Genomic DNA, 72,089 nt, shown 5'->3' on the forward strand with positions numbered 1-72,089 from the left:
CAAGATTTGTTTTACATATTTAGGTGCTGCTATGTTGGGTGTGTAAATGTTTACTAGGGTTATATCCTCTTGTTGGATTGTTCCTTTTATCATTTTATAGTATCTTCCTTTGTCTCTTAATATAACTTTGGTTTTAAAGTCTCTTCTGTCAGATATAAGTACTGCCATGCTAGTTTAGTTTTCTTTTCCATTTGCATGAAATACATTTTTCCATCCTTTTACTTTTAGTCTGTGTGTATCTTTCAATCTGAGATGGGTCTCTTGAAGGCAGCATATATATAGGTCTTGTTTTCTTATCCATTCAGCTACCCTATGTCTTTTGGTTGGAGCATTTAAGCCATTTTCATTTAAGATGATTATTGGTGGGTACATATGTAGGGCCATTTTATTGTTAGACTATTTTCCTCTGTTCTCTCTCTCTCTCTCTCTCTCTCTCTCTCTCTTTCTTCTTCTTAAAGCAAGCCCTTTAACATTTGTTGCAGTATTGGTTTGGTGTTAACAAACTCTTTCAGTTTTTTTCTTGTCTAGGGAGCTCCTTAGCTCTGCTTCAATTTCAAATGATAGTCTTGCTGGGTAAAGTAGCCTTGGTTGTAGGTCCTTGCTTTTCATCTCCTTGAATATTTCATGCCACTCCCTTCTGGCCTCAAATGTTTCTGATGAATAACCAGATGACAGTCTAATTGGTGTTCCCCTGTAGGTAACTACCTGCTATTCTCTTGTGGCTTTTAGGATTCTCTCCTTGTCTTTAAGCCTTGTCATTAAGCCTTGTCATTTTAAATATGATGTGTCTCAGTGTAGGCCTCTTTGGGTCCAACTTGTTTGGGACTCTCTCAGCTTCCTGGACTTGTGTTTCTTTTCTTTTACCAGATTAGGGAAGGTTTCAGTCATAATTTCTTCAAATAGGTTCTCAATCCCTTGCTCACTCTTCTTCTGGTATTTCTATGACATGGATGTTGTTCCACTTCCACTTTGGATGTTGCCCAAAATATTTCTTAAGCTCTCCTCATTTTTAAATTTCTTTTTCTTTTTGCTTCTCTGACTGGGTGTTTTTTCCTACCTTGTCTTCCAAATCACTAATGCAATCCTCTGCTTCATCTAACCTACTTTTTATTCCTTCCAATGTATTATTTATTTCAAATATTGCATACTTTATTCCTGTCTGGTCCTTTTCTATGGCTCCTATGTCTTTTTTTTTTTCATGCTTTTGAGTCTTATAATCATTAATCTAAACTCTCTATCTGATAAATTGCTTGCCTCCATTTCATGTAGTTCTTCTGCTAGAGAATTCTCTGGTTCTTTCATCGGGGATCTGTTTCTTTGTCTTCCCACTTTGGCTGCTGCTTTGTGCTTTCTGCCTTAGTTGTTAAAGTAATCAGCCATTAAACTGATCAGTCGTTAAACTAATCAAGCTGTAATCAGCAGCCCAGGCTTAAGCACCACAGGGTGGCACAGAGTAATTCCAATGGGCAGGGCTCTTGCTTCCCCTCAAGCTGATGCCATTCAGAGAGGAGTGCTCTGCCTGAAAGGGACGGCTCCTGCAGTATGGGGGATGACTCAGCACAGGGATCCTGGCGGCTGTTTCTTCAGTTCTCTCCCCAGAGCCAGCCACCTTAGACTTTTCTCAGTCAGTGCTACTCCACTCTGCTCTCCTTCTGCTGGACCCCAAGGCTACAAACAGAATTTAATGTGTTGGCCCTTCAAGAGACTCTGAGTGTCCAGCTGTCCCTCCCTGGAAGACAGAAATATTGCTGTTTTTCACAGTTTTATGTTATCTAGGTTCCCTTCTGGCTCTGATGCTGTAGGCTGGAGAGCTCAGCTTGTGGTTTAGACCCCACAGTTATCACGGGGAACCCATAGCCCCTGAAATATTCCTCTGGATTTTCAGCTGCTGCCTGTGGGATCCCAACCAGGCCTCTCACATCTTCCCACTCCCTACCAGTCATGTTGTGGTGAAGTGGTTTCTTCTGTCTGTCCATGGTTATAAGGCTCTCAATTGAGATTTTGCTAGATACTTGGCAGCTGTGAGTTTATGATTTTACTCTCTGTAAAGTGCCAGGGTACAGCTTGTTGCCATGCCAGCCAAGATTGGGGCTGCATCACCATCAGACTGATTCAGTCAGCTATCATCTATCACATGCCTACAGAGTGCAGAAATCACACTGAACAAAATTCTGTGAACACGATTGACAAGGTTTCTGCCCTCATGAAGCTTACATTCTAAAGTGTTGGCTATAGGTCAAAACTAGATGTTGATGGGTAAGAAACTACTCTGGTACTTCAAGCAAAGTATTCCTATGTTACCTATGAATTAAATGGGATAATAACTGTTATGAAGGGGAAAATAAATTTAAGGTATTGATCCTAAGAGAGACCTACTACTTAGGAAGCCAGAGTTTGTTCAGCAGACAGGTTTAGGTGAGGTAATTAAGTAAAAACCTGTTTGTTATTTTGCAGGTCAAGAAAGCAGCTCAGTGGGGGTTCAGCGAGACCAAAAGTAAAGCATTCCTGGACCATGAGCAGGCTGTTGCTTATGTGCTATGATTTGAAATGAATTGGGAAAGCTGCCAGTTTAAAAATGTCTCTCCCACAGATGTCTGGAAAATGTGAATGTTTACTTCTCTTGGGAGAGGTGGTGTTTAAAAGCATGGACTTTGGAATCAGGCAGGCTTGTTTGTGAATAGAAGCTCTGCAACTTACTAACTTTGAAGAAGTGACTTCTCTCTCTTAGCCTCAGTTTCCTCATCCATAAGATGAGGATAATTATGTCCCCTTATGGGGTTTTAATAAAGCTTAAAAGTTATTATAAATCAAGCACTATCACAGGTGTGCAGAAACAGGAAATATTCCATAAATGATAAGTATTCTTAATCTTATTTATATAAATTGATTCACTCATTTGGTCAACTAACATTCATTGAACTCCCACTATGTGCCACTAATCATGGCGCAACAAGGAAGACATTCAGGGAAGCAACTTCACTATAGTAAAATATAAAAGGCGCCCTAAGAAACAGTAATAGAATGAAACTTTTTCCTCCTTCCCAAAGCAGAGAAAGGAATTGAGAATATTCCAGAAGATGGGACAAGAAAGCCTCAGTAAATGACAAACGTTTTAGATCCATTTCATCCTAGAAGCTGAGATATAGATGGTAGAAACTGGACTGTCAATATAAGAGGATACTTCTTCCTAAAAACACTGTGTTCCCTTGACTTCTGCAGCACTGCACTCTCCTGGTTTTTCTCAAATTTCTCCAGTAAGTCTGCCTCAATTTCCTTTGTGGGGTATTTCTCCTTTACCATTCATTATATGTTGGCGTTCCTCAAGATTGTCTGAGATGGTTTTCTAATATGGTACACTCTCCTTAGGTGTCTCACCCATTATCAGTAATTTCCTAGGGATTTCAATTACCATCTAAATAACTCCCACATTTTTATATTCATGTCAAATCTCTTACGGATTCTTATTTCCAATTATATAGTGAAAAAATTTTCTTGGTTGCTTTAAGAACACTTCAAAATTAGAATGTCCCAAACTGACTTACCTACTTTCCAAAGCTCCTTTCATTGTTCCCTGTCTCAATAAGCGCCCCACCATCCCGTCAAGTGCTGTGCAAGTTAAAAAGCCTGGCACTCATTTCTGACTCCACCCTCCCCTCAGTCACCACATTTAATCAGTCATCAAGTCTATTCCTTCTACCTCTTAAATATGGATGTCTCGAGACTATTTGTTTCACTATCTGCATTGCCACCAACATAGTCCATCTAGGTTTCATATTGCCTCCACACATTGAGTCTACTTTACTCCCACCCATTCCAGTCTCCACACAGAAGCCAGACAGTGCAAATCTACCCATTAGCAATACTTTAGGTTGAACCCTTCAAGGCTTACCATTGTCCTTAGGCTAAATCCCAAACTCTTTACCAACCTGCCTTCTTATTGCTCTCCCATCTCCAGTCTTTCAGAAACTTTTGTTTCTTGGGACACACTACCCAGGCTATTGCCTGCCTCATAAGTTTACCCATAAGTTGTTCCCTTGATGAGAATGCTTTGCTCTCTTTCTTTTTACTTAACTAGTCTTCGTCATCTTTCAGGTCTTACCTAAAGGTTGCTTCCTCATTGAAACCTTCACAATGCCTCATTCTATGTGTAACTTCCCCTCTTACTCAGGTGTTTCATTATTACAGATGTTTATCAAGAATCCACTATGGACTAGGTACCGTGTCTTGAACTAGGAATATATATTAGTGAGGAAAAAAGAGATAGTACCCTCCTTAGGAAGCTCAGAGTCTTGTGAGAGAGATAAAAATTATCAAATAATTACATATAAATGTAAAATTGTAACTGTGAAAAGTGCTATGAAACAGAAGTACATGATGCTTTGAAAAGATTTGGTATGACAGAAAAGTGTCCCCGAGGAAATGATGATTGATCTAGACCTGAAGGCTAAGTAGGAGTTAATTGTGAGTTGAAAGGAAATAGAAGTTTCCTGCAGGGGGACAGCATATCATACAGAGACCCTGTGGCAGGAGGGATTTAGACAGCATTCAAGAACAGAAAGAAGGCCAGTGTAACTGGAGAACAAAGAGCAAGGTGACACCTATAAGATCTGCAGCAGCAGATGGGGCCAGACTTCTGAAAGGTCCTAGGGATCTGCAAGGGATTTGGGTCTTTATGGTAAGAGCCATTGATAAGGGGAAAAGCAGATCTGTATTGGGAAAGCAGATCTGTATTGTGAATGATGTGGAGAACAGATATCAAATAAGCGAGAATGGATGTTTCCAATAGTGAGAAGGCTATTGCAGAGGTCTAGGTGAGAGATGGTGCTAGCCTTGATCAGGGATGTGGTAATAGAGAGAGAGAAGGTAATTTGTCAGGGATATTTTGGACATGAAATCAATAAATTTGGTATTGCATTGTATTCAGAAAAGGATGCATTCCTAGTCCTCTGGTTTCCATGAAGAGAATTTTCCTTAAAGATTCCTGGCTTCTTGCTTCATCTCATACTCCTTCCCTGTAATTGAGGTGTTTGAGAGAGTGGGCTTGCAAAGCTCAACCTTTCTTGCTTTCTGTTTAGGACTGACTGCCTGCAGGAAGCATGTACTCTTGGTCTGCACAGGGGTTAAATTTTTTGAGAGGGCTGCAGTGGTCTGGTGTTATCAGGGACAGGGTAGGTAAATCTTCCCAAAGTTGGAGTGTTGAGTTAGAAACCTCATTTTTGCTTCATATATAAGTCACATTCTTCAGCCTGGCCTTCATCAGTAGTAAAGCTGACACATTGATCTCTATCTTCCTGACTCTTAATCTACTTACTTATTCAGGTCTCAGATGGGATTTGGGGGAGGAAAGAGACAATGAACCATGCTGACTTCTGGATTTTTGCTTATACAAATTCATACATGATCATGCCATTCTTTGATTCATTGATTTTTAGAGAAACACAGGACGGTGGAGAGAGAGAGAGGGAGAAACATTGATTTGTTGTTTCACTTATGTGTGCATTCATTGGTTGATACTTGTATGTGCCCTGATCAGGGATCAAATCTGCAACCTTGGCAGATCAGAACAATACTCTGTCCAACTGAGCTATTCATGGTGCTCACATGCTGAGCCACAGCATGGTGCTTTTTTTTTTTTTATTCTTTTCCTTCCCTCCTTCTCTTCCTTTCTTTTACCTTCCTTCCTTTCTTCCTTCCTCCCTTCCTTCCTGTCTCCTCCTTTTTTCAGATGGGGCAGTTAGAACTCAAAAACTCAAAATGTGGGACCTGTTGAGTTTGAGATAACTTTAAGATGTGGTATGGAAATGTCAAGTAGGAAATATTGGTCTGGGGTTCAAGGGTACAGCCTGGACTGGGCGTAGAAATTTAGGACTTGTCATCACATACATCACAATCATGGGCATGGATGAGCTCACCTGGGGAAGATAGGCCTGAGCGTTAATGAACTACAGTATTAAATAGCCAGTTTGAGGAGGATGAATTTGAGAATGTAGGCCAGTTTGCTGATATTGGAGCAGTTTCAGATGTCAGTGAGGAAGGATTTAGAAAGTGGGTAATGAGGAAAGGACTGATGGGGTTGGGGGTGGGGGGCAAAGAAATATAGAACCTTATGGGGATGATCCTGCATAGAAGATAGGGGCCAAGGGTGGGCTTACATATATACATTGGGCATTGACTAATGAATGTAGGGTTCAGATTTAGTTTAGAATCTTGTAATAATTCTATTATTTATAAGTATTTTGTAGTGCCTGGCTTCTCTTCTGGACAGACTTTGAAAGGTTATCATTTCTTGGTCACTACTGAATCCTCAGATGCATTTATCAGCACAATTCCAAATAACTCCAATAAATCTTCAGGTTCCCCAAAATATATCTGGCACACAAAAGTATAATTTCAGTATGTTAAAATATGCATTAAAATAAGACTGGAAAGAAATGTGATAAAATACTCATAGCAGTATGAGAGTAATTTTTCCTTTTAGATCTATATAATTTCTAAGTATTCTAGTTATTCTATTTGATATTGTTTTTAAAAACTTTTTATATTTTGTGGATATAAATCCTTTGTTGATTATATATTATAAATATTTTCTCACAGTCAGTTACTTCTTTTAACTGTGTCCTTTATTTTTTAATAGCTTTATAGAGTTAAAACTTGTCTACCATGAAATTTATGACTTTGTTTATACAATTGAACAGATTTTAGTAAATTTATATAATTTTGCAAACATCCATACAATCAAGTTTTAGAACACTTTTCTAGCTCCAAAAAATTAATGTTGTGCCCATTTGCATCAACCTCCTCTCTCACTTTCAGCCCCTGAAAAATGACAATCTGCTTTTTATAGTTTTGCCCTCTTTAAATTTTCTCATAAATGCTAACATGCAATATATATGGATTCTTTCATATAACATGGTATTCGTGAGATTCATCTATGTTGTCAGGTATATATTCATAGCTTGTTTCTTTTATTGCTGAGTTTTTAATTTATCCATTGTGTAGATATATTTGGCAATTATGAAAAAAGTTTTGTGGAGACATATATTTTCATATCTTTTGGACACACATCAGTAGGTTTTCTGGTGTACATAGTAACTTCTGAAGAAAATGCTAAATTGTCCCAAAGTGGCTGTAACAATATGTGAGAGTTTCAGTTTTTTCAAATCCATGAAATTATCAGTCTTAGATTTTAGCCATTCTTATGGGTATATAGCAGTATCCCATTGTGATTTTAATTTGCACTTACATAATGACTAGTAATGCTGGGCATGTTTTCATGTGCTTATTGCCATCTGTAGATCTTGAGTGAAGTGACTAAACAAACCTTTTGCCCATGTCTTTTATTGGATTGTTTGTCTTTACTGTAGGGTTGTAAGAGTTCTTTTTATATTTTGGATACAACTCCTCCATGAAACACATCTTGTAAATATTTCTTCTCAGTTTGTGACTTGTCTTTTAATTTTTAAAATGGTATTCTTAGAAGAACAAACATATTTATTTTTGATGAAGTGAAATTTATCAATTTTAAAGTTTTATTGTTTATCATATCTAAGAAATCTTTGCTTAGCCAAAGTCACAAAGATCTTTCCCATGTTTTCTTGTAAAATTTCCATAGTTTTAGCCCTCATATTGAAGAGTATTACATATTATAGACCCACATAATTTGAGTTAATTTTTGTGCGTGGGTGAAGTATGAGCCAAGGTTTTATTTTGCTTGCATAAACATGTCCAATTATACTTGCACCATTATTGGCGGGGGCGGGGGATCTTTCCTGCTGATTTAGCTTGGCACATTTGTCAAAAAAAATCAGTTAATATATATATTCCTGAACTCCCTCTTTTGTTTCATTGATCTATATGTTTATCCTTATGCCAAAACCATATTGCTTTGGTTAATATAATTTATGGTATGTTCTGAAATAATGTGTAAAAGTTCTCCAAGATGTTTCTTTTAGTCTTTTTCCAAAAATGTCTTGTGTATTCTGGGTTCTTTGCACTTTCACACAAATTTTAATATAAGTTTTAATTACTACCAGAAAAGAAAAATAAAAAGCCTGCTGAGATTTTGTTAAGGACTGCATAGGAGCTATATATTGGTTTGGAGAGAATTAATTATATTTAGTCTTCCGATTATTAAACATGATATAGCTCATATTCTTTAATGAGAATGGATTTCTCCTATAGTTACTGGATACAGGTAAATGTAAGTATCAACAGCAGATTGGAGGGCTGCTGTCAGGAAAGCACCCTAAGCTGTTCAGAATATGGCTGATACCCGTCATTTACTATGAAAAAAAGAAATTCAATGGGGTGTGGCGAGTGGGCTGCAGAAATCAATGAGTCAAAATCATTCTTTGCTGTTCTTCTTTTCTACTTGTTTAAGATACTTATAAGAAAGGATCATTTCAATCTGTCTCTCTTCGTTAATAATATATAATCGTATAGAAGTACTCAAGTACTGAATAGTTTTCAGTTATTGAAAAATCACTAGAAAATTGTGAAAGAATTGTTATAGCATTTTCAATACATGAAGAATAACATGAGAAAAGATTGCTGTTTTTTAAAGATCATTGTTTATCTTGAGACTTTTCTTGCTGCATTTTATTGATAAAGTAAATTATCTTGAAATGAATCTTCTTATCCAAACCAGAAAATTTAAATATATAAAAGAATGTCACTTGAATATCGATCCAAATATAAATAAATTGTAAATACTTAAATTTACTGAAAGATTTTTTTAAATATTATATATTATCTATTAATACATTTTAAAATACTAGATGTAAAATGAATGAAACAGAAACAATAATAAACCTTCCTTATATAAAGTGAAAATTTTTTCTTTACAATTTTTCTATTTGAGGAAGCAAAATACATTTGCACTAAGACACTAAGTCAGTGTAAACTAAAAAAAAAAAGAGCAAGCAATTGCTTACAGGAAATAAAATTTAACACTTTGTAGCTCCAATTACAGAACTGCAGAATAAGAAATAAATGAGACACAAGTTTGTATCTCTTATATTCAATGCTTCATATTATCAGCATCAATTACAGAGAAAATGTAAAAAGAGTTTTCAGTAAAAAAAAAAAGATACAAAGCTAACCCAACTGCATCCATAAATCTATAAAATTTCCACAAATATAAATAAACACATTTTTAAAAATCAACTATAATAATGCTACTAATAGTAGAATATTTTATAGGGTTCAAGTATTGTATCTCTACATGTTTAGTAATTTATTCAACATTAAAGTGTTTCATCAATAGCCCAATAATAACTACCAATTATAGATGAAAAAGAAATGTTATACACATAAAGGAGATAGATAAATGGATACCTATAGATAGATATAAACATATATAACATTTCTACTAGATATATTTTTTCACTGTATTTTGTGTCTGGAGGAAAACTACAAATCATTTCATAAGCCAACAAAAATGTTTTGAATGAATGAATTAATCTGCCTTGATTGCTCCATTTTACAAATGACATACTGATGGTCCAGCGAAGTTAAATGACATTCATTCATGCATTCATTCTTTCATCTATGTGTATATTTACTGAACAAATAATTTTTGAGCACCTATTATGTGCTGAGCCCTGAGTTACAAACTGGGAATTTGAGGGTAAACATTAATCCATGAGGTACCTAATCTATGGAACTTAATGTCTAGTGGAAGAAGACAGATATTAATTACACAAATAAATTACAACTGTGGCTAGAAGAAAATGATATGGTCAGGTAGATCAAGGAAAGTCCCCAAGGTGAAGTCATAAAAATAGTAGTTTAGAAAGTCCCTTTTTTCCCTGGCTTTCCAAAAGTGAGGCCTTAGAGCTCTGTGTAAAGAACATGAAGTTTATTATCAGACAGTCTGGGTCTGAATTCTATCTCTATTGCTCACCAGCTATGGGATTTAGAACAAATTATGTAGCCTTCCTTAGGCTTATTTTCCTCCTCTGGAACATGGGAATAATAAAACCCCTACTTCTCCGATTTATTATAAGAGTTAAGTGAGATGTTTTGTTAAGAGTAACTGTTCAATAAAATATAGCTATTCTTAAAAACAAACAAACCTGTACTAGAACTTATGTGTCCTAATTTTTTCTGTATCACTGTCACTCCTACATCAAGCACTTTTTCTGGCTTTGTCTTCCTTTGCCCTTGAAATACAGTAACCAGCTTTAATTAAGTTCTGATTAATCAGCTGTCGTATAATGCAAACGTGTAATGCCCCTCAAAGAACACAACAAAGATCAAGGCCAGGAAGGACTGTGCCGTTTCCTTATATCCCCTATGGTGCTCTTCAGTAATTTCTGTGGTATTGTCATCATTTGTCTTCTTCAATAGAGGATAGAAATAGAACATTAGACAGCACCATTTACAAATATCTAGGAAAAAAATGATTTTACAAACTTTATGCAAAAACAAACAAAAATCCCACTAAGGCTGTTAGCCCATCCAATGTTTGGTCAAGTTTAGAAAGGAATGAGTAAATACTGTTAATTGTATTTTTAAATAATCTCCTTTAATAGGCTAAGAATCCCTATAAATGGTACATGTTGAAAGTTATCCCTATAAATGGTACATGTTGAATCCCTATAAATGGTACATGTTGAAAGTTATCAACATACTATTTGAATAATTTGCTAATCATAAATCACCCTCAGCTTCCTCTCCAGCCTGCTCTTTTACACTATCCTACCAAATGGCCCTACTTCAGAGCCATATCTGAATCCTTCTGGCCTCAAACCCTACAGCTAGCTAATCAGTCACCAAAGCCTGGGGATAAAAAAATCTGTTAAATATTCCTTAGTTCCAGTTCTTGTTTTTTTCAGTACTTCATCATCATTGACCTGGAATAGTGACTCAATTACTAGTCTCATCCCTTACTCTTCTAATTAGTTTGCCTCACATAGCCTTCTGAGTAATTTAACAAGAAAACATGATTACAAAATGTGGCGGTACAGTGCCCCGCTCACCCTGAAAAGTCCCCTAATCCTTGGAACCTCTGAATGTGTTATGTTACATAGCAAAGTAATTAAGATATTAAACCTTAAGATAAAAAGATTGTCCTGGAATGGCCATGTGGGCCCTATCTAATCACACCAGCCTTTAGAAGTAGAGAACTTTCTCCAGCTGGAGTCAGAGAGAGACAGTGGAAAAGGAAGAAGAGATATATCTAGTAAAAGAAGGATTTGACATGCTGTTAGGGGCTCTGAGTTATAGGGGCCTGTGAGCAGGACCAGAGGGGCCTCTAGGATCGAAGGATACCCCTCACCCCAGGTGACTGCAACAAGGAAATGGAGAGAGTTTAGTCCTACAACTATAAAGGACAGGATTCTCCCTACAATATGAATGAGTGTGGGAGCTGATTCTTCCCCAGAACCTCCAGTAAGAAACAGAGTCTGCTGGAGCTTATATTTCAATCTGATGAGACCTACACTGGACTTCTAACCTACAGGTGTCATTTTAAGTTGTGGTAATTTGTTACTGCAACAATAGAAGCTAATATACAAGGGTTCACTGCTCAAATTAACAAAGGGCTCAAGTTACGCAACGGATATAATCCAAGCTCCTTAGCATGGTATAAAAACGTCATCGTCCTCTGTTCCCAACCTGCCCATCTAGCTTGCTCTCCAGACATTACCTCCCACCCCACTCCTGCCCTCCTTATGCCTCAATTTCCTGAATGCATGTTGTTCTCTCACTTTCCAAATGAGTCAAACTGGCAGACCTTCGGCTTGTTACTGAAGTCCTGAGGAGAAGCTACCGCCTCTGTGAAGACCTCATTCATTCTCCCAGGGAGTTTCTATTTTATTCACTCAATAAATACTTATTTAACACCTACTACATGCCAGGCATTGCTCTAAGTGCTGTGAACAAGACAGTACAAGTCCAGCGTTTCCTGGAGCTTCCATTCTGGTTGAGGGGAGTGGAGAACACATAGTAAATAAGGAATCAAATACATAATCAAGTTCACATTGTTATGAGTGCTATAAAGTAAATCAATAGGTTGTTGATATGATAGTGTTTTGATGCAGGAGAAGTGGCTTTAGGTAGGGTAGCCAGAAAAGGCTTTGAAGGCACGTCTGTGGGATGAGAATAAGTCGGCCCTTAAAGCAAAGGCATGGAAGGGCAGACCAGACAGAGGAATCTCGACTGAAAGGTCCTGGAACTTTACATGTTCCAAGTAAAGAAAAGATGCTAGTGGAGCGGGAGAGCAGCACTAAGAGAGTTGTGGACCAAGGTGAAGCCAGCGAGATACAGGCCAGGGCCATAGGGCCTTGCGGGCTATGGAGAGGAGTTTAAACTTTACACTAAGTGCAATAGGAAGCTATTGGAGCATTTCGAACAGGACAGGAACCTGATTTGATTGGCATGTGAAAGCCTCAGGCTACCTGCTCTGTGATGAATAGACAGTAGAATTGTAAGCATGGGAACAGGAAGAGGATAAGAAAGGCCATTCCATCAGTGGGAGAAGGTAGCTGGAGGCCTGGCTGAGATTGGTAGCCATATGGAAGGAGAAAGGCAGACAGACTGAAAAGACATCCAGGAAGTGAAATTAAGAGCATCGCTGATAGATCAGTCTGGGGATAAACTCTATTAAATATTCCTCAGACCCAGCCCTTCTCCTTAATTTCTTGACTCCTTTCCTTGGAGCTGATGGCAAGGTTTTAGTTTGGATAGTGGATGGTACCATTTACTGAGACATGGAAGTTTGGAGGAGGAACAGGTCTGGGGTAAAAAAATAACAAACTCACAATTATCAACAACTGAACCCAAGGAAAAACAAACTAAACAAACAGCTACAACAGGCACAGAATCACAGAAATGGAGATCACATGGAGGGTTATCAACGGGGAGGGGGAAGGGAGAGAATGGAAGAAAACATACAGAGAATAAGAGGCATAAATGGTAGGTACAAAATAGGCAGGGGGAGGTTAAGAATAGTATAGGAAATGAAGAAGCCAAAGAACTTGTATGTACAACCTATGGCCATGAACTAAGGCGGGGGTTGGGGGCGTGCTGGTAGGAGGGGGGATGCAGAGAGGAGGGGAATAAAGGGGAGAAAAAAATGGGAAAACTGTAATACCATAATCAATAAAGTATAGTTAAAAATACAAAGCAAATATTTTTAAAGCAAAAAAAAAAAAAAAGAATTTTGTTCCTATATATTAAATTTATGCCTCTAAGGCACCAAAGAGGAAATGTCAAATAACTGCTGGTATGTGCTTGGAGCAGGAGATAGGTCAAGGTTAGAAATGTGAAACGTGAAGTCATCGGCATATAGATGGTATTTAGATTTAGGCACTTTTTTTCCATGATTTAATTGTGCTTTGTAGAGACCTCTGATTCGACAATTGTAACACTGTCTTATAATTGCACTGTTGCATGACTGTCTTCCCAAAAGACTGTAAGCTTCTGAGGCAAGGAATTACGTGTATCTGTATTCTCTTTTATATATATTCAGTACCTGTTTATATAATAGTTCACTCTCAATAGGTAGAGCTAGAAAGAGAGAGATAGGTATACACACTCATTTAATCTTCATAGGAAACATCATGGAGTAGATAATAAAAACAAGATTAGCATCCTGTTTTCTTGATTTTATAGGAAGGCAAGTTACTTGCCCAAGATCATATAGATACACAGATAATAAATGAGGAGGAATCTAAACTCAGCACACTGGTTCCTCAGGTTCCAGCTGTTAACCAGCCAAATATAACAACCTCTCCAAGTATGTGGTTTTGTTAAATGATGTTCAAAGCACAACATAATATTTTAGAACAAAACTGTGAACACAATTTTGCAATTTTAGAGTTCTCACATATGGAACTCTGTCCCCAGACCTCTAGTTAAAGAACCACTCCAGTGAACATGGAAGAGACTGGGCAACGGTGTGCTTCCCAGAATTGTGCAAGATGGTAGAACCCCTTGTCGGATAATTTAGTTATCCCTCACAGGCTTGGGTTTAGGTAATCATTCAAAAGGAGTTTATTTAGGATGAAGATTCTTGGGGCCTACCTTATATTTAACCTGAGCATTTTGTTATCATGTCAAAATATAGGCAACTGTATTGGATATTCTTCAAATCCCCAAGTGCACAGAACCAAGTGGGAGGAGTGGAGCATGTAACACTACTACATAGTCTTTACTACCCTGGCTGGTTCAGTGGCTTGAGTGCCAGCCTGCAAACCAAAAGGTTGCTGGTTCAATTCCCAGTCAGAACACATGCTTGGGGTGCAGACCAGGTTCCCTGTCGGGGGAGTGTGAGAGGCAGCTGATCAATGTTTCCCTAACCAAAAATAATTAGAAAAATATCATTTTTAAAAAGTATTAGCGACAGTATGACCTTAAAGAATCAGATGCTATAAAGGATAAGAATGACTGTATAAAAATTAAATATCCAAGCATGGGAGAAAATATTCTCGCTTCTCTCTCTCTCTCTCTCTCTTTCTCTCTCTCTCTCTCTCACAAACACACACACAAAGACATATAGATATGTACACACCCACCACCACTACTACCACACAGTTTCAGGGGTAAGCAAAAGTCAGTTTATAGTTGTTCCTATGGAAAATAATACAATACTTAATAAATAATACAAAAATAAACAATGTTTTGTGTATTCACAACTGTAAACCTATTTTTGTAAACCCACCACCCCGGTATACCCATAGTATATAAAGAGCTCTGAAAAATCAATAAATAAAAGACAAACACCTCAACTGAAAAATGGGCAAAGGATATGTTGCAGAAAGACTTTAAAATGGTCTCCAGTCTTCCCCATCTCCTGATATTTATACCCCTTGAATAACCTCCTTAGTGTGGGCAAGCCTATGACTTGCTTCTAACCAATAAAATACAGCAATGTTGATGAGATGTCACTTTCGTGATTAGGTCACATAGGATTGAGACTTCTGCCATGTTAACTGACTCTATTGCCTCTCAACTTGCACACTTCGATGAGTGGAACTGCCGTACTGGAAAGGCCACAGGGCAAGGAATTGAGAGTGGCTTCTGACCAATAGCCAATAAGGAACTGAGGTCCCTGGTTCAATAGTCCTCAAGGAACTGAATTCTACCAACAACCACACGAGCTTGGAAGTGGATCCTTTCTCACATAAACCTTCATAAGAAAGCACAGCCTTGTGAGAGACCTTGAAGGAGAGGACTCAGCCAGGCCGTGCCCAGACTCTGACCCACAGAAACCATGAGATGATAAGAGTGTGTGTTAAGCCATTAAATTTGTGGTAACTTGTTAGGTAGCAACAGATACTAATACAGGATATAAATAGACAATTTATAGAGAAAAAGTATAAATGATTAACAAATAAACTTTTAAAAAAATGTTTACTCTCATTGGTGATTAGGAAAACAATACAGAAAAATTAAAGTGAGATATTAATTTGTGCCTGTTAGATTAGTTAAAATAGAGTAAAGATTGAGAATTTCTAATGAAAACAAGAATAAAAGGAAAAGAGTTCTTTCATACAGTAATGAAAACAAGAGTAAAAGGAGAAGAGTTCTCTCATACAATATTTTAAGAGTTCTCTCATACAGTGTAAACTGGTACAATTTCCTCTCTGAAGCTCAATTTAGGAGCACCTTGGAAAGGTTTAAATATACAGACCATTGACTCAGTTCAATACATCTCTTGGAATCTATGCTGCAGAAAGAATGGAAACATGTATCTCAATGTTCACTGCAGCATTTTATGTTGTAGCAAAATACTGGAAATTACCTAAATCTCCAGCAATGGGGGGTGGATGAATAAATTATGCCGCAGTCATAAGATGGATGTCAATAAAGGTAGATCTATGTGTGCAAACCTGGAAATGTATTCATGATTTATTAATGGGTTAAAAATCAGGCCGTATAACAATCTGTTTAGTATGACCCCATTTCTAATGATATAGACATACACATATAAACATTCATAGATGTACATGCAAGTGCCTAGGAAAAGGTCTGGAAGGATACACACCTACCATTATCAGTGGTTGCCCTTAGGGGGTAGGGCTAGAGCAGATGAGAGAAAGATTTTTACTTTGTACTTCCTATTGTTTGGATTTTTTCAGGGAGCAATTCATCCTTTTTATACAATATTTGTAATTCTTAAAACCATGAAAATAAATAAAAGAAAATAAAAAACAAAACTAAAGAATTCTTTCCCTATTGAAAGAGGAGAACTGTGATATTTGACTTCATTGTGTAACAAAAGAACACTGAAAACAGAAACAGATGTCCCTCATTCAAGCACAGAGAAGGAAGCTAAAATAGAACTTTTAAGAATGATTTTTAAAATGAAAGTAATCTTTTGCCATATAATCTACACAAGCATATATAGCTTACATTTTTCAAAGAATCGTTTTATAAATGTAAAGGAGAAACAGAAACAACTTGTTCATTTTACCACTATAAACAAAAAATACATTTGATTACCATCAACATTTCATCAAATAGAAAGTATCTGAGAAAAGATATATAGAAAAAAACAAAACTAAACAATGGAAAGTATTTCTCAAACAGACCAAGATTACATGTAATTAAATGAAGAAACTTTTAGGTTGAACAATATAAAATTGCCATTTTTATAAGTCAAAAGTAGTAGACAATAAATAGTTTTATATTATTCAACCAAATATATTTAAAGGTTTCTGTATTATACAAGCCTTTGAGAAAATAGCAAAAACAAAGAAATTTTAAAATCTTGTTTTGTTTTTTATCACTTTTTTATAACCTGTATAACTTTATGGGACAAACCTGAGACCCCACTTTATTTTCCAGAGAGAAAAACTGTTTTTTTAATAATAAGTTATAAGTATAATATTTGAAGGCATCATTCAGATGTCCTTTGTGTCTGATTACTGTTCAAAGAAGAAAACAATTTTTTAAATTTTTTTAAAGATTCTTAAAATTTATTTTTAGAGAGAGGGGAAGGGACGGAGCAAGAGAGGAAGAGAAACATCAACGTGTGAGAGAAACATTGATCAGTTGCCTCTCGAATACACCCAGCTGGGGACCTAGTCTGCAACCCAGGCATATGCCCTTGCTGGGACTCAACTGGTGACCTTTTGGTCCACAGGCCGGCGCTCAGTCCACTGAGCCACACCAGCCAGGGGAAAACAGCTTTAAAAATTATCTTTCATGAAACTCTGGTGCTCAAAATGAAGAGATAAAATTTGGAGAAAGCCTTTCCACTGAGAGCTAAACTTTGAAACAATTGGTAGATAACAGAAAAACATCAACATTCAGTTTGTCCCAAATCTAACTCCATTTTTTAAGAACAAGGGAAAACAAAAAACCCACTTAGCTGTAAACAAATGGGTTGGTTTAACAGTATAACCTGTTTATTATTGGTTCAGATTTAAAAATATGATATCAGAAGAAGAAACAATAATAAAAGTAGAGAAAATAACTTACCTTACTTTACCCCTTCAAAATGCAATTCTACCTAGAAATTCATTGAAAGATTTAAAAAAAAGAAAAACTTCAAATATGAATTAGTTTGTTTCATTAAAGCTAAGATCCCATCCACAAGGTATTTTTACATTTTGAATCATAAATCCACAAGCATTGTCCCAGTTCTAATGTCAGAGTTGTGTGCATCACTAAAGATTCTGCCCTGTCTCAATAAAGAATTTTTTCATTGCAAATAACAGATATACACTCAAATAGCTGAAGCAAAAGGAAGAAAAGGAAAAAAGAAAGAAAAAAAAAAAAGGAGAGAGAGGAGGGAATTGTTGGATGATGATACACCTTTGTTGCATTCTTCTCTTTCTGTAGACCATTTTTCTCAGCTTTTTTTATATGTAAGGTGAAAGATTTCTACCTGAGTTCAGGTATTAGGCAGGACTGATTAGCATAGCACCTCTGAAAGTAAAAATCTGTAGTCCTTGAAAGAAAGAATCTGATTGGCCCAGCCTGATGTGTTTGTTTCTCGCCTAATCAACTGTGGGTAAAGTCTCATAAACTAAATGTGGCGGCTGGATCTGCTCCTGTTGATGGGAGGACAATACTTGTGTGTGTGACAGTGGGAGAGAGGGTAGAGGAGGGGGAAGGGGCTTCATGGCCTGATACATACCCGGTTCTTAAAATTCTGTCTGTATTTTCAGGCTCACAATACCTTCTGAAATATATGTATATCCATTTGATCCAGTCAGTATCTGTATTGTTTGTATTATTATTTGTCCATATTGCAAATACATGTTAAACAATATTAAACATGTAAGGCAATATTAAAAATTCAGAATGTTGTAAACTTTCAGAATGAAGTTACCATGCCTGTATTTTTATTTTTACAGAAAAGTCAGTGTGGTAGGCTGAATAAAGATATCCAAGTCATAAACCCCAGAACCTGTGAATGTTACCTTATACGGACCTTTTAGATGTGCTTAAATTAAGGATATTAAGATGGGGAGAATATCCTAAATTATCAGTGTGGGCCTTAAATATAACAATCACGTGTCTTTATAAGACTTACAAGAGCCCTGGCTGATGTGGCTCAGTGGCTTGAGTGCCGGCCTGCGAACCCAAGGGTTGCTGGTTCAGTACCCAGCCAGGACACATGCTTGGGTTGCAGGCCAGGTCCCCAGTAGGAGATGCACAAGAGGCAACCACACATTAATGTTTCTTTCCCTCTCTTCCTCCCTCCCTTCCCTCTGTCTAAAAATAAAATAAAAAAAATTAAAAAGAATTACAAATAAAGGAAGTAGAAGTTTTACTACAGAGAGGAGAAAGCCATGTGATTCTGAAAGTAGAGCTTGGAGTAATGTTCTTGGGAGATGAGAAAGAAGCCAAAAGTCAAGGAATACAGGGAGACACAGAAACTGAAAAAAGGCAAGGCAACAGATTCTTTGACAGAACCTCCAGGAGGAACCAGCTCTGCCAACAACTTGCTTGGCTAAGTGAAACTGATGTTGGACTTCTGACCTTTAAAACTGTATAAGAATAAATGTAGGTTGGTTTAGGCCACCAAATAGGTAATTTGTTAGAGCCACAGGAAACTAATATAACGAGCTTATAAAAGTCATTACATTAGAACTTAAAGTTTACTTGCCCATCCTAATGCTTGACTCAAAACTGGTCCCACCATGGCTGGAATTATAACATGATCCCGAGGTGCCAAGGTTGCAGGTTCATTTCCTAGTCAGGGCTCATGCAAGGGTTAACCAATGAATGCATAAATAAGTGGAACAACAAATGGATGTTTCTCTCTCTCTCTCTCTCTCTCTAAAGTCAATAAATTAAAAAAAAAAAATAGCTGGTCCTCATATATGGTTTCCTTTCCTTTAACAGAGGAAATTTCAAACATGTCCTTTATTTTACAAACCGTTCTTTTAAAAATATGAACCACTAGTGTTGTATGGGTTTTGCCACTTATTTTCTTATCTAATCTTTTTGAGAGCAACACTTAATCACTGATTCATTAACAAATGTATACCTAGCACTTACTCTATGCTAAACATACAGTTCACAAATATTTGTGGAAGATTAACTCTGTGGCATGCTCTATGTGGGACACCATGGTTAAATAGTAGATATGATCTGTGCCCTCACACAGCTTATGGTTTAGTAGGAAAGAAAAACAATTTACCAAGGATCATAAAAAAGTGTGAACTATGTTAAGATTTGGAGAAGTAGAGAATGTTATAAAAGTGCATAGGGGTCAACTCACCTATTATGGGACAGCAAGGGAAGGTCTCTCTCAGAGGAGGTCATAGTTGAGTTGAGATCTGGTCTGGCCCCTGGGAATACAGGGCGAAATGACACAGTCCCTGACCACAGAAAGCTCATAGTAAAATGGGGATCTAGGCCATATAAGTGGATAACCTCAACCCAAAATGATAAGAGCTACAAATATGGGAGGGATAAGGTCACAGAAGAAAGAGACCATGCCCAGATCTGTGTTGAGGTAGGGGTATCAGAAAGGTCCTGATCTTTGAATTGAGTCTTGAAGGTAATGTAGACTTTATTTTGGTGAACAAGGGAGGTGTCCAGCGTGTCACTGCTGGACATGGGGCAGAGCTGCCACTGACCAAAAGGCAGGCGTTAGCTATATATGGCTATTGATCCCTTTTATCATACAAATTTGGTCATGAAACCTCTTAAACATAAAATAAAGTTGAAAGACTATCACAGTGAATACCTGTACACTGCTTTCCAGATCCCACTATTAATTTCTATGCTATTTTTGTCAAATATCTACCCATAAGAATTTCCAAACTAAGAAAAAAAAAGTAGGTGCTAATGAACATATTTTTAGGCTATAATAAATTACCATTTTTTGTAGTTCTTTCCAAAGTCAGACTTGCACCGGAATCAGAGATTATATGACTATAATTTTTGTAAGACCTCAGATAAAGAAATTGAGGGTGTATCTGTGGTATTAAATAAACATAGTAAAACACTATTATAGAAAAATATAACCTATAGACTATATAATGCTTTAATCTATCAAAAATCTGCCTTTTGTTTTTTGTTATTTTTGTTTTATTTTCTTGCAACCGTAAAAGGGTTTATGCTGATTAGGAATACCGGGTTTGTGATTTAAATTACAGTTGGTGGTCTAAATTCCCCTACTCAACTGATAATTGGATTTTCAGTTTCCAGTTTTTTATGAAGGTTATACTGTCAAGCATTCTTAGAATTTTTAAGGTTTTATACACTTTTTTATGGTAATTTAAGTATTGAATATGTATTATAAATATGAAAAAAATGAAAAGATGTGCTGAGAAATCATCTCTCTCTTACCAATGAATGCTTTGCTCATGCACATTCCATGTGAGAGGGCTTTAGAAATGAGGCATTTCTGGGAATGTATGAAATCTAATTTGGAACCATGCCTTAGTTCAATTGTCCTAAACTTCAGTGCACGTAAGAATTGCCTGAAGAGCTAATGAAAATGCAGACCTGATTTGATCCCCCAAATTCTAATCAGTAGGCCAAGGACTGGCTCCAGAATCTGCATTTCTAGTAAAGGACGCAGACAGTTGCAAGAACGCACTTTCAGAGGAGCCATTGAACAAATCCAATGCTGTGGCACTCAGGTTTGACTGAGCATTTACTCACTTGGACAAGATACTCACGGACTTTTACTGACCACTTACTGTGTGTTGATATTAGTAATACAAGGACAGGTTATTTGAACTAATCCTCCTGCTAAAAATAACTAAAAATGACAGCTGAAATATGTATTTTAAAAAGCATCTTAAAAGCATATTACCATTAGGTAAGAAATTCTCAGACCAAAATCTAAGTGAAGGTAGGATTCCTGAGAGTAGCTAAGGACTAAAGCTACTTATACTCTGATGATGCTTGATGAAAGAGGAAGAATTGAGGGGCAATTTTCATAGTTTTGGCTATGGACATTCAAGTTAGGAGTCTACTGGGAAACCCTCACCGTACTATAAAACTGGGGACTCAAAAGGGCTAGACCCCAGGGTAGGATGACCCAGAAGCAACTCACCCAATGCCTATTGCAGGAGTAAACAAGGAAAATTGTCCTGGTTCTGAGCATTTGGAGAAGAGAAGAGGATGCTTGTATGAGAATTTATAGCCACAAGCTGGCATTTGGGCTGTTTTTCAGCCCAAATTTATATCACCTGAGTAGTGCAAAACTATTATATCATGTAAGCAGAAGGGGGAATAGATTGTCACAGAGTGAGAATTTGCCAAGGGTCTCCAGCCTAAACCAGGGTAAAGGGTACCTGATATTTGTTTCCCCACCCTCCCTTCTGTTAGCAAGATGATAGTTCAATTACTCCAACAAAAAAATATAATCAGCCCTGGCCAAGTGGCTCAGTTAGTTGGACATTGTCCTGTGCACCAAAAAAGATTGCAGGTTCAGTCCTTGGTTGGGGCACATATGGGAGGCAACCGATCAATGTTTCTCTTTCACATCACATTGATCTCTCTCTCTCTCTCTCTCTCTCTCTTTCCCTTCTTTCCCTTCCTCTCTCCTCCCTCCCCCTCCCTCTCCTCTCAAATCAATAAACAGATCCTCAGTTAGAGATTTTTAAAATACATGTGATCAATGTAACTTACCTGGCTATGACTTCTTGCTCAATTTATTGCTTGGTAACCTGCAGATTAAAAATTTACTTCTCATAGTGATATTTTTCACAGGCTCAGAATATATTAGTGAATACCAGAATTTTGATAGTTACACAAACTGGCATTCTGATTTATATAGCAGTCTTTTAGGTTCAGTGGTATGAGTTTGTCCCCCTAGACAGTACTTATTTCTGGGTGCTCTAGAAAGAATAGCTTCTCAGACTGCTGGGCTAAAAGCCACACCCTGCCTATGAAGTCTTTTGTGAGTTACTGCCATACTGGTAAGTCTTGACCAGAGGCCATTAAGTCAGGCCAACAACCCATTTCTTCTGAACAACTATGGGACATTTCTCTCCCAAGCTAGCATACTTAAAAGAACTATTTAATTATTTTCCTCAGAATCTATATAAACCAAGAACAAACCAGATGTGTTATCCCTGGAAAGAGCACTGTCCTAGGGATCAGAGGAAGTAGGTTTAAATTCTACCTCTGCTACTTACTAGCTTGGTGTTTATGGACTGTTGAGATAATTTCATCACCTGTAAGATGAAGTTGATAATATTTACCCTACAGTATAACCATGGAGATTAAACAAAATAAAATATATAAATATGTCTAATACAATGCCTGACATTAAATAACAAATGTTAGTTACCTTCCTTGCTTCTTTCCACTACTTTCTCATAATAAAGACACACTCTAGAATTTCTTTCCCCTTCTCTTATCAAGTTCGTGTGTGGAAGGGCTGGTGGTTGGTTTGCTACTGATGATAATCACAATAAGGAGAAGAACAATATAGAAAAAAAAGTCAGCACCAGCTTTAACAAGGAAATTTGGTTTTCTAGATTTTCTTCTCTTGCCCTCTCAAAAAGAGGAAAGGAAACTGCAAAGAAGATTAATAGTGGCCATAGCAGTATGAAGAAAGGCAGTGCAGAGTGATGTCTTAGAGGACCAAAATACTGTACAAGGAATTTCAAAGATGGAGTGATCAAACTATTATAGAGGGTTGAACCAGTGCAAATGTTGTAGAGAAATCAAGTAGAACATTCCATTTGACTTAGTAATTTGGAGGTTATTCCTGGCCTTAGCAAGAGCATTTCAGTGGATGTGTGGGAGACCATTTTGCAACGGGTTGAGGAGAGAGAGGGAGAAAAGGAAGTAGACAACAGGAGTTGGGACAAATGTTTTCAAGGCTGGCTATGAAGGGAAGGGAAGAGATAAGGCAAGGAGATCTAGGAGGCCATGACATTGGGAAGTTTTGTTTGGTTAGAGAGGAGAAAACTGTAGAAGTTAAAGTACCAGCCCTGACTGGCCTGGCATGGCTCAGTGGGTTGAGTGTTGTCTTGCAAAGTGAAAGTTTGCAGGTTTAATTCCCTGTCAGGGCATATGCCTGGGTTGCAGGCCGTTCCTGGTTGGGGCGCTGCGGTGAGTGTTAGAGGCAACTGATCAATGTTTCTTTCACATATCTGTATTTCCCTCCCTCTCTTCTGCCCTCCCTTCCCTTCTCTGTAAAAAATAAATAAATAAAATCCTAAAAAAAGGGAAGTTAAAATCTGAATGGAGTGGAAGCAACAAAGAGGGAAAAGTGCAAGATACAGAAGAGAGGGTATAATGGAGGAAGGGAAGCTCCTGAAAAGGCAGGAGAGGCTGGGACCAGAGCTCGGGTGGACAGGTAAGCCTTGGAAGGAGGGGCACCTATTTCATTATAACAGGAAAAGGCAAGGTGCAGACACAGGTTCACTTACAGATTTGGAGCCAGGAAGTTGAGGAAGTGCTCCTCTTGGACAGCTTCTGTTTTCTCGTCAATTAGGAATTTAAGTTGTCTTTTGAGAATAAGAAGGAAGGAGGGAAAGGGTTAGATATTGGAGGGAAGTGGAAAAGGTCAGACAAGGAAAGTGTCTGGAGCATGGAGGGGAAAACTGACCGGAGAAGCATAAGAAGATTGCAGAGCAGTGCTGGGGGCCCAGCTGAAACTGACCCCTCCGAATGTATGCTGGTACGGATATGTAAGGCTCTGTGGTTTTCTTCAGGCACCGTGGAGGGAATAGCTAGGTTTTTCTGTCATGTTGCACAATGAAGGGCTGGTGAGTGCTTCAAAAATGCTTTAGAAGGTGCAAGGGGAGGAACTTTGATGTGTAGCAGTGGTATAAGTACTCCCACCATAATAGCCTTCAAGCTATCAATGTGATGTCCCTTAACTCACTTTTGGAACTAAGGGGCACACTTACTGAGCTCAGTGGCACACTGTTATATAGTTTTCCTGCCATACAGACGTAATAGACTTAAAGAACCTTAAGCACCTAGAAAACACTAAAATGCAGTAAAATAATTAAGAAGTGATGAGTTTTGATTATTTACTATCCTTGTTTTTATATATAACTTTCTTAATTAGAAGTTTATACATTTTAATTTTTAATAATTATTTTAATACTTGGTGTGCAAAATTCCTGTAAACTATACAATCAGCCCTCTCAGGGACAGCACGAGCTAGTTCCAGCATATTACTGGTTGTAGGAAACACTCTAAGGTTGGGTAGAGTTGGAGGGAGGGAAGTTGATACATAGATGACAAGACTGCTTTCCCAGTGGACTCTTCTGGGCCTGGCAGAGGAAGCCTGAGTTCACTAGAAATGGGGGCTGAAAATGATTGGAACAACTTGACTCTGGGGAAGGGATGGGGGTGTTAGGAGGGACATGAATCAAAAGTCAAACAATTCCATCCTGGAATAATGACCCCCGTGCGTACTTATTTTGTGGCCCTGAGTTTTCTCTCGCTGTGCTATAAGCAGCCGAGACAGGTCTCACGGAGCAGGTCGCCATAGCCTGGGAGAAAGGCGCTGCGGGAGAAGAGCAGGGAGAGTGACTGGGAGGCAGGGCCCCTGCCTAGCGTCAGAAGAAAGCCACCTCTGCAAAAGCAAACCCAGCTGGGAAACTTGCTGTTCAAAGTTTCCCTGAGCTGTGTTTTGTTACAGGTTGGCAGGGAGATGACTTGGGGAATGGAAGCTTTTTTTGGTTCTAAAATGATACTATAGGAATGAAGGCCTGCACTTAAGTTTCTTCTTTCAAGGAGCTTACTAAATAAACTAGAAAAAAAATTTTTTTCTTAGAAGTCTTTGCATAAGGTACAAGAATAATTTTATTTCAATTCTGCTCAGTCCATACTTCCAGTGTTAGAAAATCACTTTCCATCAGAGAGCTAACATATTAATAGCAGCCAGTTGGCTTTTATAATTCTGACCGGGTATAATTCAGAATCATGTTTGGTGAGAGATAACTTATCAGACAGCATTTTCACTCTTGCCAGAGAAAATATTTTTAAAAGTGGTCGTATTGTCAATATTTCCCTGTTTGTAAAAATCCTGCCTGTTCGGGCTACAGTTGCAATTATAAAGACATTTAGAGATTTTATTATATTTGATCAAGTTTTATACATAGTAACAAGCAAAAGAGGAGAATCTAGGGGGAAAAAGGCAAATTTATTAACAATAAGAAAAAGAGGTACATGTTAGTGGAGCAGTGTCCAGAGCGGTTAAATTTTGGGGAGAGGTGAGAAGTTGGGGGTGGGGGTATACGGGCAAGACAAACATAATAGTTTGCAAGACAGGACATTAAAAAGAAATTACCAGTTACTGTCAACACCATTTCATAAAAGAAAGATATTTTAAATTCAGAAAAATAGTAAGAAAAGAATTTTTGAATAAAACCTAGTCCTTAAAAAAAAAGAATATATTTAATTTATGAGAAAACTCAGCACAATTGATTTTATTTTCCTTATTTAGGTTTCTTAATAGTGAAAGCACTTTCATGAACCATTGTAGGAAACTGATATTTGAGTTTTTAAAAATTGAGTGATTCTTTCTTCTACCTTTTTGATAAATGCTTAATGTTTTGCTATGAAGGAAAGGAATAAAAACAAATAAAGGGGCAGTGTGATGTTTGCAGTTTAAAAAGGCAGTTTTCTTTGAAAAGTAAGAAGTACAGGTCTTACACATGGTTCTGACAGGAAGCAGAAGGATGTGATCGGAAGCAGGCACAGCTACCTGTACTCTCTGGCATAACGGGCAGGGCATGACTTTCAGAGCTGGGCCGGATCTAAATAATGAAATACCTGAAAAAGAAATAAAAGTGTCTCATTCACAATAGCATTAAAAACAATAAAATACTTAGAAATAAATTTAACCAAGGAAGTAAAAGTCCTGTGCACTGACAATTATGGAAAGAAATTGATGAAAGACTGTAAAGAAATTGCCAAAGGTAGCCCTGGCTGTTGTGGCTAGTGGGTTGAGTGCTGGCCTGCAAACCACAAGATTGCAGGTTCAATTCCCCAGTCAGGCAGCATGCCTGGGTTGCAGGCCAATGTTTCTCTCCTTCTCTTTCTCCCTCCCTCCCACACTCTCTAAAAGTTAATAAATAAAATCTTTTTTAAAAAAGAAATTGCTGAAGACAAATAGATGAACATATATCCATATTTATGATTAAAACAATTTTTTATTGTTAAAATATTCATACTACCCAAAGCTGTCTATAGATTCAAAAAACCCCTATCAACATTACAATGGCATTTTTCACAGAAATAGAAAAAACAATCCTAAACTTTATACAGAACCACAAAAGACTGTGACCAGCCAAAGTAATATTAAGAAAGCTGGAGATATGACACATCCTGATTGCAAACTACAGGGTGCAGCAAAAATAGGTTTGCAGTTGTGCACGTGCAAAACATAGAGTTTATTCATGTATTATTTTCCATACAAACAACTATAAACCTACTTTTGTCCCATCCTGTATACTCTGATGCTATAGTGATTATAACAGTATTGTACTGGTATAAAAATGGATACATAGATCAGGGGAACAGAATAGAGAACGTAGAAATAAATTCCTATGTATATGATCAACTAATTCTTGACAAGTGAGCCAAGAACACTCAATGAATAAAGACTAGTCTCTTCAACAAATGGTGTTGGGAAAACTGTATAACCACACGCAGAAAAATAAAATTGGACTCTCCTTTTACACCACAAAAATTAACTCAAAATGAATTAGACTTAAACGTAATTAAGGAGTACAAATTTATAGTTACAAAATAATCATAGGGCTATAAAATGCAACATAGGGAAGATAGTCAATAATATAGTAATAACTTGCCCTGACTGGTGTGGCTCAATAGACTGAATGCCAGCCTGTGAACAAAAGGTCACCAGCTTGATTCCTGGTCAGGGCACATGCCTGTGTTGTGGGCCAGGTCCCAAGCTGAGGGAGCGCAAGAGGCAACCAGTCCAGTCTATGTATCTCTCACACATCGATGTTTCTCTCCCTCTCTTTCTCCTTCCCTTTCCATCTCTCTAAACATAAATAAATAAAATCTTTTAAAAAATAACTATGTATGTCTCCAGGTGGGTACTAGAAATATTGAGGGAATCACATTGTAAAGTCTATGATTGTCTTATCATTATGTCATACACCTGAAACTAATACAAAATAATATTGAATGTAAACTGTAAATTAAAAATAAAAGAAAATAAGAGATAGCAAGTGTTGGCAAATATGTGAAGAAAAGGGAACACTTGTGCACTGTTGGTGGGAATGTAATTGGTTCAGCCATTATAGAAAGCAGTTTAGAGGTTCCTCAAAAAATTAGAAGTTCTCACTTAGCATTGTGATATGATCTTAGTACAGTCTGGAGACCCATTGCTTCAATGTATCGGTGTTTTAACATATATAATGATCATGAATGTTCTGTTTGTTCTAGAGAATATGTAGCTCAGAGATGATGTACAATGATAGGGACTGCATGGACGAAGATAATAAATACCACATGATATATGTTTTTAAAAATGAGGGTTGCTTGTTAGGTCTGTGCCATCTTGTAATAATTTCCCCAAGAAGCTCATTAAGCCTGGGTGTCAAATTACTGGGCAGCACTGTATTTCACCAACAATTGACCTGAGGTTCTGAAAGTCCATTAAAATGAAATTAATAACCTAATCTCTTCCGTTAAATCAGTATACGAGTCTCATTTACACTTATCAAAAAAGTATTTCTATCCAAATTAACCAATTAGTAATATAATGTTAAGGCAATTATGTTAGACATTGTTTCCAAGAGATTGAATTACATAAAGTTATTCCCATGGTGGCTAAAATCTCCAGGCCAGGTATTTTCCAAGGGCCATGTGTTATGAATATTTGTGCTTTATCTGGGTTTCTATGGGCCAGAAGAGATACTCATAATCATAACATGCATTATACATGTACACAGGAGCCACACTATAATGGACAATAGTAAATTATTTTGGAGCAATCAATGAGGGAAGATTAAAGGGGCTAATACCAGTGTTGGAAAAAGAAGAAATTCAACTACCAATGGTGAAACACTAAACAATTACTAGGACAAGTGGTAAAGTTTAAATGAATGAATAAGTGAATATATGTAACAGTCAGCAATGTGTCCAGAATGCTTTTTAAAAGCACATGCTTTCCTAGCTCTACAGCTGAGTATATTCACTAGCATCACATCACATATACACATAAATCCAAATTTTTAAAAAGTGATTTTTTTCTCAGTAGGCACAATTCGATGTATTTGAAAATAATGATTTGGCAACTTGATAGAAGCAGGAAGTAACTGGCTCTGCTTGTCTAAGAAAAGGGCAGTGAAGAACTGCATCCCACCTTTCTTTTTTGGGTCAGTTGCTGCTTTAACCATTTCATGCCAGCTGTGTCAATGGCTGTTGTACACTCTCTTTGGGTATTGCTGTCCTGAGGTCTAGCACAGTGTAATCTTTTCCAGAAGAATGGAGAGAAATTCTATTACTTCAGTGCTTGATATGAGCTAGCTTGTTAGCTATGTGCTTTCTAATCTAGTCCCCCTCCAACAGCTTTATTGATAGGGAGATATTAGCATCTGAGTTTTGCCAACGAGGAAATCGAAGCCCAGAGAACTAAAAAGATCTGCCTGAGTTTCATGGCTAATATCCACAGAGAACCCATGCTCCTCAACACATCCTAGTGTGTTTCATAGCACTCTAGCTGCCTTTCCTGGCACAAAACCATGCTGTAAGAAACTTCTGCAACACGTGATTCCACTGACAGTCTGGAGACCAAGCCCAAATTAGCCGGAAATGGTTGCTGTTTAGAGGGGCCACAACAGGAAATGCCAACCCAAACAAAAAACTTCTTTTTGCCTCTAAGGAAGGTTTGGATTTAAGTCTAGCAGACATTTATTGAGTACTTTCTATGATCAGACCTGATGCTATATACTTTCACATACTGCTGTTAAAACAAATGATTTTATTGATACGCACTAAGGTAATGAAAGTTTCATATTTTTAAAAAATGGATTGTTCCCACCCTGGCCAGGTAGCTCAGCTCATTAGAGCATCGTCCCAATGTGCCAGGGCTTGATCCCTGGGCCACATACAAGAAGCAACCAAGGGATGCATAAATAGGTGGAACAACAAAATTTCTCTCTCTGTCAAATCAATAAACAAAAAAAATTTTTTTTAATGAATTGTACCCTATGATTAAAGAGGGACCATTCTAGAATTTTGTCTGTATCTCCTCTTCTTGGGAAGGGGATGTGATTACTGTCTTAAAAGACAGCTCATTTGGGTGAGTTGCGAGTGAATGAGCACAGGGCGGTTCAGCAGCAGGTGTGGAGCAAATACGTAAATCAAAGGAACTTGTTTCTTCAAGCTCTTCTGGCAGAGATTCTGACAGTGAAGTTGACAAAAAGTTAAAGAGGAAAAAGGAAGTTACTTCAGAAATACCTGTAAAGAAGCAAAAGACTGGTGAAACTTCAAGAGCCCTGTCATCTTCTAAGCAGAGCAGCAGCAGCAGACATGATAGTATGTTTCAGGTTGAGAAAATGAAGTACATCGGCGTTCAGGGCTTTAAAGGAAACGTCCTAACTGATATTAAGGAATACTGGCTGGATCCAGAGGTGACATGAAGCCAGGGAGAAAAGATATTTCTTGAAATCTCGAGCAATGGAGCCAGTTGAAGGAACAGTTTTCTGACATTGATGACGCAGTAAGAAAACTATAAAATCAGAGCCCTATACTGTTCTAGATGTTTTAACCTGCTTTTTAACATTGGCTTTTGTTATCTAAATATTGTTTTCCAAGCTATTGTATATTTGGATTGCAGAATAATTTGTGAGAATACTTTTTCTAATGTGCATTATTAAAAATGTTCTGAGTGAAACTAATTGTCAACTTTATTAAGAAGGATTGCTTTGTGCTCACCATCTAGTGTAAAATAAAATCAAGTTAATATGATCTTTAAAAAAAAAAGCAAGCTCATTTGAATACCCAAACATCAGTTTGTAGACCTTTATTTCGTTTTTTTTATTGACTCACTCTCAGTGTTTCTCAGTCCTTCCATGACTAAACAGTAGGGCTGTGTACCCATTTTAGAAAATTTTCAAGGATGATTTTGAGATATAAGTTGTTGCACCTTCTGGCTGACTTTAAAACCTAGCCCCTGCTTCAGATATGACCCTTGGGCAGACTAGGACTGGGAAGGCTGCCAGTAATTCTCCTGCCGTCCACGTTGGTATCATCGCCTTCTTTAGGGGAACGAGCCTTCCTTCCTGCACGCTAACCCTGTTGTCTAAATGGCCGTTGTCTTGTATGAATGCCTGCCTGGCCCCAGTGATTGGCCCAAGAGGTTGGTGCATGATCCTAATTAGAACATCACAGCTTTCTCCCAGGATTTGTCAGAGTGGAGCTAGAGATTCACACACATTTTCTCCTTTCCGCTTTGCGGTCCTCTGAGGGTGTGAGCCTGGAGCCACCAGTGCCTCCCTTGAAGAAACCGACACACCTGATAGAGCTAGAGCCTTTGGGCTCAGCCTTTCCTTGGACCAGCTCGATTTGGCCCTTCTCATGATTTCACTCTGTGAATCAATATATTTATTTGTTTTCTTAAGCAAAAATTGGGGTTTTGTTTCATTCAACCAAAGAGTTCTGACTACATATATCAATTAAATATTTTCTGTTTGTATACTTACCTGAAAGGGAGCATGCTGTCATAGAAAGAAAGCATGCTGGGCTTGAAATAATATTAGAACTTTGAGTATTATGAAGTATTAAGTACCTATCATTGACATATGATGTTGGAATAGAGTGTGAAAGGGAATTAGACCAGAACCAAGTGGTTCATTCAACCCAGCTCAAGAATTAATCAACTTGCTTCTGGGACCCAGATAAATCAGAATTATCTTCATAACCAAGTTAAGATGATCTACTTTATGCAGCCCATTCCCCATCAGGTTGCGGGAACCCATCCTCTGTTAACCCGAGAGACGCGGCAGGGCCCTGTGCTGTCTTTCCAGGCACTGAGCTAACCCTGAGCACAAGCATGGCGCGTGTCAGCCCTGGACACAGGCTGCAGTACAGACACAGTTACTCATAGGAAAGGCGAAACAATTGAACCACAGGGCCGGGGATACAGGGTAGGGACATCTAAAGCCCTGCGGAACTAGTTTCAACTCTGCTGTTTGCTGACTCCGTGAATTCTCTGAGGGCTAGGTTTTTCTATAAAGCGAGTATAATAACACTTTCACCTTCAGTGCTTTTATAAGAATTAAATTAAGTTAAATGAAGTATGAAAAATATAGGTATAATGCCTGCATGTAGTTGGCACTTCGTGTGTGGTAGTTGTGGTGATAATGATGATGGTATTAAAAGTGATGATAATGAAGGTATTATTTTGACTACTTTATTCTCGTTCTTTTCAACAGAGAAGTACAGCATGGGAAAGTGGTTCTTTCTCCTCAGGTTCATGTGATGAGTTAATAAGAAAGGTAGGATTCAAATAAATGACTCATTTCAGGGATTTGTGTGTTCTTATGAGCCAAAGTGCTCAAATGATGAAAGGGCTTAATTTCATGCGAGAAGTGTGAATCACTGTTGTTTGCTTTTAGTAATATTTAAATGGAAGTATACTTTTAAAATACTTTAAAATAAAATTAAAAGAAAGTATACTTTTAAAATGTCTTAGATCCTCATTTGGAGAGGTACTTTGTCTTACATTGGAAGTATACTTCTAAATTGTTTCTTCTTGGTTTGATTTTTTTTCAGAATTTTAAAGTTTTCTTCACATTTTTCAAAGGTAAGACACTTTTCCTATATTAACAAAAAGAAAATGAAACTATCGTATATCCCCAAAGAGATGTCTTGAGGAAAAGCAGATCCTGGAGAGGATATTATTAACTGCCTGCTTCTTATAATTGAGGCCTCTTCTCAGACAACTCTGCTGTTTAATCTCAGCTCTCACCAATAGCTCCTTTCTCTTTTTGATCAAGTGTTTAATTTCCTTGAAAGATTTTCTCAGATTTCAACTCTTACTGAGAGGATTTTTCTTTTACCCTAACCCTTTAATGGCTAAATCTTGCACATCCATTGTTTCAAAAAAGGGTATTTCTGTTCATCTAAGTAAATAGTTCAAGGATTAGATCTTCTTTTCTTGCCTGTTACTGCTGAAATGAGGAATTATTTGGACACTTCTTTTGCTAAATGACTACCTTGTAAAAATCAGGTACAATTAAGCATTTATAAAACCAATCTCGGACAACTTTCAATTACCTACAGCAATATACAAGTAGGCTAAAGCATAGATTACTGAAAACATAAAACTCTGAACCTGATTTGACCATTTTTTACCTTCTTCCAAGTAAAATATGTGTGTTTAACCCTCATTTCAGTTTTTATTACAACCCATACAAATGTTCTAATTTTAGGAAAACATGAAATATTCATAAGGAGGTAATAGGAAAAGAAGGAAGAAGTGGCCAGGATGACATAAAAGTCTAAGAGTAAAAATTATTTCCATTAATATTTAAATAGTCAAGACTATTATTCCTTTTGAAAACATACACAATAATAGTAACAAATCAGTCCAGTGTGCCTTTTGCCAGCTTCTTCCACAGGCTTCAGTAAGACTTCAACTCCTCTCAATCCTAACTATAAACCTTAGCTGGCTCCCAAATCTGGGTTAGGTCCTGTGTACTAAAGAATTTGACTTCATCCATAAAGAGGGTCTGCCCTTTGCTCTAAGCTTCTGGGAGGTACTTTGTCATAAGAGAATCTTAGTTGAGGGTAGGGTCTGGCCACACGAGATTTTAAGATACGGCTGACCACATCTGACAGTCTTAGGGTAGGGGCTGGCCACACCAGAAAGTCTATCCGTATGACTTAGGATCAGGGCTTTGGATCATGCAGTACCATTGAAGACTGAGTGCACCCACATGGCAATCAATCAATCGGCAGTCAGTCAGTCAGTCATGCTTATGTAATAAAGTCAAAGTGAAAACTCTGGACACCAAAGCTCAAGTGAGCTCTCCTGGTGGGTGGTCCGTACTCCACGTGATGCTGGCGGAGTAGCACAGCCTGGCTCCACAGAGGAGGGGCGACGGAACCCTCACCTCTGAAACCCTCCCAGACTCTGCTCTCTGTGTCTTTTCTTTGGTTGATTTTTATTCATATCTTTTCCCTGTAATTAAACTGTAACCATGAGAATAATAGTTTTCTGTGAGTTCTAAGTCACTCTAAGGAATGTAGAATTTAAGGGTGATTTGGGGGAACCTCCAAACTTGAAGTTGATGAGCCCAGTCTTAGGACTGTGCCTGCAAACTTTGAAGTCTGTCTAATTGGGAGGTAGTCCTCTTCCATTGTCCCACAGCATTCTGTCACTATCTCTATGACAGCATCTAATACATTGTTCTTTTTGTTGGTTTAAAAAATATTTAATTATGTAATGGCAAAAAAAATGCTCAGTAGAAAAAGTTTTACAGTGTGTGATTGTTTTATTAGCAGTAATTGTATAATAATAATGGGTATGTGTCTCATATCTTGTGACTTAACCTCTTTATTAGTTCTAGTGGTTTGTTGTAGCATCTTTGGGATTTTCTACAAACAATGTTGTATTATCTGTGAATTAAGACAGTCTTATCTATTCCTTGCCAATCTGAATGCATTTATTTATTCACCTTACAGAAGGGTCAAGGAAAGACATTTTTGCCTTGTTCCTGATCTTAGGGGGAAAGTATTTCATCTTTCACCATTGTGTATAATGTTAGCTGCATGAAATCACTGTTCAAGAATTCTCAAGAATACAGCAAACAAGATTGCGCACCTTGATGGCAGAGTCCTTTGTTCCTCCAGTTGGGTTAAATAAACCCCAAGTACAATATTTGACCCAGATATTTTGCAACTTGGGAAACATTGGGGCTGGAAGGAGAAATATAGAAGTAGACATAGAGATAGGATGGTAAAGTGTGAATGATTCATCTGAATGACATCAACCAAGCTAATTCTGTCAATGGTTTTTAACCAAGAAGGCATGGAGGGCCTGGATAGGAAATAATAAAAATCTAGACAATGCCCAGTGGCATTTCATCAGCACAAAAAGCTTTATCTCAAGATAAGAGTGAGTGCTCTCTGAAACTGAGAGCTAGGAACAAGAGGCTCCCAGAACTGGCATTATCTGTGTGGAAAATGCTGTTGGAAGGACCGGGACAGGATGTAGACATGCATTAAGGGGAGGCAAATCCCTTCAGTATGAAAGTATAGCTTGAAATATTACATTAGGCAAGTATACCGGCTGCCCTGCCCATTAAATATTCATGTTAAAATCCTTGTCAGTCAACAGAAACAACCTTGTCCCACTCAGACCCACTAAAGGGAAGTTGTGTAGGTTATTCATCAAATTGTAAGGGAAAACAGACTTGGCTTTTGTTTTACACAAGGATGCCAAAGATGTGTTCTTTCAGTATTGAAGGTCAAATTGCTCCCTTCCTTGCCTGTCTTTTGACAGAATGCATCCGGAAGGCTGAGGAGTGTGGCTGTGGTTCTCAAATTTGGATGTCCTTGGGAATCGACTGTGGACCTTATTGAAATGCAAATTCGTGGGCTCCCACTGTTTCCACCCACCCCCATCCAATTCAGTAGGTTGGGGGAGGAAATGGACATCAGGTGATTTTGATGTATGTGGTCTGCAGGCCATCTCTCAAGAAACAATAGGGTGATGAAGAGCAGTGGCTTCTGAGAAAGCCTGCTCAGGTAGATGCATGACCTTGGCAGTGTAGGTTAACCTATGAGGGGCTAAATTTTCTCACCTGAAGGATGGGGATAATAACAGCACACCCATCCTCAGAGAGCTGTAGTGAGAATTGAATGACATAATGTGGTTGTAAACCACCAGTATGAAACACTCAAGGATAGTAGCTCTCGTTACCTTGAATTCAAGCAGAAATAAATTATCCAACTCATTAAGACTTCAAGGGAATCAGAAGGAACCTACTGCACCTCACTACCCTAGTATAAATTGGAATGTAGCAAAGAGCAAAATATCCCCTATGGCTTTGGCTTGGCACAGAGGCTGATACAGGAAGCCACACTTCCCACAGGGAGGTGATGGCCTGACCTATGGGTCCTGGAATGCAATATCTTTTGGCCAAATCTGCTTTACAAAACCCTGACCACAGGGGTCTGTGTGACCTGAGTTTTTTCCTTACTTTGCTTGTGTCGTGAAGGGCCTTCAGGGAATGTTAGCAGTTCAGGAAGCTATGCTGTGTGAAGGAAGGCACACTGACCCAATTTCCTGTCCTGCCTCTCCCTCGTGTAAGCTGAGAGAGTGTGCACATGTCAGGTCATTTCTGTCAATGTTAGCTTCCTTAGCTCCCCCAAATAAAGGCAGTTCAGATATTTGCATGTGGGCTTTGTGGCTTAGCACTTTGACCCACAAGTCTCTTTTTGGTTCCCATAAGACTGTGGATTCGACAAAGCAGGAATTTTCTCCTGATTAACTAGTGAGCAAATGGAACCTTAAAAAGGTTAAAAAAACTTGTTGGAAAGCACAGGGACTCGAGCCTTACTCCTCTGGTGCTGTACACTACATTGCTCTGCCCTCACTGTCTATCTGAAAGGTTATGGACGTGAAAGTTCTTGGTGCACTTTGTGATTTGAGAGCACCATGCCACATCCTCACCAGCTATACCAGGCCATACAGGTGAGAGACTACTTACAGAGAGCTACAGTTTGGCTTGGGAATGGCATGCCGCTACATTTTAGAGAGAGGAATATCAACGCCATAAGCGCTTTAGTATACAGCAAAATCTTTAATCTATTACACGGGAAATGTATGCTTTCATCATCGCCGTCATTGGCATCTTCATTATCATTAATAACATTGTTCATAGCATTATACTGTCATACTGTGAACAGGGTCCTTGTATAGTACTTTACATGTAACATCACATTTTTTCCTGTCAATGTCAAGTGAGGACTAAAAAATTACCTATGCAAAAGGTACACACTGTTATTATATACCCATTATATAGGAGAAACTGAAGAACAGTTTTAAATACTTGACTGTAACTTATGTATAACAAAATATGAACTGAGTTATATTTGACATAAAGTTAGGTTAAACATGCAAATGGCCCATAGACATATGAAAAGATGCTCAACATCACTAGCTATCAGGGAGATGCAAATTAAAACCACAATGAGATATCACCTGTCAGAATGGCTATCATTAATAGACCAACAAACAACAAATGCTGGCGAGGATGTGATAAAAAGAGAACCCTAGTGCACTGCTGGTAGAAATGCAGACTGGTATAGTCACTGTGGAAAACAGTACAGAATTTCCTCAAAAAACTAAAAATGGAACTGCCTTTCAACCCAGCAATTCCACCACTGGGAATATACCCTAAGAATCCTGAAACACCAATTCAAAAGAACTTATACATCTCTATGTTCATAGCAGCACTATTTACAATAGCCAAGTGCCAGAAACAGCCTAATCAGTAGATGAATGGATCAAAAAACTGTGGTATATTTACACAATGGAGTACTAGGCAGCAGGAAGAAAGAACTGCTTTTTGTGACAGTATGGATGGAACTGGAGAATATTATGCTAAGTGAAAAAAAGACAGCCAACAAAAGACAAATACTATATGATCTCACTTATAAGAGGAATCTAATGAACAAAATAAACTATCGAGCAAAATAGAACCAGAGACATGAAGCATGGAACAGACTGACAGCTGCCAGAAGGAAGGGGGTGGGGAATAATGGTGGAAAAGAAGGGGAAGGAACTAGTCAAAGAACATGTATAAATGACCCACGGACATGGACAATGGAGTGGGGCTTGACTGTGGGAGCGGGGTGGGGGCTTGGCAGAGGAGGGCAAAGGGGGAAAATTTGGGACAACTGTAACAGAATAACAATTTTTAAAAATGTATTAATTTTAATTTTGCAAATTTTCTTATCCTACTTTACAGCCATGTCCCTGCAAAAGAGAAAACTGTGAGCAGGCCATGGGCTTACATAACAATGAGAGAAGAAATTGAGATCTGGCAGATGGCGGTGCTGGCTCACTGTAACGCAGAACATGACTCGGCTAATGGACAAGCTCCCAAATGGAATCCTTGGGGAAGCTTTAAAAAAATAGTTTCTTGGGCCAAATTTCTCCATGTGCTTAAGGCCTCGTCCCCTGTCCCACGTCCCTCCTACTGGGCTGGCTCATTTTCCCAAGTGGCCTGTCTCAGCAATCACTGTACCTGCCACCTTGCCCCTCCTTTGCAGGGAAGGCTCAGGGAGCAGAAGCTTTAGCCACGTTTCCTCCTTACACTTTGCCATTACTTCTCTCATCACCTTTGTTAGGTTTGATTGATGTTTCCCCAATTTTTATACTGTCAGAAATGACCAAGCAAAAATAATTTAGTTACAAGTTTGATGTCTTTTATTCAAGGGGAAAACAATCCACAGGTTGGGGAGGACAGTGCCTCACAAGTTGTGGAACATATTCTTCCTGAGGGATTTTGGGCCGGAGTGAGTAGTAGAGGCCATTAGGAGACCCGGCACGGATGGCTGCAAGGTTGGAGGTTTCTGATAAGGCTAGCAGCTACTGTTTTTCTAGGGTGAGGCCTTCTAGCTAAAGCTAAGTTGACGAGGTGTTTCCTTTACGTTCAGGCTGACTTGGGATTAGATTTGTAATGGGGCTGGGTCACTGGGGTGACCTCCATTTTGGGGGCCTCAATTTACAAATTAACTTCATCAGTTCATGGTGCTGCGTAAACATAGCTTGAAACCACACTTCTAGCAAGATTGCTGCCCCCAAGTCTGCCACAGAACTCCTGGAGACACCTGCAGAGTCCCTCCCCTCTTTTGACTTCACTCTGCCTCTCCAGTCAACATGTCCTCCCTGTGGCCTCAGCCCTTGGCCTGGGTTCCTTCCCTACTTAACTCCTTTGCCTCCTCCAGGGTCTACCCCACCCACCCCACCCACCCCACCATTGTCTCATTTACTGCTTTCTCTTGACTGCCTCTCTACCCTCTCACTACAGACTCGCTGGGGACCTACTTTCTCTTGTTTCTAGCTTGACCTAAACCGAGACTGTGAAGCAGTTTCTCTGGTGATGATATACTTCAGATCAGGTGCAAATTATGGTTACCACCGAACAGCTGCCCTCAGAGCTTGCAGGCCTTGCCAATGTGTTTGTTAAGGACATTCCTTGATGTTAGCGGGTTTCAAGAAATTATCCTCCACTGACACTGAAATAACTCCCTGAGGCATGGAGGTCCCGCAGCAGTAAGAAGTTTCTGTGGATAAGGACTTTGGGGGTGGGTGGGAGAAAGGTAGAGGAAACAGGGAATGAAAATAATATTTATTGAGCATTTATATATTGAAGGAAGGAGATTTCAGATTATTATAAGTACTCACACAAACCCCTTGAGAGACATGTTGTTATTCCTTTTATATAAATAAAAATACTAAGATTTAGAGGACTTGAATACTTTGTTCCTGGTCAAACTACACATGAGTGACTGGACCAGGACTAGAATCTACACTTTGGAATTGGCTCCAAAGCCCATCACTGTTTTCTATGAGATCATAGTTCCTAAGACCACTCTGATATTTTTAACCTCAGATAATCCCAAACTAAACTTTTTAGGAAGCTAAACCTTCTCCACGCTGGGCTTCAGTTTAGAATGCCCTTTCCTTTTGGTTCTATAAAGCCCAAGGAAAGACTTTTCCTTTTGAAATATAGTTTCTTCATCAGGTAATTTGTAATGTGTGAGGCAAAGCATAAGCATTTGCCTGATCCATAAGCAGGAGTCCCTGACAACCCGCAGAGACGACGTGGTACAGGGACAGCCTGGAGCTCCCCTGCAGAGACCTGGTTTGCAGTCCGTGTTCTGCCGCTGACTGGCTCTCCTGAGCTTCAGCAGCTTGGTGCTGTAGGCCACTGCAGTTGCTGCAAAAGTCTTTTGTGGATATACTTTTTAATCCTTCTAATTGTGCTTTATGATTTTTATACAGGCTGATTTTGACAATAAAACCCACTCCTATTCTTTAGAGAAGGTTGGTTGTGTAGAGTCTTCCATTTATCAGGAAAACTTTTTTCACACTCCAGATCTGTCTGTTGTTAACCAAATGAAAGCCGTGGAAGAGACAGAAGATTTTAAATGAGAGGACAGGAAGGGTGAGTCAAACAGTTACACCAGACTGAGCTCTTGCTTTTAGCTGATAATCCCCAATAATCCACATGAGGGAAGAATAAAATGCCACAGTTATTAAATGCCCTGAGGTTCTTGCTTTTAATCCCCCTTTCCTTAAAAAGTTATCTGTTCCATATGCACAAGCCACTTCCCACCATCCCCCCACTCCCCCCTTCCCCCGCCCAGTGCTAGAGAGATTCACTTATTCAAGGATTTATTTAGTGTCAATCAACACTCCATCTGCCTTGCACCAAAAAAAAAAAAAAAAAAAAAAAAAGAGAGAGAGAGAGAGAGAGAGACAGAGAGAGAGAATTAAAAAGCAAAATATGGTCCCTTTCTGTTCTTTCAACACAGGAATGAACACCCTTCCCCCACACTCCTCACTCGCATGCTTCCTTTTCCAATTCTGTGTGCAAAGCAAAGCAATGCTTTGCTTTACCTATCCTTAAATTTACCAAATCTGGCTTTGTTCCTAAAATTCACTCCTCCAGAAATTGAAGTCTTGAAGGAATGAGGTTGGGCCCTAGCTGGCATTTTGTATCTCAACCTCTTTGAGAGCTTTATCCACCTGTGAACTCTTCAAAAGTCTTTACCATTCTGGATAAACGCCCCGAAAGCCACCCCCCTCCACCCTACCCCCGCCACACACACTCATAGGCACACTGTTATTTTCCCTTTCTTTGGGGGTTATTTGCCTGAATATTGGTCAGAAGTTTTGCAAAGAGATAATTAAAATCTGAAAGCAACAACTAAGTGGTGATTAAAACAAGAAAATGGGTAAATGTCATGAACATGGGCTGAAGGTGAAGTCAGTGAAATTAGTGATTTTTATAAAACAGAAGAGCCAGTTTCCACATAAGCTTCTCTCTCTGCTTTTTCTAAATTAACCAGGATAGGGAGGTTCTCTTAGCCACATTTTTTTCCTGTGGCATCTGGAAACTTGGTTGTACTGAATTCAGATAGTTGATCATGAACAACAAACTTGCACCTGCCCTAAGACACAGAATGCTATTGCTTCTCATAGAGCATCAGTGGTGCCAAGGAAAAGCAGTTGCCTCTCACTGGAAGTGAACTGGAAGAAGTGAAGGGGGAGGTAGAAGGCATGCAGCTTTGTCTCAGGACCTAGGGACACGCAATATTTGTGACTTTTGAATAGGCTGCCAAAAACTGAAATAAGACCTCAGTGTGATTCAGGGGAATTACCCACCTAGGACCCTTTTACTACTAAGGTTCCACGAAGACAAAAAAAAATGGTATTGGACACCTGAGAGTGGCACAGACATAAAAGCAGAGGCAATATGAGGAGAGAGGCTAGAAGCTAGGGGTGGGCGAGCTTTTGGGTATGCAGGAGAGAGCAGAATGGTCAGTGCTGGTGTTTGCAGTGTCTGGCTGGCCTGAGGACCACCTGCATCAGCAATTCCCAGGGAGCTAATTTAAAATGCAGATGCCGCAGATGGACTGACTCAGATATCCTGGGGGTGGGCCCCAGACTCCAGAGTTTAACTAACTTTTCAGGCATTGAAGTTTGGAAATCATTGCTTTAAAACTCGTGGAGCCAGTCTTACCTGTTGCCACTTGGGATTAGAAAGACATGATCATTCACTGATTCTAGCAAATGAATGAACTGTTAACTGTAACCTGTTTTATGAGAGTGCCTGGTTAGCACCTGGACAGAATCACTGGGGCCCCGTTCAAGCAGCAGAAGGTGACCACATGGAGATTCTGACCAGCCCCTCTTACATCTCTCCTCCGTTTCCTTTATCTCCTTTCTCTCTGCTGAGAGACTATACTATACTGAACGCTATAAAGTAGTTGTGTTTTTGGTTTTGTTTTTGCTTTTTTTGGCCAATCAGTAAAATAGGAAAAAAGAAAAACCAAAAACATTTTGGTGATCAGCATAGTGTACTTTTTATTTTCTCAAGTAAGAACATTGAAACATAGTAACTAGCATCTACTATCACCATGCTTGTATAAATCAAAAAACTTTTAGCACTAATTTCAAAAAGAAGAAAGGATATGTGCATTGGTTTGTGAAACTCACTGTATTATCATTATTTTTCTCTATGTTGCCATTTCTAAGAACTCCTGGTGTAGAATGCTGAATTTATCCATGGGCAATGCAACTTGGTGAATTAGAATGGATTAATTGAGGGGATAATTGGCTAAGGAGAGAGCTACCTTCTCTGCTTGAAGAGAGGAAAGGACACATTTGGGCAGGTGGGTTCCTGCTCGATCTTGAGTGCTAGGCAGGATTTTAACATTTCAGGGTTATTCTCTAAAGATGAGGTAGCTAGCTGGAGCACAGGCATGGGGTGGGAGTGGAGTGTGCTGGGAGAAAGGAAATTTGCTGGGTCTCTCACTTAGAGTGTAGAAAAAGATGAGTTGAACACAGAAAGGATCTTTCCAATTATTTTGATTGATTGCCATGTGCTAGACACCATACTTACATGTCCCATTTAATTTTCATAGCAATCCTACAGGGTGGAGTTCTACCTTACAAATCACAGAAAGATTAAAGTACTTGTCTGAGACCACAGTTGTATGGATCGGAGCTGAAGTATTTCCAGGTCTGACTCCAAAGTTCATGTTCTTTCCTTGTATCAACTTTCTCTATTGACCTGAAGTGACAGTATAATTGTGGTTGACACTTAACATCCATTACTTCCTATGTGCCAGGAACTGCACAAAGCACTTTATATCCATCAACTCATTTACTCTTCAGAATAAGCCTATGAGGTCAGTACTCTTGTTACCACATACAATTAGGGAACTGAAACCCAGAGAATTTCAGCAACTTACAGAGCCAGGATTTAGACCTAGGACTGAGCCCTTGTTGGTGTGGCTCAGTTTGTTGGGAATCATCCAGCAAAGTGAAAGGTTGCTGGTTTGATTCCCAGTCAGGCCTGGGTTGTGGGCCCTGGTTTGGGTGCATGCGAGAAGCAACCAGTCGATGTTTCTTTCCCACTCTTTCTCCCTCCTTTCCCCTCTCTAAAAAAATAAATAAATAAAACATTAAAAAGTAAAACTTTAAAAAAAATAAAAAATAAACGTAAGACTGATTCTGGAGCCCAGCCTCTTAACAACTCTTGGATTGCCTCTGTTGTAGACAAGTTTCTGAACTGACATCACAGAATCCAGGTACTACACACACACACACACACACACACACACACACACACACACACACACACAGATGAAGCCAGTAAGAGATCAGGAAATTTTTCTTTCTTACCTTTAACTCTTCAGTCTTTCCCATATTCTCCTAGCTCCTCCCCCACCTCAAACACACAACAGTATTGTTCTTGCTTGACAAATACACATATTGGAACTCCTTCAGCTCAAACAACTAGCTGTCGCCCCTGTCCAGGGGCAGTAAAGGGGACCTGAGAAGGGTCCCTGGCAATGACTGGGGCCCCCTAAGTCATCAGGAGCAGACTGAAGCTTGGTGGAACTGGTGGGGTAGGCCAAGGAGAGGAGATAAAGGTCCATTGACAAGCACAAAAGATAGTTCTCGCAGCACTGATGCCTGGAAAGGGAATCCCAATTAACTGCCCTCTGGTCAATTGTTATGTTAAAAACAAAAAACAAAAAAAAACTTCCAGCCAAGTTGGAAGCGCAGGTAGATATGCCTCACCTCCTCGTACAATCAAGATGGATAACAACCCATCTAAAATCAAAACACAACCAGAACTACCAGGAAATCGAACCCTATGGAAGTCTGACAACCAAGGAGTTAAAGAAGAAACATTCATCCAGGAAGGTAGGAGAGGTGGAGATAGGCAGTGAGGAGAGGATGCACAGTCAGAGGACTCCCAGCAGTGAGGCAGGGAGGTGGTGGCAGCTGGCGGAATGGGTGGACCCACACTCCCATGCAGATAAGAGGCGGGAGGGACAACTGGGGAACGAGCAATCCCAGCCCCAGGACAGACTGCACAACCCAGGGTGCCAGCGCCAGGAACAAAGCCTTATAACCTCTGCAGTAAAAACCTGTGGGGGGTGTGGCAGTGGTAGAAACTGGAGGTCTTTTGGGAGAGTTTGTTTGTGGGATCCATGGGGTCCCAGAATGTACAGAAGCTCAGCCTCTTGGGGAATCTGTACCAGGGAAGCAGCTGGAAGGGGGCCAGTCACTTGTGGGAAGTGAGGGAAGTGACTGAAAGAGGGTGAGAGCCAAGCAAGTGGCCTTGTTCCCTCCCTGATCCTTCCCCCACATACAGTGCCACAACATGGCAAAGCGGGTTGCCCTGCCCTGGCGAATACCTTAGGTTCCACCCCTTTACAATGTAACAGGTGTGCCAAGAAAAAGAAATATGGCCCAAATGAGAGAACAGATGAAAACTCTAGAAAAAGAACTAAGCAATGAAAAGCTAGCCAACCTATCAGATGCAGGGTTCAAAATACTGGTAAACAGGATGCTCAGAGAAATTATGGCCACAAAAAATGAAGGCTATAGAAAGTGAAATAAAGAAAAATATACAGGGAACCACAAGTGAAGGGAAGGGACCCGGGACTCAACTCAACGATTTGGAAGAAATAGAAAAAATAAATATTCACCCAGAACAGAAAGAAGAAACAAGAACTCAAAAAAATGAGAGGAGGCTTATGAGCCTCTGGGACAACTCTAAATGTACCACCATCCAAATCATAGGGGTGCCAGAATGAGAAAAGGAAGAGCAAGAAATTAAAAACTTATTTGAAGAAATAATGAAAGAAACCTTGCCCAGTTTGGCAAAGGAAATACACATATGAGTCTAGGAAGCACAGACAGTTCCAAACAAGTTCGACCCAAAGAGGCCCACACCAAGACACATCATAATTAAAATGCCAAAGATTAAAGATAAAGAGAGAATCTTGAAAGCAGCCAGAAAAAAGAAGAGTGTTACTTACAAAGGAGTTCCCATAAGACTATCAGCTGATTTCTCAAAAGAAACCTTACAGGCAAGAAGGGACTAGGAAGAAGTATTCAAAGTCATGAAAAGCAAGGACCTATACCCAAGATTACTCTATCCAGCAAAGCTATCATTTAGAATGGAAGGGCAGATAAAGTGCTTCCCAGAGAAGGTAAAGTTAAAGGAGTTCATCATCACCAAGCTCTTATTACATGAAATGTTAAAGGGACTTGTTCAAGAAAAAGATCAAAACTATGAACAGTAAAATGACAACAAACCACAACTATGAACAACTGAACCTCAAAAACAAACTAAGCAAACAACTAGAATAGGAGCAGAATCATAGAAATGGAGATCACATGGAGGGTTATCAGTAGAGAGGGGGAAGGGAGAGAATGGGGGGAAAGGTAAAGAAGTAAGAAGCATAATTCGTAGAAGCATAATACAAAATAGACGGGGTGGAGGGCAGTAAGATTAGTATAGGAAATGGAGAAGCTGAAGAACTTATATGTACCACCATGAACTAAGAGGTGTGGGTAGCTGGAGGGAATGGGGGTACTGGGCAGAAGGGGGAAAAGGAGAAATAAATGGAACAACTATAATAGCATAATCAATGAAATATATCTAAAGAAAAAAAGGGAGGAAGGAGGGAAGGAAGGAAGGGAGGGAGGGAAAGATCAAAAAACACCTCATACTAATCTTTTGATTTAGAAGACACTTTAGTTTCTTCAATCAGGAAGGGTTATACACAAATGGGAAAACATTCAGCACTAGTTCACAGCATTTAGTACAAGTTTAACTCGCATTCATTGAATAAGTACTTATTACATGTTAAGCACAGGGAATATTGAAGTGTTTGTGGGATTTTTTTCCCACTAGGGTGACTAACTGGATCCTGTTTGGGACTGCCTTGGTTTTAGTAATGAAAGTCCCATGTCCTGGGCAAACCAGGATGGTTAGTCACTCTAACAGATGATTAACACAGTGTCTCTGTCCCCAAGGAGTTCACAGTCCAGAGATGATGGAGGAAAATATATAAGGCAGTCACGATAATCCAAAGGTTTAGGTGTGTTGTTTCATTCAGGAGGAAATGACAGTTTGATACATTTACTGTGCCTACTAATGCTGTACTTTAGAAGTGATTTCCATTCATTATAAACTCTGAGCATTAGCTCATTAGTAGATTGCACTGTAGAAATGGAAAATTATGGCAGAATTTATAACTCAAGTGAGGTTTTGCTTTTGTCTGAAACAAACTATTTCCCCCCCTGGAATAAATTCTCCTTTCACTCTGTTAGTGATCCAATCTTAATGATTTTTGTCTACTGAATATATAGAAGCATTGTCTCCACCAGAGCTGTCCAACAGACATATACTGCAAACCACATATGTAAAATAAAATTTTCTAATAGCCACATTAAAAAAGTAAAAGGAAATAGGTGAAATTAATTTTAATAATATAGTATACTTAACCAATATATTAATAAAGTTATTTTAATGTGATCAATGTTAAAATTAATAATGAGGTGGGTTGTTCTTTTTCTTTTTTTTTTTTTAACCAGATCTTCAAAATCCAGAGTAGCAATATTTCAAGTGCTTAGTGACTAGTAATTACACTTTTGGATACCACAGGTCTACACATAGCCAAGTATAGAATATAAACAATTAGTTTGATAAACGAAGCCAAAGCTCTTCACCTACATTAATGGACAATTTTGAAGAAAAGGACTTACTCTGCATATGTTTAGATTCCTTAATAATTTGGACCATCCTGCCATTTGTCCCCAGGTTCCAGCTGAGTTGACTCCGAATTTAAGCACCAGAGCTGAGGCATACACAGAGAACACCGCCAGCAGGGAACTAGGAACTATGTGTTCGTTCTCAACTGCAGAGCTTAGCCCAGCACATGGTGAAGGGGCTGTTCTTAGGCCTTGTTGCGCAACATCCCCAGGTGTTTCCAGTTATCTCTAAGGGTGTCATAAAGTTTGCAAAACAAAATATAATTTAAATTCTTGGATATATAAAAAGCAATTATTATATGTTCCTCATGGTATGTTCCTGATGGGAAGTGAGATTTATGAAACCCAGCAAACAATGAACTGATGTTGTAATTCTCAACAGGCTGCAAACACAGACAAAAATAATGTGACAGAGATGATAAAGGCACCATGCGTTTGTGGTTAGAAAACTCAGTTCTTCTTCAGCATGCTTTGCCAAATGACTTTTCTATTCAATAGTGCTGAACATACACATTCCGCTTTTCCTTCTGTTAAAAAGTTTTGACTCTCCCCTTTTGTTCACTTATAAGCATTTCCACTATTTTTGCTCATTGCCCTTCAAAATAACTGCACCTACACTGTATTCTTTCATTATTTATTCATTTTGCAAACACTTACTGACTTTTCCTATGTTTCTGGAACCAGGTCCTATATAAATGATCAGGGGAGTCCAGTTAGAGAGCCGTGAAGTCAGTTTTGAGTCTGGCAAACTAAGGAGTAGCCCAGGTGGGAAGGACCTGTTATCTGATCCAGTTGGGAAGGTGGGACAGAGGTGCAGGGAGCCTTTTAAGGCAAATAGGCTGAGCCAAGGAGCAAACGTGTTGAACTATCAATTAACAACATCATTTTCAGTTAATATCTCAACAGCCTGTAGTTGGATGTCCCCCCACCCACAAATGGGACCAGAAGCTGGCAGGGCAGGAATGACCCTGGAGGAGAAACAACTTTTATTGACTTTAATACATTTTTCTCCTAAGCGAGATTTGACCTGCCTTCAAAGTAATCTCAGTGACATCTTTGACACTATTCCTTTCTTCCTTTTATTTATTCATCTAATAATGTTGAACTCCTACTAGGTACCAGGCATATTTGTACAAGGGATAGAAAAATAAATATAACACAATCCCTTGCTCTGGAGCCCAGGTAGGGGAATCACTCATGAGCACATGTACTAAGATGTGGCATTTTCAGAGGCAAAGACAAACTTGGGAAAAGGGGAAGGGTCCCCTACCCAGTACCTTGAAGTTCAGGAGCCAGAAGGCTGAGAAGAACATCACTCCACCACTCCTCTGGGTTCTCAGAAACATTCAGGAGGGCGTTCAACTTCCACAACTCATGGGAATTGGAGCATGACATATGTGCAAATGCTAGACAATTTTACCTGGATTTTGAGGGTCAAGGAGAACCCCAGCTGACATCTAGTAACACTGGGATAGCAGACATGAGTGGAAGAAGGTGACCGCAATGTCCTCACTTTGAGGACATTGGAGCAGTGGTGTGTGTGTGTGAAGCGTCAGCTAAGCAAACCTCAGAGCGCAGAGACAGTTCTCTGATTCCTAGATCAAAGCTTCTACTTAGTGCATCCTTAGACATCCTTTTTCCTTTTTCAAAAATCCTTCTTTTAATACCAAAAAGTCTGAGATCAAGGGAGGTGCAATGACGTGTCATCGGGTGCTGTGACTGGACCCCATGTGTTTCTGAACCCTCGTGCCCCTCTTCCATCATGCTGCCTTTCTGACCAACTCTCTGGACAATTAGGGTAGCCCACTATAAACAAAGAGGGCCTTGCCTAAGCCCACTTTGGGTAAGTTCAGGCAACTACAGCTGAAGTTCTCTGCTTTGTCAGCATGCCCTGTGAAATAGCTCATCGCGCCCCTTCCTTCTGGACAGAGTCTTGTCTTGCTTGGATCCCAGCACCTGGCAGTGAGGGGTGCTCTGTCACTGCTTATTGGCTGAGTGGGCAAGATGCACCTCCACCCTGTTCCAGTCATAGAAACCCAGACTGAAGCCACAAGAAGCTCAGGCTCCTTCCCACCCTCACCTTGCTTTAAATCCTGTCCCCTCATCAACTCTCCCAACTCTCTTCTTCTTTGACATGCTCAGTGGCTTCAAGGCAGACCACCCAGAGTGACTTTAGATGGGTACAGAAAGAACAATTTTGACCAGAAACTTGGCAATGGTGTCTGATACACATTAAAAGAAAAAAAATTTCTCTTAGGGTTGGGCAGCTCAGTGGGGTGATTTTTAAAATTATTTAAATTTTGTTTTTAAAAACTTATTTTATTGAACAAGTATTTTATGCTCTTAGTATAACATTCAAATTGTACAAAAAGGATATATAGTGAAAACTAATTATTCTTCTCTCCCTTTTCCCTCAGTTCCCCTCCCATGGAACTGCTCACCACTCCAACACTAGTGATACGTGTGTGAAATATGAACTTGGCCTGTGCCCTCCCTCCAATCCACAAACGTGATTGAGAGCAGGACATAGGGGAGGCCTCCACAGGGTAAGGGACAGGGAGGAAGAATAGGATGGAGGCGATGGAATGAATAGCATCTGCTACTTACTGTCTCCCTCTGTAGACACAAAGATAGGGGTCAAGGTGATATGAATATTGGAGAGGCCCTGAGTGAGACCCTGGACCCCAGCCAAGCTGGTTTGCAGTGGGTCCTTCCCCTCCCCTCTGCCTTGTCCAGTGCTGGGACTGGGGGCCTTGAGGGCACCCAAAGTTCACTCCCACTGGGAACATTGGTACTCTCCTGATTGACAGAGTCACCTCAAGATCCAAGACCTTGGGACACAAGAGGAGGAAAAGAGCTGAGGGGGTATGGTAAAAATAGCTGACTAATTTAGTGTTATACATGCCCCCTCTGGGGACATGGTCAGGTCATGGGCTGAGGTTACACTTCTAAATGAATGGGGATGATCAGACAGTAGATATAGATGTATGATAATGTTACCGCTTAATTTGCTGTAGGATACTAGGCTCTATCGAGTTACATGAATTACACTTCAGGTACGCATGAGAACTCCTGAAAGTGGAATAGCTTTGAGTACATTACTTACCTCAACTCTTAGCTTGTCAGGAACAGTAATCATTGCCCGGTGTCTATTGCTGTTGCCTACTTGCACCTGCTAACCCATAGCCATGCATGAGTGCATCTCTATCCATGTTGACCAGACTGATGTCCAGATCAGCAAAGCCTGCTGGGAGCTCTTCTGAAAAACGACAAGACTACTGTGGGGAGATGACTCCTTCAACACCTTCTTCAGTAAGGTACTGGCAGGCATGTGTCCAGGGAAGCATTTGTAGACCCAAAACCTACACTCATTGATGAAGTTTGCACTGATAACTACCTCCAGCTCTTCTACCTGGAGCAGCTCATCACAGGCAAGGAAGATGCTGGTAATAACTATACCTGCAGACACTGCACCATTAGCAAGGAGATCTTTGATGTTGTCTTGGACAAACTTTGGAAACTGGTCAACCAATACACAGGTCTTCAGGGCTCCCTGGTTTTCCACATCTTTGGTAGGGGATCTTGTTCTGGGTTCACCTCTCTGCTGATGGAATGTCTCTCTCTCAATTATGTCAAGAAGTCCAAGCTGGAATTTTCCATTTACTCAGTCCCCATATTTCCATAGCAGTAGTTGAGCTCTACAACTCTGTCCTCACCACCCACACCACCCTGGAGCTCTCTGATTGTGCCTTCATGATTGACAATGAGGCATGTATGACATCTGTCATAGAAACTTCAGTACAGGGTGGGGCAAAGGTAAGTTTACAGTTGTTCATATGAAAAATAATACAATAATTAATAAATAATAATACAAGAATAAACTCTGTGTTTCACATACTTAAACCTGTAAACTTACTTTGCCCCACCCTGTATTGACTGCACAAACTACACTAACCCCAACCATCTTATTAACCAGACTGTGTCCTCCATTGCTGCTTCCCTTGGATTTGATGGAGCCCCGAATGTTGATCAGATCAAATTCCAGACCAACTTGATGCCCTAATGCTGCATTAACTTATCTGGTCACATATACCCCTGTCATCTCTGCTGAGAACACCTACCATGAAGAGCTTTCTGTAGCAGAGGTCACCAATGTGTGCTTTCAGTCAGCCCAATGGTGAGAGAGAAAAATTGATGTGTTGTTCCACTTATTTATGCATTTCTTGGTTGATTATGGTATGTACGTTGACCGGGGATCAAACCAACAACCTTGGCATAGGAGGACCATGTTCTAACCAACTGAGCTACCCAGTCAGGGCTTGTTTTGGGTTTGAATTTTAGCTCTGATGCTATTAGCCATGTGACTTGGGGCAAGTTGTTTAACCTTCTGAGACTTCATTTGTCTATAGACTCAGTGGGGATACCCATGAAATACAGCTTCTTTTTCTTAGGTGGTACTGGATGCACTGAGATTTGGGTTCTCAAATGCTCTTAAATGGACTAATTTAGAATAATTTAGATTAAAACAGAATAATTTTCATTAGCCTTTTGCTAGGCGAAAAGGACAATGTAGTAAGTTTTCATTATACTAAATTCATTGAAATATTTAATGTTAAAATATTGACTTACGGTGCCCTGGCCAGTGTGGCTCAGTTGAAGTGTCGTCCCATAAACCAAAAGGTCGTGGGTTTGATTCCTGGTCAGGGCACATGCTTGGGTTGTGGGTTTGGTCCCGAGTTAGGTCTTGTATGAGAGGCAACCAATCAATGTTTCTCTCCCTCTCTCCCTCCCTCCCTTCCCTTCTCTCTAAAATCAGTAAGCATGTCTTTGGGTGAGGATAAAAAGTATATTAAACTATGGTAATAAGATATATTTTTTTAAATGTCCTTACTTAGCTGTATAAGAAGTCGGTGTCTTAATCTAGTCACTGAGGATTTGTGCCTGCACAGGCACAAATATTACGTTTAAGTAACTCCAGCAAAGTAAAAAAAAAAGTGTACCCTCTTTTGCTTTCAGGTCTTCTACCTGGTTAGTGGTTTCTGTGAATTTAGGAAAAAAAACTGAAATTTCTAAAACAAAATTTTAATGTTAGTCTCATACTTCTAATTTGTCCCAAGAGGGAATGTTAGCATTTGGCAGCATCTAGTTTTTTTGTGGCATTTTCTTCTCCATCTGCCTACCATGTCTATCTTTGTCACCCTTCTTTGAATAGTCCAGTGTCTGGAGACTTGGGTTATACAAAACCTTTACAAGGGACACAGATATCAGGACTCAACCTGGTTGGAGTCCCTCTCTCCTCTTTGGGAGGTTTGTCCAGCAGGCAAGGCCAGGAAAAGGGAACTTTGGAGCCAGCACAGCAGGCTCAAGGGTCAGAAAATTTCAGAACCCTCAGGACAGATGGTGACAACGCTGAGGAAGACTTTAGCCTGTGACTTTACATGTAAAAGAGAAAGTAAGAGGGAAAAAGGAAGGTAGAAAGGGAGGGAGGGAAAGGGGGAAGGAATGGAAGAAGGGGATTATTATTTGAGTTAGGCAAGGTCTTTAAATAAAAAATTCATATGTTCCTCCGGAGGAAAAAGAAAAAAAAACTTTAACATTTGGGAGCTAGATGTTGAGTGACACCTGTTGTATTTAGAGGCAGAGCTATTTAAATAGCAGCGCCTCAGGCACCACTTCAGGTACACACAAGCTGTTACTCTGCTCCAGAAACTTGAACAGAGGGGAAGGGGGAAGGGAAAAGGGCCTTGTGAACTAGCTAAAGCCTGCGTTGGGTAGATGAGGCTGCAAGCCTCAGGTGAACTGGTGACTTGGGCAAGAGCACCCTGGAGTAGAACCCTTTGCTCCATTCCTCGGCTTCGTCAGTCATCTAGTTCAGCTCTGAGCCAGCCGGCCAAAGCCAAGGTTTTTACCCCACTGACAAGCTTGCAAAGGCTTTTTTGGTAACCTGCAGTTGCAGATTGTAACTATTTTGATTCTTGTGAATCTTCATGTCAATCAGAGGAGGCTGAAAACCCACACTGGGCCTTTTTGGCAATTTTCTGGGCTGCCCCCTCTTTGGAAAAGCTGGGGAGGAATGTTATGCCAGAATACCTGAGGGTGTTTACCATCATGGCTCTTGGCAGATAAGCTAAAGGTAGAGGAGACATTACTTTCTCTTAAAGGATCTAGGCCCATACTCCCATACTGAAGGCAAGACTGTGGATGGATAGGGGAACATAGCCAGATCCCTCACCAGCATGTGTCATAATATTTGAAAAATCTTGGTGATATTTGGTGTGGAGGTAGGGGGTTTCAGTCACTGACACGCAAAGGATGTGAGTTAGCTAGAGCTGTGTGTTCCAAGAGGGAAATTTAGACTACCATCATCTTTTGTCTAGACTAGCCTCTTAACTAGCTTTCTTGCCTCAGTGGCATCAAAGCCTGCTCCGCTGGCTCACAATTGTTGACTACAGGTGTTTTTTCCTAGCTCTGAATTCAGTGACATTGAATTAATCAGCTTGAAATTGGCCATGGTGGGAGTATTTACACTACAGAAATTGGCAAGTGCCATAGATCAAGACTTGTTTTTCCTGAAAAATCTGATTTATCAGCATTGTACCTCACTGATTCCACTTATGCCCCCCTACATTCTTTTCTTTTCACAGATGCAGTGGTCCATCAACAGATAAAGCTGACCATTGTCACTCGTTGTTTAAACCATCCAATGCCTTCCTATTGCTCTGAAAAAGACCACAGTCTTTACCATGGCTTCTGAGGCCTGCTTACACAGCTTGGCCCCCACAGACCTCCTCTGCCTTTTCTTGCATTCTGCTCCACCTCGCTATATGCACCCTATCAGTTCTTTGTACAAAACTTCAGTCTCTCACCACAAGTTCTTCACACAAGTTCTTTGTTCTACAGTGGATAAGGCCATTTGCTGTTGCTTCCCAAGTATTCAGAAACTTTCCCACATTTCCCAGGCCTCTTGCAATTGGGTGGGGCCATTTGATGAGTTCTGCTGAGTGAGCTGTGAGTAGAAGTGGCACACAGCAGAAGATTTAAGAGCTGAAGTGCTATCTTCCAGTTTTCTCTTCTGCAGCTGCAATTGTAGAGGCCATGTGTTGAGACAGCAGAACCACAAGATGGAGTAACTTGGTTGCTGAGTCAGCTGTCTTCAGAGAGTTGCCCGATTTGTCTGGGCATGAGAGGGAAATAAACATTTGTTCTGTGAAGCTGCTGAGATTCAAGGCAATTTTGTTACTGAAGAAAATAACAATTTAGCCCAGCAGTTCTCAAATATTTGGGTCTCAGGACCCCTTTAAACTCATAAAATTATTTATGATCCCAAAGAGCTTTTGTTTATGTGGATTATATCCAGCAATATTTCCATATCAGAGATTAAAACTGGGAAATTTTAAAAGTGTATATATGTTAATTAATTTTAAAAACATAATAAAACCATTACATGTTAACATAAATAACATATTTTTAGGAAAAAAATTGCTAGCTTCTAAAATAAACTAGTGAGAATGACAGCATTTTACATTTTTTCAAATCTCTGGATTAATTGAAGACAGCTGGATTCTCATTTCTGCTTCTGCATTTAATCAGCCACAATCTGTTTTGTTGTTGTTGAGGTATATGAAGAAAATTTGGCTTCACACAGAAATATAGTTATATAGGGGTGTATTTTAATAGCCTTCCTTAATGGTTGTGGATGCTCTTTTAGATACTACGTAAAAACTTGAGAAGTCATAGTTTCTTAAAAGTTAGTTACGATTTGTATTCTGAAACCATATTAATGAAGTTTTCATACTCTGTTACCTTAAAATCCATTAGGCAGTCTTGCACTTTGAGTGGATCTCTTACCTATGCATGATTTTGTAATCTCATGCATTGGTTATTTGGAAAAGATTGGCTCACTGAGTTACACAGGTTTTCCAAATGTTGACCTATTTCATTATACAATATATTTAAAAATTATGTCAATTGTTATCAGCATCCACCTCTTTGGAATATTTAAGTCTTAGGAATCTATCAAGCTCATGGTACTGGCTACAATTTTTCTAAAACTCTAGTTTTTGTTTGAAGCTTCAGTTTTATATTTGGCAACAAACACCGTCAATTATTTTCCTGGAAGTGACAAGTTCATGATATTCCCTCTCAAAAGGAAGTCTGCCAAAAACCTAAGTTTGAATAACCATAGTTGGTCAGTAGTTTTGTTTTGTTTTTTAAGTAAAAACTGTGTTCCATGATAAAAGCAGCCAGGTCTATTTACAATTCAAAAAATCAAACAAATGGTTTTCCTCAAGACAACCATTGTACTTCTATACACAGTAGAAGTGCTTTATGCATACTTCACATTTGTCACACAGAATATCAAGAAGATGTATACTCAAGGGTGTTGATTTAATGAAAGAAATAACTTCAGCTGCTTAATCAAAGTCATCTCTAAGTGAAGCTGGCTTTTTCTACCCCTGTAAGTACATGGAGTAAGAATACAATGGCTACAAGCACAGCCTGGTGCCACTGACTTGCTTTGTGCTAAGGCCTCAGCAGTTTTACCCCCTAGTGTTTTTATATCATTAGCATAAATGTCTATAAAGTGAAAGGAGACAATAAAATCTTAGTAATGTGTAATTATGAAAATAATTCTGACCTCTCAGAATCCCTGAAAGCATCTCTGGTACCCACAGTGGGCTGAAGACCACACTTGGAGAACCACCCATGTAGCTCATCTTTACCAATTTACTCATACTCTTCTTTCTGGCTTGAACATAACCACCTCCTAACCTTAAATCTCTTCACCAGGCCATCACATTGTAGATGGGATGCCGAGGTTCATGACCAAGTTCTCAGGTGTCCTTCCTTGACTTCCTAGGTTTGTTTCCAAGTTAATAGTCTCACGTAGCTCATGTACACCTTCATTTACCACAACAGTAATTTTACATTGACACCTGCTTCCTCATTAGATTTTAAGCACCAGAAGAGTAGGAATGGTCTTTTGGCTTGTTAGATTTCAGTGTCTAGTGGTGGCATCTGGTCCATAATAGGACTCAAGTCTTAGTTGACTGAATGAATGTGAAAAGGCCTAATGAGGTTAGATTGGGGATCCTGTTGATTTGGGATTAACTAGAAGGACTCTGGGGCCTTGATTAAACTTAAGCTTACCTACAAACGGGTTCCATATAAAAAGGGTAACGTGCCCATGACTGGTATCTAAAATATCTATGTTTAGTTTTTTCTTGTTTCCGAAGGGGCATGTGTGAGTGAGTGAGTGTGTGTGTGTGTGTGTGTGTGTGAGAGAGAGAGAGAGAGAGAGAGAAAGGGAGGGAATTGACCCTGATAATTCTTAATTACCTCTATAATGGGGAGAAGCACCAATAAACCCTGATAATGTTATAAAATTCTACGTTTTTATCCTACCCCATGGAACTTTTAATAAGAGCTGTTAATAAGCAGGTAACTGATGTCCATACCATTGCATTTGCTTCCCCGGTGAAGATGGGTAAGCTCTTTGAGGATAAGGACCATGTCATTCTCTTCCTCTTTTTCTCTCTATAGTGCCCAGCCCAGCACCTGGCATACAGAAAACATTCAATAAATGTTTGTTAAATTGTCATGTGGCAAGAAGTAAGACAACATGACAGAAAAAAGGAAAGGCCAAGGACTTGAGTTGGGGGCTGGCCATCTAGAATTATACAGCCTCACCATCTTCCCTGTGTCCTTTGGGCACAGCCAACCCACCCAATGGGTGCTGTTGGCCATGGTTAGCAGCTGTCAGACCCACCTGTCTCTCATGTACTATATCCAAGATGTCTGGGACCAAAGCACTCCTCCCTGCTGGGGAAGGGTGGGGGCCACACCCATCATTTTCAACCCAGGCTCCACATTAGGTCCTCCAAGAAAGCTTGCCAAAAATACGCTCTCTCTGGGGAGAGCTCTAGGCATCAATATTTTAAAGAGTGCCCAGGCCGTTCTGATACACAGCCAGAATACTGAACCATTTGGCTAGATAAGAAGTAGGGGGACTCAGCGGTTCATGCAGGAATACTTGAAAACCAGGTAATATGTCCCTGGAAAATTAGCATATGGCTGTCGGTCACAGTGATGGCTGTCAGTGCTAGAGGTGAGTGCGTGGGATTGGAACCAGTTCCACCTCCTGCTTCCTGAGCCATGGGGCCACCTCTGAGTGGTCTCAGCCTTGTGCTGCTTGAGTGCTCCTTCCGTAATCTACCTTGATCTCAAAATCTGTTGTTCACACCTTTCAGTCACTTGAACTAGAGGCAAGTGGAGTGGCATGATACCCCAGAAAGACAGGTGTGCGATTAAATTCTGCTTACAATGAAACTCCCCAAGGGGGTCACATGCTGAGCGTGCTGGGAGCCCTGCTTATAATAAGCCCTTGTTTACAGTTCAATTAGAGTTCAATAGCTCAACAACTCCTTTCTCCGGCTTCTGCTCTCCACCCTCCCACCCAACGGTTTCCTTCTAATAGGGTTCTTTAAGCTACTCTCTAATGGTGGGGTGGGTACCCGACCCAGGTCAAGTTATGCCCTTAATGGTGTTTACACAGTCAAAGTAGTTCAGCTTGTTAGACCACGGGAGCTGCAAGGACAGGCAGAGCATCTGCTCAGGGCTCTGTTAAATTAACCTTTCGTCAGTTTGCCCTAATTGATCCAATGCTTCACTCCCAGGGCATTCCAAGTATTTAAAAGCGTGCAATAAAAGATCTGTCTAGTCTGTAACCATGGAGGTTTAAGAGAGCTGCTTTAGTATTCCTTTTGAAATATCTCACTGAATAAAAAAGTATTTAGGAGATATCGGGCTGAGCACAAATTAATTTATTTAGGGTGAAATTAGTCTCTAAACTGTGGACCAAAAATGAATGAACATGAAAGATCTTGTTTTATACTCAGGAAAGAATAGCTGCAACACTGACCACTCTTCACGTGGTCAGAACGTTTGTAGGAACCTCTATGTTGCCATCTGTAGCAGAACATGTGGTGACTTCAAAGTGCCAACAAATGGAATTCATATGTCAGAGGTGTGTAGACTTCAGAGAACTGTCCCAGGCTCAGTTTGGGCTCCAGCTCTGGCCTGAGGCTTGCCAGCCAGAGGACAATGGAAGGGATGGCACGTGATCTGGAATGAGAGCCCTGGGTTAAAAGCGCAGCTCTCACACCTTGGAGAGAGGTGTTAGCCTCTCAGCCTCGTTAGGCTTCCATGTTCACATCTGGAAAATGGAGATGATAACAGCATCTGCCTTCCAGGATTGTCATAAAGATGAACAAAGATAACACCTCATAAGAATACATGTTAGCAAAACAAAACAAAACAAAAAACCAAAGCAAGACACAACAAAACCCAATCACCAAACAACAAAAACAAGAAATCCTGAAGAATCATGTATAATTTTTTAGCTGCTTAAAACCTCCACTGCTCCCTTTTTTTCCACCTTATTTGCAAGCTTGCTAGTTTCACTGACCTAAAAAAAACAAAAACAAAAAAAACCCCTATAATTAAATAAATATGTTATAGGACCCTAAAGTTCAAGTGCCCACAGTAAATTCAGAACAAAACTGCAAAATGAGATCAGACCCCTTGATAGCGGCTGCTCTCAGAAGAGGCTCCAGGACTCATGTGTGTCCATGAGTGCTCTGCTTCCTGAGCACACGTCAGGCTACACTTTCCAGCCTCTGCTGCAGTTAGATGTCACTATCTGATTAAATTCCGGACAGCGGAAGTGAGGTGGGCCTCTTCCAGGCCTGGCCTGCTAAACCCTCACAAGTACAATCCTTGCTCTCTTTGTTCATTTGCTGGCTGAATGGAGGGAACACCAAGAGCCTAAGGCATGGCCAGCCCAGAGTAAAGAGGGAAGGCCCTCTCCTACCTACATTGGGCTATGTCATAAATGAGCAATAAATACTTACCGTGTCAAGCTACTGCTACTTGTGGTAGTGGTTCAAGGAGTTTGCCTATCCTGATGGGTACAACGGGCTTTTCTGGGCTTTGCTGGTGTCTGCATGGTGGGTAAAGCCCCAGGCAGGCAGTCAGGAGAGCAGGTCCTGGACTGGGCTCTACCCCTCACTTCCTGATGGACCTTAATGGTCTCAAAGATTGAGAGTCTAAAAAGAAGGTCAGTGATTCCTTCTTCTCTGCTGATGACACACTGGCTCTCTGCCTATGCAGAGACTTGGCCGGGAAAGGCCTCTGCTAAGCCCTTGGAAGGAGATGTCAGCTGCCTTTCCCCTGCTCTCCCTGGAGCTTGATGATATGCAGGCACTGCAGCTCAGCACACATGCAGCCTATCTGGCTCAGTCACTGAAACTAATTCTATGATTTTGGCCAAGTCCATCAACCACTTTGTGCCTCAGTTTCCTTAGCTGTGCCATGGAAATAATGATTCACCTAGTGATAAAAAGAGTTCTAGCAAGAATTAGAAATAATTTTTATAAAGTATCAGTTACAGTGCCTGACTCTAGTAGTCACACAATAAAAGGTTGTTTCTATTAGTGTGCTTAAAACCTGGAGCATTCGACAAACATTTGCTGAGTACTTGCTACAGCCAGGCAAATTGCTAGGAGTGCAGAGGCAAATGGGAGACATACCTCTGCCCTCCATGTATTTATGCACTAGTCCTGGCACCCTCTGACTTCCTCCCAGCCCTCCCCCTCACCCTGAACACACACGACAATATAACATGGCAAATAAAAGTAGAAAACAAAGAACTGAATTTTCAAAGGGGCAGATTTAAAGAGGTATCTGGGGCCAGAGTTCTGCTCCTCCCCTAGGCTGTTAACATGGAGGCAGGTATTCCTGCCTTAAAGAATTTCTCCCTCTTAGTCCAAGGCTTGGCAAACTCCCTTGTTAGAACCTGGGTAGCAGTCAAATCCCAGAGGGCACTTGGTCAGTAGAAAAAAAACAAATCTTCAGCTGCAGCTTCAGCCTGATTCCTTTGGTTCAAAGTAGCCTGGGAGGAAGGGAGAGGTCAATGTTAAGAACCATTGCTCTCTGGTGGTGAACACACAATACAGGGTATGGAGGATGTGTTGTGGAGTTGTGCACCTGAACCCTGTATAATTTTATTAACCTGTGTCATCCCAATAGATTCAGTAAAAAGGATAAAGAGATTTTAAAAAAGAAAAAAGAATCATTGCTCTGTTTCCCCCAGGGTGGGAGAGAGGAAAATGGGAAGACTTGAAGGGTGTTAACATGGTGGACTGATAATTAGACGTCCCTGCTTTACTATTCTGATGGTAAAATCTCTAATAGTCATTCCATACACGGTGTAAAAAAGCTTTTAGGACAAGCTTAAGAAGGATTAATTATAAAGACCTAACTGCGAGAAACCTCTAAAATATTGTAAAAGGAGAAGTGATACTCAAAATCACAGAGTTTAAAGGCTAGAGAGAACTTCAAAGGTTATCTAACTCAGATTCTCAAATGCTGATCCATGATTAAATTGTCACGGGTCTGTGATGAATGAAAACACTCAGACCAATTTTTGAGTCTTTCCATGCAATTAATGTTACTCATTTAAAATGACTGATTGTTCATTCTAAGATGGTCTTTCTAATTTTTTGGTTGAAATATTCTTTATTTTACAGACTGATGATAGTATTTTAGTATAATATTTTAGATGATAGTTTGTTTTTTCTCTTTTGTACATGGGTTTTTAAAATCCTTGCCTGTAAAAATAAAATGGCAACTATACGCCGGTCCCTAAGTTTTTTGGAATTTTGTTGTTCCCTGAAATACAAAATCTAGAAACTGCTCATCCAACTCAACCACCACACAAAACATGCTAAGAAACTAATTCCTAAGAAGTTATGTAATACCTCCAAGTCTGGAGATTTCATCAGAATATGCAAGCTTGCTTTGATAAATGGGAAGAAGAACTAACTCCTTCAAAGCAAAATGAATATGAAGATAGCATTTCTGTAGACGCTGATAAAATTAGTCTAGAAAAATATTACCACTAAGTGGAGTAGTAGGAAAATCACTTAAACAAAACCTGTTCTTAGTTCTAGTCCTTCTTGTGCCTCTAACAAGATTTGCAATGCTAGGAAAATCAGTTCTTTTGCCTGGGCCTTTGTTTCCAATTTGTAAAATGAGGAGCTAGAGGCAAGATGATTACCAAGGCCATTTCCTGCTTAAACAGTCGCCACTCTGATCGAAGACAGAGCACTTAAATGGCAGAAAGTTCAAACTCTAGAAGAGGCTCTTAGCTTGAATACCAACTTTGATGCTTATGACCTTGGGCTAAATTAATTTCTCTGTGCCTTAGTTTCCTCATGAATAAAGTGGGGAATGATGATTGTACTTGATGAAGGATAAATTAGATAAAAATTGGAAAGCAGTAAGTGTAGGGTCTGATATTTAATAAGCTCTCAATAAATACTAAATACTACCAGCAGTTGTCTATGCTTTTTCTACTTGAAATCCTTTGCCTCCATCACTTGGGAATATACTTGCTCTGCATAAATTGGACTGTGCCATGGAGCAGATCCTACTCTGAAAAGATGAGCAACTGAGGAAATGGCCCAAAAGGATTCCAAATACTAAGGATTCCAAATATTATTACACCAAATATTAAGGTGTAATAATAAGTGCCAGTGCTATTCAAAGCACTTGACATATGTTACCTCATTTAGTCCTCAACAGAAATCTCTGAGGTAAGCAGAATATGCTGGTTCTTTAGCCATAGTCCAAACCAAAAGCTCATTAAAGGCAACTCCCCACTGTGCCCTGAATTACAAAACTCCTCTTTTGAGGGCTGAGGGGAAGGGATGGAGTAAGAGGCAGGTAGAGAGAGAGGATGCTGGTGAATCATGGATGGCAGAGAGAGACTCTCACTTCTGATATGAGTCGGCAGATATGAGCAGAGTGGATCCTGGGAAGGACGATGGCTGGAGGCTGACAGAGGGAGCTAGAGAAAGAAGCCAAGGCATCAGGTATAGAAGGCACTCATGGGACCAGAGTGGGTGGAGAGCTGATGGTGGTACTGGAGTCTAAGGCTGCTTTGCACAGACTTCCTGTGTCAATGGACGAGTCTCATTTCCGGGCTAGGGAGTGAATGCACATGGGTGGCAGTTTATTGTCCTAGGAATAGGAAACACTGATTTTCAAAAAGTCTCTCTCTGATATGGCTCCAGGACGGTGCTTGGAGGATGACTATAAGTCTTCTCCTTACCACATATGAAGCAAATTAAAACTATGATACTAAATCTTTTATCCACAAAAGCAATATTTTTAGGGTCAAAGTTAGGAATTTGGTGTGTCAGACACATCTGGCAAGATGCCCAGCTTGCCCTTTCTCCCTTTTAAGGGCAACTGCAGAGCCTTAGCCTGGAGTTGAAGCAAAGGTGGCCACTGGACTGGAGCAGGCTGGGGGAGCTGCCAAACCAGCCTTGCAGGGGATGGGTCCACACCTCTGAGGCGGTCTTGTCTGAAAAGCCCCACCCAGGAAGCTACTTCAAGTAAGTCTGAATGGGGTGACACAGAGACTGGTGTAGGAGCAGAAGGCCAGGGAGGAGAAATGAGCTAACACACAAAGAGGCACGGGGCCAAAGAGAGCAGGAGTCACCATAACACCAGAGCACCAGAATGGAGACATTTGACTTTTATAACTGAAGAGGGGATAAAACCACTTGGAGCCTAGGCCTGTCTTGGCTCTTGAATAGGAGCTACTCCTTGGTTTCCTGGAGATTCTTTACCTGTCTGTGACCTCCATGTATTAGACATGTACATCACAAAACCCACTACTTGAAGTAACTTGAGGAGATTTATATTCCTTACAACCAATACAACCTAACAAAATGTGAATCTTGGTCTTAATATTTATGATTGGAGATGTGTGGGGAAATCTGATTGGATGAATATAATTTACCAGACTGCGTAAGGATGAAGACTCTGCTGTGGGACACAGCTGATGCAGATCCTGAAGGTCAAGGTCGAAAGAACCATGTGACTGGCAAGAAAGATGAAGGAGGACGACTGAGTTGAAATAGCAGAGTCCAGATGATTAGCAATCTGTCATGCTGAGGTCTGGACAAGATTTGCTTCTCTGTTAATTTCTTTCAGGTATAAGTGCAGTTAATCCTGGTAAGACAGACTGAGAAAAAGGAGGCCAAGAAACTATCGCATGAGCTGCACATTTGGGCCTCATTGAGAAGCAGAATGTCAGTCAGAACAGAGCCATAGCTCTTGGGAAGTGACATTGTGAGGCCTTTAAAGAAAACTATTTTAAATTCTAGATGATGCCATCTTGCTTTTCACAACTCTGAATTCCAGTCACAGCATTGCCCCCTTGGAACATTTTCCTACTTAAAGTTTCCAGGGCTTGAATGAAAAACGTGTAAGGAATAGTTTCATATTGTCTTTCACATTCAAATTCCAATGTTCATGTTTAATGAACCACACACCACTGATAGAAACCAGAGAGCATTAATTAATTGTTCAAGGACCAGAGTGAAGTCGGCATTAGTCTGATATGGGGAATCCCTTTAACCATACTATTTAAGTGAGAGGATATTGGTCCTTCATGAAGCATGGCATGAAAGTTCTGGGTAATAAGTTGCAATCACAATGACGATCATAACAATAATAATTTATTTCTTTTCTAGTTAGTACATATTACAGCTTAAAAAGACTCTGACTCACCGTGTAATATGATGGGCTTCTTATTTTGTGGCCCAATAGGAATGATTTCTAAAACAAATTTTGTAAACTTTAAGGGCTCTAAAAATAATACATGATCTATATTGGACCCCAAAAGCCTAGTTTTATAAACTTAAAATTTAGTCCAAATTCTCAAACAAAAGCAATGTGTTCAGTTTGCTTCCCCAAGGTAGTTCCTAAAATAAAAACCAGGATTTATAATTTCTAACAATTGCTGTTTACAGATATTTACCACAATGCTGGTCAATGTGTAAGTTGATGCAAACTTTCTGGAAAACTATTTTATAATATGTATCAGAAGCTTTATAAATGGTCATATATTGGTGACTCAGAAAATCCTCTAGGTACAGTATCTTCATCAGATGTTTCAAGATTGATATCCAAGAATGTGTATACAGCATTATTTATACTAGATCTAAACTAAAAACCAAAAGTCTAATTATAAGGAACTTGTCAAACACATCATAGTAGAGCCATACAATGATGAATTATTAAGAAGTCATATAAATGTTGTTTTCAAAGAATATTTAATGTCATGATGTATTACTTACAATATAACCTTATTTGTAAAAAGAAGGGCATAAAACTATACACACAAACACACACATATACATATATTGTACAAAGTTTTTTGTTATGTATTTATATATTCTTTTTAAATGGTATAAAAGAAAGTACAGAAGAAAACACTCTAAACTGAAATATGTAATAATCAAAATGTTAATAGCATTTATATTTTGGTTGTAAGATTATAAGTGCTGTCATATTTTTAATTTTTCAAAATTAAATGTACTATTACATTTACTCTATATGTACTATTAATATAATAAGAGAAACTTTCATTTAATATATTAATTATATTAAATTATTAATTATATATAATATAATATAATATAATAAATGTACTCTATATGTACTATTAACATAATAAGAGAAACTTTCATTTAAACCACACACAAAAAATGATCATTTGGACTACTCATTAGTTTAAGGGATGATTATATTCTGAAAACACAAAACAGAGACCAAAGTTGTCACTGCCCTTAACATATTGACACAATTACAGGGAACAAGCTGGTGACCTGATTTTTTTTTTCCAGCTCACTCCGTGGAGGAATTGACAAAGGCAAACCAGATTCACTGAGCTCTTCCAGGCCTGTCATCATCACCATCATCATCATCATCATCATCATCACACTATCATCCCCGTGGCTAGCAGTTATTTACCATATACCAGGTGTCAGGCTCTCATGGAAGAATTTCACATATATTGTCAATTGACTCTCATATCTACACTTTGAAGCAAGTACTATTGTTCTTTTATTTTACTGATGAAGAAACCAAGCAACAAAGAAACTTGCTCAAAGTCACGCTGTTAGTAAGGGACGGAGCTGGGTTCAGACACCAGCCAGTCTGACGTGCTGTAATGCAATGGCCAATGTTACACTCACTGCTTCTCAGAGATCAGCAGAGATTATCAGAAGTTTCGGAACTGGAAGAGATCACAGAGCTTTTTTTTTAAACAAAGGAAATTATTTTTTTCAAATCAAACTTTATGTGTAATTCTAATATCTAAAACAGACTTTTAAAAGGCGGGGTTTCTTCTGGTATAGTTGGGGCAGAGGCTGGGGTGCCTTGCCATGCCTCTCCCTCATTTCCTATTGAGGTCACAGTGTTGCCTCACCTTGTGCAACTCTTCTCAGAAACTATTGTTCTACTCGAGCTACTTCTACCAAGAGATGAGAAACCTGGGCTCAGAGCTTTTAAAAGGCCTGCCTAAGGGAATCTACTTAGTATGTGAATAAGCCAGTGCTTCTCTAATACCACCCCAGAGTACATACATACATTATTCAAGACTCTGTTACAAGGAACAGAAACCAGACTCAAACTTGCTTAGACAGAAAAGGGAATTTATTAGTTCAAATAATTTGGAAGTCTACGGAGATCTAGTTTCAGGTATATCTAGATCTAGAAACACAATATGACCAATATGACAGAAGAAACTGTCCCTCCGTCCATTTCTTAGCTCTGCATCCCTGCGACTTGGCTTCCCATTCTCAGGAAGGATCGGAACATTGTACACCTATCAGTTAGATAGGCAGGACCCTAGTATAGTAAACCAGATATTCACTATCATCTGTGTGTCCTTCTAGTCAAGAAAAGTTTGTTGATCTTTGTCTCTTCTGGTAGTGTGATGGTTAGGTCTCCTAGTCCCCATTTTAAAAAGAGAAGAGAAATAGTGCTCAGTGGTACATAACGCCACCACCATTCACGGGCACTGTGGGAATGAGTTCCTGGCAGCCAGGAAATATGTTTCATTGATCTCTAGGTCTATCTTTTCACCAGTACCACACTGCTGTGCTTGCTATAAGTTTATAGAAAGTCTTGGACTCAAAGGTAACTCTCCGACTTGGTGGCGGTGGTGGCGGTGGCGGCGGTGGCGGTAGCGGTGGCGATGGTGCCCCTGCTCCTCCCCCCTTTCTCCTGCTCCTTCTGTCAGACTTACGGATGTATAATTTACATATAATAAAATAATAAAATTTAACTGTGTAATTTGATAACTTCTCACAAATATAGTCATATAAGTAATCTGTCACCACAATCATGGTATAGAAGAGTGTCATTACCCCAGAAAAGTCTGCCAATAACCCCTAGCCTCTGGCAACAACTTTCTATCAGGTTCTCCCTTTTGACAGTTTAATATAATTAGAATTAAACATATGTTGTCTGTTGTGCCTCATTTCTTTCATTTAACATAATGCTTTTGACATTCACTCATGTTTTTCATTTATCAGTAGCCTGTTCCTTGTTATTGCTAAATAGTATTTAAATACATGAATATATATACCACAATTTATTAATCCATTCACAAGTTCATGAACATTTGGTTGTTCCTAGTTTTTGGCTGTTATGAATAATGCTGCTCTGAACATTAATGTACAGGTCTTTGGGTGGGCACGTGCTTTCATTTCTCTTTGGTAAATAACTAGGAGTGAAACTGCTGGCCCATATGGTAAGTCGCTGCTTAACATTTTGAGAAACTGCCAAACTGTTTTCCAAATTGGCTGTGTCATTTTACATTTCTACCAGTAATGTATGAAGGTTCCAGTTTCTCCACATCTTCCAAGCACTTGGTATTGTCTTTTTAAAAAAATTATAGCCATTGCAGTGAGTGTGTCTAATGTTAGTTCTAATATGATGCAGAATACTTCTTCAGGTCCTCATTTGCAATCTCCACATCTTCTTCCTGGAGTGACAGTTCAAATCTTTTCCCCATTTTTAATTGGGTTACCTTCCTAACTGAATTGTGCCCTCCACAAAATTCATGCGTTGAAACCTTAACCCCCAAGGCAATCATATTTGGATATGGGACTTATGGAAAGTAATTAGATTTAGGCAAGCTCATTTTGGTGGGGCCTTCATGATGGAATTAGTGCCCTTATAAGGAAACATACCAGAGAGCTTAGTATCTCTACAGCATGAAGACACAATGACAAGACTACTCTCTGCAAGCCAGGAAGAACACCCTCACCAGAGCCCAACTATGTTTGCACCTTGATCTTTGGCTTCCAGCCTCTAAATGTGAGGAAATAAATTTCTGTTGTTTAAGCCACCCAGTTTATGGTGTTTTGTTATGGCAGTTCAAGTAGACTAAGATACTGCTGTAGTTCTTTATGCATTAATATAATAGATATTTCTTTGTTGAATATATGTCTTTCAAATACTTCTCTCAGTCTATGACTTGCCTTTCCATTTTCCTGCTGTGTGAAGAGCTAACATTTTGGCCAAGTCCAAATTATTTATTTTTTTCCTGTTATATTCTGTGCTTTTTGAGTCATATTTAAGAAATATCTTCCAAACCCAATTAAGATTTTATCTTATGTTTTTACTAGAATTTTTATAGTTTTACTTCTTACATTTAGGTCTATTGTCCATTTCAAGTTTTTATATTGTGTGCTGTAATGGTCAAAATCTTTTTTTTCTTTTTCTTTTTTTTCTTTTTTGCATGTGGTATGGCTATCTTGTTGTTTCAGTACCATTTATTAAAAAGGTTATCTTTTCCTTATTGTTAGTATCTCCATCAGAAATCAATTGACCTTATATTTGTTGGTCTCCTTCTAGACTCTCTGTTCTATTGCACTGATCTGTATGTCTATTTAAAACATTTTTTTTTAATTTATTGATTTTAGAGACAGAGAGGAAGGAGAGGAAGAGAGAGAGAGAAACATTGATTTGTTGTTCCACTTATTTATGGATTCATTGGTTGATTCTTACCAGAGATCAAATCCACAACCTTGGCATATCAGGATAATGCTCTAACCAACTGAGCTATCTGGCCAGGGCAATCTATATGTCTATTTTTATGCCAATGTCATATTTTCTTGATAATTGTAGCTTTATAGTAAATCTTAAAAACAGGTAATATAAGTCTTCCAACTTTTTTCTTCTTTTTCAAAATTGTTTTGGCTATTATAAACTCTTTGTATTTTTATATGAATAAGAATCAGTTTGTCACTTTCTACAAAAGAGGATAATGACATTTTAAAAAAATTTTATTTATTAATTTTAGAGAGAGAGGAAGTGGGAGAGAGGAGAAGGAGAGGGAGAGAGAGAGAGAGAGAGAGACATCAATTTTGTTGTTCCACTTATTTAAGAATTCATTGGTTGATTGTTGTATGTGCCCTGACCAGGGATCAAACCCACAACCCTGGCATATCAGGACAAGGCTCTAACTAACTGAGTCACCTAGCCAGGGCAAGGATAATGGTATTAAGAATGAGATTACATTAAATTAATAGATTAATTTGGGAGAATGTACAATATTAAGTCTTTTAATCCATTAATATGGTATAGTTCCCCATTTATTTAGGTGTTCTTTATTTCAACAATTATATATAGTTTCTACTGACTTCATTTTGCACATAGTTTATCTCTAAGTATTTAATCCTTCTGATGACATTCTAAATGACATTGTTTTGTTACTTTCAATTTTTTGATAGTTTCTTGCTAGTACAGAGGAAAAAATTAATTTATGTGTGTTGACCTTGTATCCTACACCCTTGCTAAACTCACTTAATTAGTTCTAGAGTGTCATTTCTCTAAAAAGAAAAACAAACAAACCTTTCTTTTCCTTCACTTTGGACAGATATACTTTCTGGGTATAGAGTACCAGGTTGATAGTTTTTTGTTTTAGTACGATAGAGTTGTCTCTCCATGGTCTCGTGGCTTACACTGCTTCTGATGAGAAGTCTGCTATAATTCTTATTTTTGTTCCTCTATATCTAGCTTTTCTTTCCACCCCCCTCCCCTTCCCACTCTACATCTCTGGATACTTTTAACATTGTCTCTTTACCACTGGTTTACAGAAATTTGATTACGGTATGCTTTGGTGTGATTTCCTTCCTGTTTCTTTGCTTGATTCTAACATAGTCATTTATTCCCTGCTTTCTACACACTTAGACAAAGAATGTGAAGCTGGTATGCTGAAATACTTATCTCAAGCACAGACTACTGGTCACAATACTACAGGCTCTTTTGCTGGAAGACTAGTCCTTAAATATTAGTTTTTTAATTAAAAATATGAGATTTTTTAATATTTCTTCATTAATTATTAGTAATCATATTTTCTATTTTCATAGCAGTTTACAACTCAAAAGAATTTAAGTTACATTTTATTAGTTTGTAGAATATTTCAAAGGTAGTTTATATCAGAATTAGCTAAAGATCTTTTTAATTTTTTAAATTTATTGATTTGAGAGAGAGGGAGAGGAAGGAAGAGAGAAATAAGAACATCTATTTGTTTTTCCATTTATTTATGTATTCATTGGTTAATTCTTGCATGTATCCTGACCAGGGATCAGACGCACAACCTTAGCATATTGGGATGATGCTCTAACCATCTAAGCTACCCGGCCAGTGCAATAGCTAAAGAGCTTTTAAATGTAGAATTCTGGATACCACCCACAACTTTCGAATCAAAACCTTTGAGAGAAGACACATTTTTAAAAGCTTGAACACCTACAACATGATCCAATTTTTATTTCTTATAAAGGTTCTGTGATGTTGGTTTGGTTATCTTCTTGCAGATAAAGGAACTGAGGTTCACCAAGACCAGCACCTTGCCTAAGGTTTCAGAGCCCATCAATAACTGAGCTAGGGTATAGGCCTGAGTCTTTACTGACTCCTGTCTTGGGACTTCTTTCCATGACAAAGATTACCCCAGTATTTTGGGGCATTAGGACTCCAATTTAAAATTTGAAATTTTTTAAAGACTATCCAGCTTCACCACTATATTTGTTAAGCTAAAAAGTAAATCTATGGGTTTGCTTTTTACCAATCATAGCAGCATGTACACTTTTAAAAAATCATACATAAGTGTGCAATAAGTATTAAACATTTAGACCACAAATTATGCTTCACACACAAAAGAGAGATCATCAGAGAGATTTAATCATCTCTTGTATCAGCTCCATATGCCCTAGAGGGCTACAGCCCTGGGTCCGGGCCTGCAGGGTAGCGGCCATTGAGATCACTAGGGCTACAGTGGTTTAGGATACTTGGAGGCAATCGTTAGAATATTATTAGATTTAGCAAAAAGAGGAAGTGCCTTTTTTTGGTGGAATTTATTATCAGTACCATGAGAATAAATGATTGCATCTAAATAAGAATAAGAGAATAACTGATGGCATGTAAAAGCAAGTTAAGTGTCACTAGGATGAAAATAATTGAAACGGTAAAGCTTATTTTAGCAGAAAGTCTCCATATAAAATCAGCTCTAAATAAACATCTGGGAAAATGAACAAATGTTATTTCAGGGCTGGGAGAGAGGCAGGCACACTCCTCAGTTCCGTGCTCATGAAGACGGAAGGGTTTCAAGTAGGGTCTGAGGAATGGTCACTGTTCACCTCTGCTGCAGGGGTGCAACACTAAGCGTGGCTGCAGTGGGGCTTCCCTCGATTTGTTGCTCTTTCTGATTTCCCTCAGAACGTCTTCAGGCTGGCAGCGATGGTGCTGACCTCCCCACTGAGAGTGTACATGGAGAGAAGAGCCAATCATGACTAAAAGGAACAAAGGTCCAAGGAAACAAGGAGTCTGGAACCTTGGCCGCTGCAGGGAGAGAGTTGTGGAGATAGACTAGCAGCCCCAACGCAGAGGCCTGCATCTGTGTGATAAGCAATGATCTTCGTGTGTTAGTTCCAAGAGAATCTTCTTCCCAGAATACTGATTTTTATCTTTGTAATGGGAAAAGCTTTTATCTTCTGTCTAGATTCACATTCTTTATCTGTCTCGTGGAAGCCCTGCCCTTGCTGTGGCTTTGGCTCAGGTATATTGGCTGCACTCAGCTATGGTCAGATCTTTGTCCTAATCTCTTCAGGACATTTCTATCAGTAGTGACTTTTGAAAAGGAAGGAGGTTTGGGATCCCATCATGTCCCCAGGATGAAAGCAACTAAACAGAAACGGCGAGAAAAATCACTGTGATCACTAGCAGAGAGGACTGGCTTTCTTGTGAAATGGTCACTTCTCTTGTCCACCTGTCTGGGTTCCTCTAAAAGCAGAGCCTGAGGCAAAGGTAGTTTTTCTTGGGAGTACAGGTAGTTTACGTGGGAATGCAGTCCCAGGGGGCGGAAGTAAGGGAAAAGCAAGAGAGACAAAAGGAAATCCAACGTAAGGATGTGTTGTTGAAATGACCACAGCATGGGCATCTAGGACGTGACCCTGAGAAACTTTCTGAGGATCCATACGAAATGTGGTCCATGGGGGATGAAAGGCGGAAACATTTATTTATCAGTTCTTATCTGCTCCTCGTGGAGGGTGGCCTCAGGTGTTAACTCTTCTGTGTTTTGGGCTGTCCCGTGTGGGAATGTTGTGTCATGCTGTCCCATGGTGTAACATTAGGGGAGCCACAAAGAAGGAAGCGAGAGGCTGAAGTGAGACACATGCTGAAGTTAGACACTGCCAGGCTGCTCGTGCATGAAGCTGATTAAAGCCTGCACAGTCCTAGCTGCTTCTTCAGTGGCTGGAGAAAGAGGTAGGGCTGTAGGTATTTGGAATGGTACATGGACGTGGACAACATGCCAAACAATTTCACTGAAACAGCTTTAAGATTCTAAATTACTTCCATGGTCTCTGTTTCTAATTCATTGCTAGGGATAGAGAATAAGAAACTATGACTTTGTCCTTTTTCAGTCCTGGATTTCAGTCCTGGCTCTATCACTTAGGAGTTTTGTTCTCTTGAGCAAGCTACTGAACTTCTCTGAGCTTTAGTTTACTTGGCTGTAAAATTAAGACAGTGTATCTGCCTCATCCTGTTGTTGTGAGGATGAGCCAAGATAATATATATTAAGTTCTTAGCATACAGCCTGACACATGGCAAGGAGCTGAAGACATGGTAGCTTGTATTATTTATTATGATTTTGACAACACAACAGGAGTAGTTATGAGGCAAAAGACAGTATGGAAAGGAGATTATTAGGGACTAGGACTGGAGAGAGGATGAACCAGACAGATCCCTAGTAGGAATGTGCGGTAGGGGATGGTATATCTGTTTTTCAACAAGTCAGGGCTTAGGCTCTGGGGCGGGGCTGGCCGAACTCTGACAAAGTGTCAGGACTTCCGTTAAAGGAGCTGAGGTCCCAGAAGGGAAACTAGAGTGTTACAGAGGAAACAGAAGCAGTTATAAGATTTCAGGAATTGGGGGATTGCAGAAGGGTTCAAAGAAAGCTGAGACTGCCTAGTGAGCACAGAGAGATTCCAGGCTGCCTCCACTTTCACTCAGGCTTAGAGGAGCCAGACTAATCCCACACATAACATTGGGTCCCTTAAATTCACGGTTTGCCTGTATACATGATGTGATTCATGGGTTCACAATGTGGGAAGGCCAGACCTACAAGTTAGAGCATATTGGTCCATGGACTAGAACTGGTGGTGACAAACTGGAGACTCACTTGACTCTCAGCTCAGCTGCAGCTGATCCGGGGACCTCTGCCATAGTGAGGCTGGCCCATAACCTCTCACTCCAATCTCATCCTCGTATAACCTGCCAGTTGCTCCTTGGGTCACAGGTTAATCAGGCCTCCTTGCCTCAGCTGACTAGGTGACTGCCCCATGATTAACACGTAACCCTTTGAGGCCCAGACAAAACTCTCAGCCAGCACTGAGAGCTCACTGACCCCAGACAACATAAACAGACCAGATATTCCAAGCTGTAACTAGTGATTCCTCTG

General features: G+C 39.5%; 2 pseudogenes; both read left to right on the forward strand.

Annotated features, from left to right (window-relative positions):
• Window positions 1-12,099: 12,099 nt before the first annotated feature.
• LOC129085756 (activated RNA polymerase II transcriptional coactivator p15-like) lies at window positions 12,100-30,109 on the forward strand (annotated as a pseudogene).
• A 19,280-nt stretch (window positions 30,110-49,389) lies between these two features.
• On the forward strand, window positions 49,390-51,633 carry LOC129085757 (tubulin alpha-1B chain-like; annotated as a pseudogene).
• Window positions 51,634-72,089: the final 20,456 nt, after the last annotated feature.

Source organism: Pteronotus mesoamericanus, unplaced genomic scaffold (genome assembly GCF_021234165.1).
Source record: "Pteronotus mesoamericanus isolate MK-2021 breed Mesoamerican mustached bat unplaced genomic scaffold, CSHL_Meso_final scaffold_31, whole genome shotgun sequence".
Classification (NCBI taxonomy): Eukaryota; Metazoa; Chordata; class Mammalia; order Chiroptera; family Mormoopidae; genus Pteronotus; species Pteronotus mesoamericanus.